The sequence below is a fragment of the Silene latifolia genome, chromosome 11 (genome assembly GCF_048544455.1).
Source record: "Silene latifolia isolate original U9 population chromosome 11, ASM4854445v1, whole genome shotgun sequence".
NCBI lineage: Eukaryota > Viridiplantae > Streptophyta > Magnoliopsida > Caryophyllales > Caryophyllaceae > Silene > Silene latifolia.
Genome location: NC_133536.1, coordinates 165,304,939 through 165,377,027, shown reverse-complemented (window position 1 = coordinate 165,377,027; position 72,089 = coordinate 165,304,939). Strand labels below are relative to the sequence as shown.

At 41.5% G+C, this 72,089-nt stretch overlaps 3 protein-coding genes and 2 non-coding genes across 5 annotated transcripts; all 5 read right to left on the bottom strand.

The window, feature by feature from the left end:
- Positions 1 to 17,564: 17,564 nt before the first annotated feature.
- On the bottom strand, positions 17,565 to 17,671 carry LOC141616483 (small nucleolar RNA R71). The gene has a single exon (XR_012530830.1). It is a non-coding gene; the product is annotated as a small nucleolar RNA R71 (small nucleolar RNA).
- A 19,983-nt stretch (positions 17,672 to 37,654) lies between these two features.
- LOC141614299 (uncharacterized) lies at positions 37,655 to 41,043 on the bottom strand. The gene is made up of 4 exons (XM_074433057.1): positions 40,786 to 41,043; positions 39,685 to 40,331; positions 38,439 to 39,574; positions 37,655 to 38,325 (listed from the first exon to the last, which is right to left on the bottom strand). The coding sequence occupies exons 1-4, from the start codon at positions 41,041 to 41,043 to the stop codon at positions 37,655 to 37,657; spliced, it is 2,712 nt and encodes a 903-aa protein (XP_074289158.1).
- A 3,684-nt stretch (positions 41,044 to 44,727) lies between these two features.
- LOC141614298 (uncharacterized) lies at positions 44,728 to 45,120 on the bottom strand. Its single transcript, XM_074433056.1, has one exon. The coding sequence runs from the start codon at positions 45,118 to 45,120 to the stop codon at positions 44,728 to 44,730; it is 393 nt and encodes a 130-aa protein (XP_074289157.1).
- Positions 45,121 to 46,983: 1,863 nt separating this feature from the next.
- LOC141614297 (uncharacterized) lies at positions 46,984 to 48,851 on the bottom strand. Its single transcript, XM_074433055.1, has 2 exons — positions 48,411 to 48,851; positions 46,984 to 48,324 (listed from the first exon to the last, which is right to left on the bottom strand). The coding sequence occupies exons 1-2, from the start codon at positions 48,849 to 48,851 to the stop codon at positions 46,984 to 46,986; spliced, it is 1,782 nt and encodes a 593-aa protein (XP_074289156.1).
- A 2,785-nt stretch (positions 48,852 to 51,636) lies between these two features.
- Positions 51,637 to 51,745, bottom strand: LOC141615892 (small nucleolar RNA R71). Its single transcript, XR_012530280.1, has one exon. It is a non-coding gene; the product is annotated as a small nucleolar RNA R71 (small nucleolar RNA).
- Positions 51,746 to 72,089: the final 20,344 nt, after the last annotated feature.

Here is a 72,089-nt window from a genome sequence, read left to right as displayed (position 1 = left end):
ACTCGGCCGAGTGGCCTACACTCGGTCGAGTATTCACTATACTCGGCCGAGTGTTCCTCGGCAGAACCGAAATAACTCACACAAAGAGCACTACTCGGCCGAGTAGGCTCTACTCGGTCGAGTAGGCTCCAAAGGAAATCCGTAGTGTTACAATCTTTCCCCCTAAAAAGAACTTCGTCCCGAAGTTCACACTCAACTACACACAAACACAACACCACGACACAAGACTCTAACAAACACATGAAACAACTCCAAGGAACTACGCAAGCATCACAACAAGTTACCCCAAACACATCTCCCGACACGAATCAAACAAAGTAAAGAAAACACAAAACACTATCGCGACCATCTCCTACCCCCCTAAAAAGACAACGGTTACGTCCCCGTAACCAGACATACCTGATCAAAAAGGTTAGGAAAGCGGTCTCGCATAGCTTCCTCGGATTCCCATGTTGCTTCCTCTACATTATGATTAGACCAAAGGACCTTGAGTAAGACCGTCTCGCCATTCCGGGTCTTACGAACCTTGCGATCAAGAATCTCCTTAGGAATCTCGGCATAAGACAAGGATTCATCAAGTTCGATGTTCTCCATCTCGAGGATGTGCGACGGATCACTCACATATTTCCGGAGTTGAGACACATGAAAAACATTGTGAACTCTATCCAAAGCTGGTGGTAAAGCTAACCTGTAGGCTACCTCGCCAACACGGTCCAAAATTTCATAAGGACCTATAAACTTTTGGCTTAGCTTCCCCTTTTTCCCAAACCTCATAACACCTCGCATAGGTGACACTTTCAAAAGCACCTTGTCACCTACCGCGAACTCAATGTCCCTGTTTGTAACACCCCCTCATACCAAGGTTCCTTACCAGGACTACCCAAGTATGAAAGACTGTTACCATCTCGGTTGCCCGAGGTTAGTACATATCAAAAGCGTCTGAACTGAGCACATACGCTAAATCCAACGTTGAAATCACAACCGTCTCATCAATTACTTCTCCCATCACAACAGTTAAGAATCTCATCACACATATATACAATTATCGACTTTTACTAACATGCATCTTCACATACGGACACATACAAGGCCTAGTCCTCATCACACTCTCCCCAAGTTACCGGCTCGAGTTAGTAAGGGCCATTATGCGACTCCGGGACGTCTCCCGAGTCTTTGCGGTAGCTCCAAACTACTCTCCCCGGGTTCATTTTAGTTAGACTCCCTAGATTCATTAAATTCATTTGTTTAGGTGCCGGAATCTTCGGCTCTGATACCACTTTGTAACACCCCCTCATACCAAGGTTCCTTACCAGGACTACCCAAGTATGAAAGACTGTTACCATCTCGGTTGCCCGAGGTTAGTACATATCAAAAGCGTCTGAACTGAGCACATTTATTAAAGTAATGAAAAAATACAAAGTTTACAATATCCAAACCCAAATATTGTCTAAAGAAATACAACTTCAAAGTCTTAAAAATAAAAAGGAAACTTGCTAAGACTCAGACAGTGATGCTATGACTCGTGGTGGCAATTCTCCCAATGAAATCCCCAAGCTCTCACTAGCAAAACCTGTCAAGCCTGCTCACCATCCCCGAATGGATCACCGCAGATTCCACAAACAACAACGGGTCGGTTTTTATGCAACAACAAGACAAACAAATGCAATACTCGTCCGATCATCGTCATCTCCCAATCACCTTATCTCACATAGTAACCGACTACACACTAAAGTGTGTAGCCCCGCGATTACCCATCGCAACGGGTAATCCTCGCCGCCGATGGGTGACCGCAGCCGATCCCACCTAGTCCGGCTCCTCAACGAGCGACAATAATCCCTGTCCCTTAATGTGCACATCCCCTCCCGTGGCGGGTTCCACGGAGGGCGAACTAGGGTGTGAAGCCACTCCCGCAAGTGACTCCACCACAATCACAATCACATGACACTACTGTCATCTCAATCCCTCTCACACCAACATTGTCACAACAATCTCCATATTACGATGATCAATAGACAACGATAAATACAATAATATGTCATGTAAAGCACAAAGAATCGAGTAGGGAAACCCTACCTTAGCAATCACAGCAGTAAGCAACACGGACAATCAAAAAGGCTCCTCTACGAAGTCTTCTCCTATACAAAGATCGTACAACACAATTACACTTTGAACAATTCCCAACATTCCCTTCCCATATCAAAGTACAGTAACCCAAAAGATACAATAATACAAAGATAGAACTTACCAACAGTGCAACAAGAGTTTATACGGAATAATCACCGCAAATATCCACACAACTATGCTACGAGATGCTCAAGGAAGGAATTAGGGAATGATTTGGGTAGGATTAGGGTAACTTAGAAATGATAATGTGTGAAAAGTGATATTAGAAACTGACGCGGAGAATATAAAATACCCTAATCAAACCGTCGAAATATAACTTCGCCAAACCGGACACTCGGTCGAGTGTGACGACACTCGGCCGAGTGGCCTACACTCGGTCGAGTATTCACTATACTCGGCCGAGTGTTCCTCGGCAGAACCGAAATAACTCACACAAAGAGCACTACTCGGCCGAGTAGGCTCTACTCGGTCGAGTAGGCTCCAAAGGAAATCCGTAGTGTTACACTTAGCCTCTCCAATAGACACACTTGAAGGATCCTGGGGGATCCAAAGGAGGGAGCTTCTCCACAAGAGCCTTCCTTGTCCAAAGCTTGGATAATCTCCCCAAGCACCAACCGTGATGGATCTCTACCATGCTCCATTTGCTCAATCACATGGATAAGGGTCATGCTACCATGGCATCTTGGCCCCTCCTTCTTCAAGACATCAACAAAGAGGTACACATGGACAAGGCAAAATGCAAGAGCCCTTCTCCTAGCCACCTCCGAGACATTAGCATCTAATCGGTTTGAAAAGATGTTGATAAGAGCCAACATATCCACACCATGTGGAGCAAGAAGAAAGTTGACTTGGCTTGTTGATAAGCCCAACATGGAACGGAATTTCTACTTGTAGCACAACCGAGTCGGAGGAAGCACCGGAGCACAACCCGGCCACCCACCAATGGCTCCAACTTCTTCGGCAAGAGGACAAAGCTCACCTTTCGGGAAAATGAAAACATGATGTTTCGAATCCCAAAACCGAGAACATGCTTCAAGAGATGAAGGTTGCACCTTGACTTGACGGAGCACCAACAATTGACCAACTCCCATGGAAACGAGTTGATACTTTTCGGGAGGCGACAAATCCCGGCACCATTGTCGCAATGCGTTCTCAAAAGCATCCATGAAATATTTTTGTGGAATAAGAAGAGGTTTTGTAGAGATGATTTTGTGTTTCGGATGATGAAACAATGAAGCGCAAACGTCCCTATTTATACAAAATGATCAGCGCATTTTTCAGAAAAAGGGGAGAGCCAGCTTCCATCGCCAGGCTGCTCGCGCCTCTTTGAGGCTTCTCCGGGATTCCCGCTTGACTTGTCTCTTTCAACATGTGTTTTCTCCTGACACCTCAAACCTCCCGCCAAGAAGCTCGCGCCTCTTCGGGATGATCCGGGACATTTTGTGTTTCCTCACACTCACATTCCCTTGTTTTCGCGTTTTACGAAATCCGACACGGTTTCCATGACGCAGATTTAAACATACGGATTTTTCTTTCTTTTTTTTAAGGGGGAAGGGCTAGTCGCCCCGATCCGCGATGGATCGTTTCCACGTCAGTCGAAATTCCGAAAAATTTTCGCATTCAAGCACTCACAAATTCGAGTCTTGACCTCAGAAATCAAAAAGCAAATATACTCGAAAAAATCCTTTTCTAAAATTCTTTCCCGACGGTTTGAGTTTGAATTTTTCGAGTCAACTTCGATAATTTCGACGCAATTTAATTCACGACACGAGTTAATTGCTCAAATTTTCAAATCATTCCCTTTGAATTCCAAACGTGACGACTTGTCACGGAATTTTCAAAAGGCATTTCAAAATTTCAATTTTAACTTCAAGTCATCTTGGTTAATTTTGATTTTCAAACAAATGCTTTACGTGTTTTCAATCAAAATGCTTCTACGTGTTTGCGTTTATGTATATGTGCTATCATCGTTGCTGTTTTCTACACTAACGATGCAGAACGGTGCAAAGCAAAAGGAGAATCGGCAAGAAATGACAGCGCTCCTCCGAAACACAACACAAAAAAGCAAAAAATCACAAAATAAACCACAATCCAAAAACACATATATATAAACCGCCTCACGCAAAATGTAAATATGTACAGACAAGAGTCCAAGACACGGACAAACTACAAAAACTACTCGACGTCTCCCGTCGGACCAGTCCTGGTCTCACTAGGAGTCGCTGCCAACGCGGACACCACCACCTGCTCAGACTCCCTCTCCGGAAAACTCTCCAGCGTCTCCTCCTCCATCACGACGCGAACCTCGTCCGCCGCAGCCAACTGAGCCCTGAGAGAGGCAATCTCCGCGTCTCGACTCCGCAGTTCGTCCTCACGACGCCTGATGCGTGTCTTTTATATAAGGTTTTCACCTCATTTTACACGCATTTCTGTACTTTTTCTGTGGCATCTGGCTACAAATACCCCCGAATATTCTACTTTGGTCCGTTTATTGTAATTTGCAGGAATTGACCGAAGAGGAGCTAAATCGAACCTAATCCGTCCCATTTGCATGCATTCATGGAAAATAAGGAGCCGGAGCTTGGAAATCTAACACTTGGAAGACGCGTGAGGTGAGTTTGGGAAGCAATTCAAGGTCTAACGTGCCTATATAGCTCGATCGAGTAGTAAGCCACTCGATCGAATGCTTTATATACTCAAAACTGGTCGATCGACCAGTTTAAGGAGCCAATCGAGGAGTTTTTGCAAGAGGTGCTCGATCGTGTGGTTTGTTACAACTCGATCGAGTGGTTTGGTGATGAAGTGCTCGATCGAGTAGATTATTTCTACTCGATCGAGTGGTTTATGGCGCTTTAGTTAATTTCCGCCTAATTATTTCATGGGCTTTTGTAATTAGTCCATAGATTAGGTTTTAGGATGGATTTTAGTAGAAGACTGAGGAGTGAACTACGTGACGGAGGCTCTCTCTCTCTCTCTCTTTGACGTTCGTTTTACTGTAGTTCTTGTGACTGTTCTTTGGGTTTTATTCTTCCTCTGTACTTTGCTACTCGGATTCGGATTTTACAATTGGTATTATCATTCTAGTTTTATTCTTAATCTTATTTATTGCTTTAATTCTTCTTCTCTTTATTATCATAATTGCTTAATTGAACCCTTATTAGTTTCGTCATCATGTCTAGTTTTAATTATCTGTTTGTTGTTATTGATAATTCAATGATTATGAGTAGCTAATTTTCTTATGCTGAGACTATAGGGGATCCATAATATGAAGGGAGAGTAATCGATTTACTAGGTTAATGCTGGTACTGTCTTTGTTGGTTAAATGCTACAATTAATTGTATCTGTTTAATTGAGTCGACGCAATTAGACATTTAATTCTTAGTGATCCTTGACCTGGACCGAAAGGTTGGAAAAGGCGAGACTTGTAGCGAACAATAGAGTATTGCAGTGAGGGTGAAAGTTAAGCTGTTTACACTTTAGGGTGAATTAGGGACCGAAAGGTGACGTTCGCTACCCCTTAGACCGTATTTGCATTGACCTGAGACCTAGATTACTTGACCGGATGATTATGGTGAACCGTTTGTCTTAGCTGTTCTTCTCTATCTGTTTATTTCCTCCCTTTTATTCTCTTCTCCTTATTCTCTTTAGTTTAGAAAATCACTTTTATAAACCCCCAATTCGGTTACCTTGACGAACTTAGATTTAGCTGACAAATTCCTACCTCTCTGTGGATTCGACCCGACTTCCCTAGCTATATTAGTTAGAGCCAGTTGGTTATTTTTGACAGGTACGCGACAGATGTGTCAAATTTTGGCGCCGTTGCCGGGGAGATGGCGCAATTTTGTTGCTTTAATTAAGTTTGCCCCTCGTCTCAAGGAATTTATTCCTTGAGGCTGATCTCATTTCTGCAAAGTTTTGATTAGTTTTGTAGGTTAGTTGTTGCTTTGAAAGTTTATTTGCCAAGATGCCTACGATTACAGAGCATACAGAGCCATGTGGTAGATGTGGCATGGAGGGGCACGATCCTATCTTGTGCATGGAAAGTATAGAGCGCGTTCTTGCTTATCAGAAATAAAAGCAGGGAGTTCCTTTCTCTCAGCTATATGAAGAAATAAAGAATGTCTCTACCCCTTCCACGCCAACTCCACTGCCGATTCTTCCTTCTGCAAGTGAAGAAATTGCCGAATTAAAATCCATTATGATGAGCATGTCACGGCAATCTGAAACGGTTATATCGGAATTGAAAGAACAAGTCGCGCAGTTAACACTCGCGACAGACCAAGCTAAGCTTCTTCCAATATGCGATCCAGTCAGTGCAATGAATTTTCAGAATGACCTTACTCATGAAGAAGACGAGGTTTTGATAGCTGACGATAACTCGGATGATGATTTAGACAAGTTTTGGAGGAAATACTTGTTGCGTGTGCTGTAAACACTCGATCGAGTGATTTTTCTACTCGATCGAGCAGTCTAACTCACCATATCACTCGATCGAGTGAAAATAGTGGTCGATCGAGAAGTGCAGAATTCAATGTTGGTCGATCGAGTGACAATCTTACTCGATCGAGTAACTATGCTGAAGAAATCACTCGATCGAGTGATAAACATGGTCGATCGAGTGAAAGAGAAAAAGCAATTGGTCGATCGATTGATAAAAGTACTCGATCCAGTACTTTAAGTGGCGGGGATCCTAATTTACTATCTAATACCGCCTCCGTGTCATCTTCCCCTGCTGTGGAGACGTCACGCATTGATAAGGGTAAAGAAAAAGTTGCGGGGCCACTCATCGCTACCAGGGTACCCTTCCCAAGTCGTCTGAAGGACGCAAAGATCGAGCAGCAGTACGGTAAGTTTGTGGACGTCGTGAAGAACCTCCAGGTAACCGTCCCTTTTTCCGAACTTGTTACTCAGGTACCCACTTACGCTAAGTTTATGAAAGATATTGTGACGCGTAAGAGAAATTTGAGTGAATTTGAGACGATTTCATTTATGGAAGAGTCTAGTAATTTGCTGTTGAATAAGGCCCCTCCAAAAATGAAGGACCCGGGCAGCTTTTCTATTACCTGTGTCATAGGCAATATGGTTATTGATAAGGCCCTTTGCGATTTAGGTGCCAGTGTTGGTGTCATGCCCCTTCCTATCTGCAAGAAACTGAAGATGAGTCATTTTAAAGTGACTAACACTACCCTACAGATGGCTAATAGATCTGTTAGGAGGCCCTTAGGTGTCTTAGAGGACGTGCCCTTGAAAATAAGCAAGCTTTACATCCCAGTAGATTTCATTATTTTGGATATAGCTGAGGACACTCGGACCCAAATTATCTTAGGAAGACCATTCCTTTGTACAACTGGGGCCGTTATTGATGTCAGACAAGGCCGTTTGACTCTTGCAGTAGGGGATGACACTATCACTTTCAGTCTGCCCAGTACTTTAGCTCGCCCAATGATAGAGGACACTTGCTATTCGGTTGATATTATTGACGAGTCTATTTATGACTTCTGGTCGGGTTCTTTTATGAAGGACCCACTAGAAGCTCTTATGCTTTTTGATGAGTGTGCAGATAGCCCAGACAACGATGACGCTGCGTTGGATTTGCTTGTTGATGATTTAGATGAGCATGAGGGAGAGCAGGTGGAACAAATGATTAGCACTCTTTGCTCCATTGAGGTAAAGGTACCGGAACGTAAGCCTCTCCCTTCTCATCTTAAATATGTTTTCTTAGACGATACAGAGCAATATCCAGTCATTGTTAGTGCCAAGCTTAGTGATGATCAGCTGACCTCTTTGTTAGCTGTGCTTAAGAAAAACAGGGAAGCAATGGGCTATTCACTGGACGATATCACGGGGATTAGTCCCGATATTTGTATGCACAGGATAGAGCTGGAGGAGGATCACAAACCTTGCAGACGGTGGTCGGCCGGCTGAACCGAGAAGATGCGAGGATGTCGTGATGGTGAGGTAATGAAGTTTGTTGGATGCGGTATTATTTATTTCGTCGGTAATTCTAAATGGGTGAGTCCATGCAGGTGGTCCCGAAGAAAGGAGGGACAACTGTTGTTAAGAATGAAAAGAATGAATTAATACCTACTCGAGTAGTGACTGGTTGGCGGATGTGTATAGATTACAGACAGCTGAATGCCGCCACTAAGAAAGATCACTTTCCCCTTCCTTTTATTGATCAAATGGTAGAAAGGTTAGCTTCTCATAAATTTTTCTGCTATTTAGACGGTTATTCAGGGTTCTTTCAGATCTCTATCCACCCAGACGATCAGGCTAAGACTACATTTACCTGTCCCAAGGGCGTTTTTGCGTATCGCAGAATGCCTTTTGGTTTGTGCAATGCCCCTGCCACCTTCCAAAGGTGTTTGATGGGGATATTTTCAGAGTATATTGAGTCTATCATGGAAGTTTTTATGGACGATTTCAGTGTATATGGAAGTGATTTTTCTAACTGTCTGTCTAACCTTGAGAAAGTGTTGCGTTATTTGTATTGATGTTAATCTTGTCTTTGAATCGGGAGAAGTGCCACTTTATGGTCAACGAGGGAGTTGTCTTAGGGCACTTAGTTTCTGATAGGGGAATAGAAGTTGATAAAGCAAAGGTGGAAGTGATTCAGCAATTACCACCTCCTTTTAATGTTAAGGGGGTGAGGAGCTTCCTTGGTCACGCCGGCTTTTATCGCCGGTTTATCAAGGATTTCTCCAAAATTGCTAAACCACTTACACGATTCTTTGCTTAAGGATGCCCCTTTTGTGTTTACTGATGCTTGTCTTTCTGCTTTTAACAGGTTAAAGCAGGCCTTAGTCTCTGCGCCGATCATACAACCTCCCGACTGGGACTTGCCATTTGAGATCATGTGTGATGCGAGTAACTATGCACTAGGAGCGGTGCTTGGCCAGAGGAAAGACAAAGCCTTGAATGCTATCTACTATGCGAGCCGAACTCTGGATGAGGCTCAAGTGAAGTACACTACCATCGAGAAGGAGTCGTTAGTTTGTAGTTTATGCCTTAGTGAAGTTTCGTACTTATTTAGTTGGGTCAGAAGTCACTGTTTTTACTGACCATGCAGCTTTGAGGCATCTCCTTGCAAAGAAGGAGGCCAAACCACGGCTACTGAGATGGATACTCTTCCTTCAGAAGTTTGATTTGCAGATTAAGGATAAGAAAGGAGCTGAGAACGTTGTAGCTGATCACTTATCGCGACTGATGCGACAAGAAGGGGAAGATTCTCTACCCATTGATGATTCTTTTCCTGACGATACTTTGATTGCTGTTATATCGTCTATTGTTAACCAAGAACCTTGGTATGCAGATATATCTAACTTCGTTGTCGGTGGCAAGTCGCCGCCCGACCTTTCTCATCAAAAGAAGCGTTTTCGTATAACGCTAGCGATTTACGGGATGATCCTTACTTGTTTAAGGAATGTGCGAGATGGTCTCTCTACAGACGGTGTATTCCGCAGTGGGAGACCAAAATAGTCCTGGAAGGCTGCCACTCCTCTTCATATGGTGGTCACCACGGTCCATCGCGCACCGTGGCTAAGGTACTTCAGTCTGGTTTTTACTAGCCTTCATTGTTTGCTGATGATAGGTCTTTTGTTTCAGCCTGTGATGCTTGCCAACGGTCAGGGAACATTTCAAAGAAACATGAGATGCCACAAAACGGCATCCTAGAGGTTGAGGTTTTCGATGTCTGGGGCATTGATTTCCAAGGACCGTTCCCATCCAGTAAAGGTAACAGGTATATCTTAGTGGCTGTAGACTATGTGTCGAAATGGGTTGAGGCAATTGCCTCACCCCATTGTGATGCTAAGACCGTGGTAAAAATGTTTAAAAAGATCATATTCCCCCGATTTGGTGTCCCTAGGGTCATCATTAGTGATGGGGGAATGCATTTTAAAGAAAAGAAACTCACTTCTATACTGTCTAAAGTTGGTGTCCAACACCGGCGAGGTTTGGGGTATCATCCCCAAACTAGTGGTCAGGTAGAGGTCTCTAATCGCGAGTTGAAAGAGATCTTGTCTAAGGTAGTTTCTAAATCACGGAAAGACTGGAGTCTTAAGCTAGAGGACACATTATGGGCTTATAGAACTGCCTTTAAGACACCAATTGGTGCATCACCTTATAGGCTAGTTTATGGGAAATCGTGTCACTTACCTATTGAATTGGAATGTAAGGCCTGGTGGTCAATTCGTGAGCTTAATTATGATCCTAATTTGTGTGGTCAGAATCGTCTTTTGCAGCTAGATGAATTGGAGGAGTTTAGGCTTAAGCCTATGACAGCTCGCGGATTTATAAAGAAAAGACGAAGAGATGGCATGACAAGAGAATCTTACCTCGTGAGTTTCATGTTGGGCAAAAGGTGCTGCTGTTCAATGCCCGATTGAGATTATTTCCTGGCAAGCTGAAGTCCAGGTGAAGTGGTCCTTATACGGTGAAAGCTGTTACCAAATTTGGATCCGTAGAGCTCGAAGACTCCGAGGGGCACAGGTTCAAGGTAAATGGCCAATATGTGAAGCATTACCACGAGGCGAATGAAGCGGACAATCGTGTTGAAGTCTTGCGCTTCGAAGAGCTTGACGCGCCAGTTAATTGATGCCAGAAAGGTCGTGCGGGACCTCTTAAACCAGCGCTCTCCGGGAGGCAGCCCGGACTGTTTTATTGTACTTCTGTTGAACTATTTATTTTTCTTTAGCTTTACGTTGAAATTTAGACGCTGTTTTACGAACTTTCCATGTGTTTCCTTGCTTTTAATGCGTGTTTTGCAGATCAAAGTACTCGATCGTATGATGTTGTGCTCGATCGAGCACTTTTTGAGGCAGCTTTCACTCGATCGAGTGATATTGTCCTCGATCGACCAAAACAGTAACCATGCTTACTCGATCGAGTGGTTTTCTACTCGATCGAGTCCTTCCAATGCACCAGTTTACTCGATCGAGCTGTTCCAGGAGCTCGGTCGAGTGGTTTTGACTCCCAGCTGTTGTTTTTACGTCTATGGAGCTACTGCTTGACTTTCTTTGACCTTCCATGTTCATGGTCGGTTTGGGGAGGTCCCTCCTTATGACGTTTTGTAAGTTTTCCGACTCCACTTCTCCTTTTCCTTTTGTTTGCATTTCTTTCCCTATTTTTGGTACAATTAGGGCATTGTACGGTTTGGTTTGGGGAGGTATGCATCCATATCTGTGTCTGCATGTTTTCTTGCATTTTTGCTTCCACGTTTATTATTTCCGCATGCATTGTTATTTAATTAACTCCAAAAAAAAAAAAAAACAAAAACAAAATTTTTTTTCAAAAATTTCATGTTTAATTTGAGTCGGAACGTTTGAACATTGACGCTACTTTGAACCCTTACTTGAGCCTGGCATATTCTTGACGTTTAGTTGGTGTGATTATGTGCATAATATACGAGTTTTTGTTTCTTTCATATCTGAACGAATAGACTTGATTCATTATGTCGGCAATCTACATTACATTCTGAGGTTAGAGCTTTTAAACTGGTGACATTCATGACCGGTTTCATTCAGGATGTGAGTAGTACTCTCTTTAAGACATGTAACATCAAATTGCATAAGCATGAGTCTAGTCTTCTTAATACCTGTATGCATTCGGTCTGTGGATGGTGACACGTGTTAGGAGAGGCAGTCCCCTTTATTTCATTCTACCCATGAGCCTCACATAACCAAATTGCCTTTTTGTCCTATCAACTACTTTTTATAATACTTCCTACCCTAGCTGAGCTAGTAATGAGTAATTCTTGGAATGTTTTCCTGCAATATGGTTATTTCATCTGATTTCAAAAGATGGTGGAAGAATTGAAGGGAAAGAAAGAAAGAAAAAAAAATGTTGAATTGAAAAAAAAAAGAGAACGAAAGAAAAAGAAAAAAAAATGCGAAAAAGAAAAGAAGAAGAAAAAGAAAGAAAAATCACATATGAAAAAGAATGAGAATTGTATAATGATTCACACTCCCATGTCTTATCTATATTTTATGGGGAGTTGACGATTTTTGGTGTTTTGTGAGTTTAGTGCATAATTTTTGCACCGTTTCATCTTCTTCATTATGAGTACGAAGTTGGGATGCGATTTATATTTGGATCCGTTGTTGCTAGCCTGGCTATTAACCCCACATATCCAAATTCATTTTAGCCCCTTCTTACCCATTACCTCACTTACCCAAGTGTAAGTCCTCGGCATGTGTCTTGGTCATTAGTATGGTTGGAATGCATATGTACGGTTGTAGAGACCTTATTGATGTTAACTGCATGCATGTTCTTATAGGTCGAGTTAGGTGAGTGTCTTACTTCTTCCTATCTTTTACATATATACTCACCATGTCCCTGATTTTGAGTGACGAGCGACCCGTGAGAGTCCGATATCTTTTGAGTCTTGCAAGGTCGACGGTTCAGTAAGTTTGAAACATTGATTTAACTCGTTTGCACTTCTCATTTGTCACTTGTCATTTTGTTGCATTAAATTGGTTTTAGTGGTTGATTTGTAGCTGATGCGTTGGTCCCGTTCCATTGTTCACCTTAGTTATATTCATATTTGCTTGGGGACAAGCAAAGGTTTGGTTTGGGGAGATTTGATGCGTGTCTTTTATATAAGGTTTTCACCTCATTTTACACGCATTTCTGTACTTTTTATGTGGCATCTGGCTACAAATACCCCCGAATATTCTACTTTGGTCCGTTTATTGTAATTTGCAGGAATTGACCGAAGAGGAGCTAAATCGAACCTAATCCGTCCCATTTGCATGCATTCATGGAAAATAAGGAGCCGGAGCTTGGAAATCTAACACTTGGAAGACGCGTGAGCTGAGTATGGGAAGCAATTCAAGGTCTAACGTGCCTATATAGCTCGATCGAGTAGTAAGCCACTCGATCAAATGCTTTATATACTCAAGACTGGTCGATCGACCAGTTTAAGGAGCCAATCGAGGAGTTTTTGCAAGAGGTGCTCGATCGTGTGGTTTGTTACCACTCGATCGAGTGGTTTGGTGATGAAGTGCTCGATCGAGTAGATTATTTCTACTCGATCGAGTGGTTTATGGCGCTTTAGTTAATTTCCGCCTAATTATTTCATGGGCTTTTGTAATTAGTCCATAGATTAGGTTTTAGGATGGATTTTAGTAGAAGACTGAGGAGTGAACTACGTGAAGGAGGCTCTCTCTCTCTTTGACGTTCGTTTTACTGTAGTTCTTGTGACTGTACTTTGGGTTTTATTCTTCCTCTATACTTTGCTACTCGGATTCGGATTTTTTAATTGGTATTATCATTCTAGTTTTATTCTTAATCTTATTTATTGCTTTAATTCTTCTTCTCTTTATTATCATAATTGCTTAATTGAACCCTTATTAGTTTCGTCATCATGTCTAGTTTTAATTATCTGTTTGTTGTTATTGATAATTCAATGATTATGAGTAGCTAATTTTCTTATGCTGAGACTATAGGGGATCCATAATATGAAGGGAGAGTAATCGATTTACTAGGTTAATGCTGGTACTGTCTTTGTTGGTTAAATGCTACAATTAATTGTATCTGTTTAATTGAGTCGACGCAATTAGACATTTAATTCTTAGTGATCCTTGACTTGGACCGAAAGGTTTGAAAAGGCGAGACTTATAGCGAACAATAGAGTATTGCTGTGAGGGTGAAAGTTAAGCTGTTTACACTTTAGGGTGAATTAGGGACCGAAAGGTGACGTTCGCTACCCCTTAGACCGTATTTGCATTGACCTGAGACCTAGATTACTTGACCGGATGATTATGGTGAACCGTTTGTCTTAGCTGTTCTTCTCTATCTGTTTATTTCCTCCCTTTTATTCTCTTCTCCTTATTCTCTTTAGTTTAGAAAATCACTTTTATAAACCCCCAATTCGGTTACCTTGACGAACTTAGATTTAGCTGACAAATTCCTACCTTTCTGTGGATTCGACCCGACTTCCCTAGCTATATTAGTTAGAGCCAGTTGGTTATTTTTGACAGGTACGCGACAGACGTGTCAATGCCTCAAGTCCTGGTCCCGACGGATGATCCCCAGCTCCTGGCCCGCGATCACCGACATGGCTGCCTCCAACTCAACACGGACCCGAGCAAGCTCCGTCGGATTCGCAATGCCCTACAAAACACAATAACAGATCCTCAAGATCTAAAAACGTGAAATACAACGCCAAACACACAAAAACAGCACACAAAACGTACCTGAGAAAGCCGAGCCTCCCTCGTAGCCAGGTCACCAGTAAGCGCCCTCCAGCGGTTAGCCATCCGCCACAAGTTCTGGTGACTAACATTCGTCACCTGCAAAACAAAAATGTCCTTCAATACAATGTAAGGCAAAGTATAATCGGAGAAAGTGTTCAAGTCAGGAACTCACCCTCAGAACAATCAACCTCCACTCCATGCCGGCATCGGTCACCTCGGCCGCCGCGGGTTCCGGTAAGCGCAACTGAAGCTCCTCGCCACCCGACCCCTGAAAAGTGGTCTCCTATTAATAGAGGCAAAGCTGGGGGCTGAGTCCTCATCAGCGGGTCGACTCCCTACCATTTAGATCCACATAAAAGATGACAAACCCTCCTATTAATAGAGGCAATGGAAACAAAAAAACAGAGGAAAACATACCTCAATCGTGTACCAAGCAACCCTCGACAACCGGAAGGTGTCGTAGTCAACGCCCCACAGCAACAGCTCCTCACCTCCCTGACCGTGAAGGTGCTCCTCAACCTCGTCAGGGGCCAACTCCTGGAACAACAACCTAGGCGGGTCAACCGGCACGACGAAAGTCTCGGTAAAGCACTGGCCAAACGCTCGCCCAAGTACCAAACCGGCGCAATCGCCGTCTCCAAGTATAGACGCATGGACCTGCGAGGCCGGAAATGCTCCCTGATGGCAGCCGGTACACCCGTGTAGTACTCCCAAGGCCGCCCAACAAACTGCATTCGAAACAAAGCTATTCAGCTAACTGGGGGCATCATGAGCTACCTAATTGATGTGACCATAATTGGCGCATATTTAGCCCCCGAATTACCATTGTTTCCATGCTTTTTAGTGCCTATTTGGGTCATTTCTTATCTTTAGTTCTTTGTTTTGCATATTCTTTGAGATTTTGATCCCTTGGTAGGAAAGGAGTAAGAATCTTGCATTTTCATGGCAAAACGAGGCTAAATTGATTGTATTCAATGACCAAGCATCAAGAAGAGACAAGACTAGAAGGCCTTTGTACATATTATAGTAGAAGAACAATGTTGAGAAAGGATCCTTGCGTCCCCAAGGAAATCTCCAAGGAATTTATGAAGAAAAGGGAAGAAAAGAAGAAGAATTGAAGCTGACCAACAATCCGAACGGATTGCAGACAATCCGTCCGTCCAGCCTCAACAATCCGAGCGTCCCTCCTTGGAATCCGCTCAGATTCCCCCAGCACAATCCGAGCGTCCCTCTCCTGAATCCGCTCGGATTGCACAGCCCAAATCCGGCCGTCCCGACTCTAATCCGCACAGTTTCCCGACAAAGACGGATTTCATTCTTCAAGCTACGAAAAGAGAAGCCCTTCTCTCGTAAAAACGGGTCCTCCTTGCTCAACTTAAAAGTGTAATTACTAGTTTAGCCCTTAGTTAACCCTAATGCATCCTCCCTAATTTTCACTATAAATACCCCATTAGTCTAATTAGAGGAGCATGTTCTTCTTATCAATATTTAGAGTAGTTAATATCAATCAAATCTCTCTTCAATATTGTAATCAAGTATTAATCAAGTATTAATCAAAGTTTTAGTTCTTTAAATCTCTCTTGTTCTTCCTTTATTTTGGGTAATTAGAAGATTATTGGGTTTATTGGGAGATTGACAACCTTCCATCAATCATCAAGTTCTTCTATTATTCTTTGCATTATTATTTTGGAATCATTAGTAGGTATAATCTCTTAATCCCTTTTAATTATTGTTAATTACTTTCATTTATTTATCATGTTTCATATTGTTGGTATGATTGACAACCTTGCTAGCATGATCAACATGATAATGAGTGAGTAGTATCTTAGCTAGGGTTTAATGGGTGATTAGGGGAAACCAACATGGGGAATGATCCATGCTTAAATCAATATGCTTTCATATCTTATTTGCTTGCTTGTTTTGATCTTAATACATGCACATGTTATATTTGATGAAATGTTAAGCCTATGAATCCTTGCATTTACTATCATCTCCTATCTTTTCAGTGAGACTTGTAAGACATAACCCAACTCGAGTCTTGTTAGACCATGCATGTGTTGAGTAGGAAAGATTAAGTCGACTTGTAGGTGTTGTACAATCTAATCGATTCGGCTCCGGGACCCAAACTTTCCTAGGATTGTAAGATATAACCCAACTCAATCCATCACAACAATAATTGCTTGCTTATAACTTGAGAACATGTTTGTATGATCATATCCCATGATTCCCCTATGAACCCATGACACCCTAGTGCCTTTAATCAATTGTTTACACCCCTTATTTTATTCATCTTGCTAGTTTATTTTCATTGTTATTTTAGTTTAGTAACCTTCTACATCAACCCAATTTGTGACACCCCTAGACACTACTAGTTACAATAGAATTCTCATTTCAATACCCGTCCCTTGGGATCCGACCTTTACTTGCCTCTTTACTAATTGTAGAGTTGTTTGTGAAGTATAAATTGTGTTTTGTATCGACCATTGACCAACGACCACATATACTTAATTGTGAACACGAAATGGCCTCGATCAAAAATGGCGCCGTTGCCGGGGACGGTGTTTAATTGATTTAAGATTTCTTTTATTGCTATTAGTTGTGTCTTTTTCACCTTGGGGAAGTAAAACTCCTCAAGGTTTGTTCTAATTGTTTTTGAGTTGTTTGATATTTTGCATGTCTAGAAGGTTACAAGGTGATTTGTTACCTTTTGACCGTGAAATCGAAAGAACCTTGACGAATAATAGGAGACTTGTTAGGAGGAATTTGAGAGGTGTTGGTGAAGTTGTTCAACCCACTAGTGAGTTTGTCAATCCTTTCGCAATAGAAGGAGAAGAGAACCCATTAAACAATATCCCACAAAATCCACCTACAATGCCTAAATTCTCGTCACACTCTATACCCACCGAGGAGAATCTACCAAATGGTACTCCTACACCGCAACATCTCACCGGTAATTTTATTGCCAAGTCCGCCTTCATTCAATTAGTTGAGAGGAGCCAATTTGGGGGGATGCCAAGTGAAGACCCTCATTCTCATATGGAAACCTTTTGTGATTATTGTGATGCTATCTCTCAAACGGGCGTGACTCAAGACCAAATAAGATGGGTCTTATTTCCTTTTTCGTTAATCGGCACCGCAAAGCAATGGTTGAAGGGCCTTGATAAGGCCACCCTTGGAATAGATTCTTGGAAGAAGTTAGCTCTAGCTTTCTACAAAAAATTCTACCCACCGGAAAAGACTAACATGCTAAGAGCTCAAATTACGGGTTTTAAGCAAAGGGATGAAGAATCTTTGTATGAAGCTTGGGAGCGGTTCAAAGGTGTTTGTCGCTCATGTCCTCACCATGGACTTAGCGAATGGTTTTTAGTACAACAATTTTGGAATGGTTTATGTGAAGATTCAAGAAACATTCTCAATATGGGATCAAATGGAATGTTCACCGAAGTTGATGACAATCAAACATGGAACAAGATTGAGGAAATGGCGGTCCATAATTCACAATATAGTAGACCTCGCAAGGCTACTAGAGGAGGAAAGTATGAAGTGGACTCCGTTACTCAATTAGGTGCTCAACTTAGTGCTCACATTGACACAATCAACTTGAAGTTTGAACAAGCTATGGCTAGACTTGAGGAAAACTCAAAATCATCAAAGCATCATGTAAATGCCATGACGGCATCCTCATCAATCCCAAGTGGGATATGTGAGAATTGTGGAACTTTGGGTCATGACCCAAGTGAGTGTAGGGGAACAACCGAACAAGTTAATGCTTTCCAAGCTTACAAGAGTGGTACCCCTTATTCAAATTTTTGCAATGAAAACACCAAGTTCCATCCAAATCTCTCATACAAAAGCCAAAATGTTCAAAACCCTCAAACAACATGCACTCCACCACCCATGAGAAACCAAAATCAAAGACCCTTTTACAATCAAAACCAAGGTTACCAAAATCAAAATCCATACAATCACCAAAATGACCAAGGTTTTGATGTCCAAAAAGCGGTCCTTCAAATGCAAAAGAATCAACAAGAATTTTTCACTCAAATGCAAAAAGATAGCCAAGCAAAAGACACCACCATCAACAACATTCTAGCTCACACCAAGATGTTGGAAACACAATTGACTCAACTAGCATCTTCAAGCTCACAAAGACAAAAGGGGCAATTACCACCTCAAAGTAATCCCCCTAGACATGAAACGGTTAGTGCCATTCACTTGAGAAGTGGTACAAGGTATGAGGCACCGAAGAAGCAAGTTGAGGATGAAGTTGTGCAAGCTAGTGAAAAGGAAGAGATTGTGCAAAACTCCAAAGATGGAGAATCATCAAAAGAAGAAGGTTCAAAGAAAAATGAAGACAAGGCCAAAGAGAAGGAGCCCATTGTGATTAGACTTCCTTTTCCAAGTCGTCAAGCCAAGCCCAAATTTGATGATCAACTTGGAAAGTTCATGGAGATTGTGAAGAATTTAGAAGTCTCAATTCCTTTCACGGAATTAATCAATCACGTTCCGGCCTATGCAAAGTATATGAAAGATATCCTCACAAAGAAGAAGTCGATCCGGAAACTTGAGACTATCGCCTTCACTAAGGTGAGTAGTGCAATACTTCAAGGGAGTTCACCTCCAAAGTTAAAGGATCCGGGAAGCTTCTCAATACCGTGTACCATCGGCGACACGACGATCAACAAAGCCTTATGTGATCTAGGGGCTAGTGTGAGTGTCATGCCGTACTCGGTAAGTAAAAGGTTGGGAATGGGAGAGCTTAAATGCACCAATATCACACTCCAAATGGCCGATAGATTGACGAAGACACCATTAGGGATATGGGAAGATGTCCCCGTGCGAATTGGGAAGTTTTTCATCCCGGTGGACTTTGTCATTGTTGATATGGAGGAAGATTCCAACATTCCGATCATCTTAGGAAGACCTTTCCTACACACCGCGGGTGCGGTAATTGATGTGAAACATGGAGAGCTTACTCTAGAAGTGGGAGATGAAAGCATAACTTTTAATCTTGACAAGACCATGAGAGCTCCTCGTTTGCATGAGCCATGTTTCATGATTGATCATTATAGCCGGAAGGATGAAAGGAAGAAATCGGAACTCCAATGGAAGAAGAAAGATGAAGATGCTCCATTCAAAGAGCAAGTGAATTGTGACAAGGAGAGCTTGCAAGGCTCATCAAAATCAACCAAGGAAGAAGAGGATGGCCTCATTGGCCAAGAGAAGAAATTGGGAGAGTTGTCTCCATCTAAGCAAGAGATTTTCAATGATCAACTCAATGAAGTTTGTGGTCTTTGGGACGACGAGTTTGAAGGGATTTTTAATCCCTACATTGGGCATGCCATCGATCATGATCAACAACAAGGGCCACGGTCTATTGAGGACCTCTACCATAATAATGAACAAGCTTTTGATTACTTCTTCAAGGTGTTGAGCAACATCAACAACACCTTGAACATGCCCCCTTGACATCTCATCAAGAATGAGAGTTTGGTGGAGTCCTCCCTAAACCACCACTTGTAAATATTTCTAACTCCCTAACTTACATTTCAATTTTTTGCATTGCATTTTTGTCATTTTTGGATTTTTATTTACTTTGATCAAAATAATTGTCATGTAAGAGAGAAGTGAGGGAGGGACTAATGACTTCAATTGATGTGTAGTGCCTTACCTTAGTGTGGGGATGGCAATTGCCTAGGCTATTCATGCCTTAGTAGTGCCCCCACAATGAAGAACACAAGAAATGAAGAAGAATGGAAGAATGGTAAAGGGAAATGCATTGTGCACGAATGGAATGAATCCGGGTACAAAGGACCAGAATCCGAGCGGATTGTACAAAATCCGCCCGTCTTCAACAATCCGAGCGTCTGCCGAGAAGACGCCCGTCCCGAGCCGAGCTGAGAAAATTGAGAATTCTTGATCGTTAAAAAATCCGAGCGGATTTCTGGAAAGACGCCCGTCTCATAGAATCCGTCCGTCTTGTGAAGAAGACGCCCGTCTTTGCAGCTGAAGAAAACAAAGAAATTTCTCTGGACTGAAATCCGTCCGTCCTGCAGCAAATCCGCCCGTCCCATCACAGAAGAATCCGAGCGGATTCCCCAGAATCCGCCCGTCTTTAGGCGAGCTTCTGAAAATTTTGAAGCTGCAGAATCCGCACGGATTGTGCCTAATCCGCACGGATTGCCCCTGTGTTTTTGAAAAATTCGACTCCTTTAAATACCCTCCCACCTTCATTCCTTCATTTATAAACACTACCCACAACATCAAAACCCTCATCCTCTCCATCACAAAAACAAAAACCCTCAACAAAATCCACCAAAATCAAATCAAACCATCATTCAACAACAAAAGGGTGATCATGAAACCCCCTCCTCTTCCATTGTTATACCGCCTTACCCCTTTGTGTATGAAGAGTTCAAACCGGAAGGAGTTGAAATTGGGAAAGACTATGTCACTCTTCTTATGCAAGCCATGCACAAGCAAGCTTATGAAGATCGGAAGAATGCATATTTGGCTCAATATCCTCCCCTCTTACATTTAGCTAGGCAAGGACTCCTTGATCCATCTTGTCCTTTGCCTAGTTGGGCGGATAAAGAAGCCTTGTTTCCGGGTGCATCTAGGGACGTGGTGGAAGACAATGAGGTTGTTGGAAATGGTGAAGAATTTGATGATAACATTGAGGAAGAAGCAAATGGAGATGAAGAAAGAGATGGTGAAGACGATGATGAACAAGATGATGGAGAAAGTAAAGAAGAAAGTGCCAAGGAAAGTGGCAATGTGACCACTTTTCATGAGGGAAGTGATGATGATGATAGCATGATGGAGGACTAGCAAGCCTTGGAGACTCCTACACTCCCTTGGTTTGTGTCTATATTTCTTTGTATTTTATTTCATTTTGATCATTGTTGGTTTAGTCCTAGCAACATCAAAGGACTCACACCTCGGTACCATTGAGGTGTTCTTTATTGTTCCCATTTGTAAAATCCAAAATGACAATCTAGTTTCATGCATAGCATAGTGTGTGCATGAACTATACCCATCCTTGACATTAGCAATAGTGTCTTATTTGGTTTGGGGAAGTTAATGCATACACAACGGGAGGTAATCTAAATTATCCTCTCCGTCATAACAAAAACCATGCATCATGTAGTGTAGCTTAGTGTAGAATTGCATTTAGTATAGAAATCATACATCATCTTTGCATAATTTCCATCATTTTGGCCATTGAGGACAATGCCCATATTAGTGTGGGGATGGGAATTCTAACACTTAACTTTTATTCAAAAACCATAAAAATTGAAAAATTTCAAAAATCATAAAAATTGAAAAATTGAAAAATCCAAAAGCAAGTTCATTTCCTTTGTATATATTGTCTTGTATATATTGTGTTTGTTCATCCTTGTTCACTTTGATTGACTACGCCACATCCGAGACATGAGGATATTGAAGACCGCATGGTATGATCTTTCCAATCTCATTTTTCCTCTTTATGTTAATGACTATGTGGCTTTATTTTGATTGATGCGGTAAAAACAATGTGAACTTAGGACTTGCATTTAGTTTATTTGGCATATTAGTTGGTAGAATCATTTGCATTAGGATGTTTATATGTTAGTTGCATCATGGCATAAAGTTTGCATGTTAGAAAAATTTTGCGAAATCGTCTACTTGGGAAGCTTGACAAGTATATATAGGCCATAGTAGATGCTTTTTATTCTTAAGACTTTGCTTGTTAGAATGCTTGTAAAACACCCTAGGATGTGTCATGCTAGTATCCTTTGACCCATGGTTTAAGGCCTAGTCAAGAGTACCTTGTGGTGTGATAACTCCTTGGCTACCGTTTATTCCAAGGTGACCCTTGAAACCATGCATACTTCCATCATTCATCCATGTTCTACCATATTTTTGTCATCAAAGGGAATGGGCACAAAAAGAAATTGTTCAAAAATTTGAGTTCAATGAAACCAAAAGTGAAAGAAAGTTTGCAAAAATTGCACCAAATGAAAAGAGGAGCAAAAATAGACTCCTAAAGCTTCAAATACAAGGCACCCTCGTTACTAATTGGGGTGACTTTGAAAATGTTCAAAAAGAAATACAAAAAGTTGTCAAGTATTGAAATGCCAAAAATCAAAAAGAAATGGCAAGAAAGTGTTCTCAAATGTCAAATGCCACAAGAAATTGGGGGGAAAAACAAAAACAAAAGCAAACTCCCAAAATGAAACTCAAATATCTATTAATCCCTTCATCCATCGTATCCATTTTTGTGCATGGTAGAGAGGGGACGACCCTTCTTCTTGTCTAGGCAAGAGGGGGAATTCCGCGATCCTCCAGTGTTTCTAACACTATAGGGAGTCTACTCTTGACAAAAGCATTTAACGATTGAGGACAAAGGTACCCTAGCTTGACACAACTTGGAGGTGATTTATTGGTATCCTTCTAGGCTTAGTAGTTTGAACAAATTGCATCTATGAAGGATTGTGTACCCTTAAATTGCTTCCCTTGTAGATAATTTCCGCCACTTAGATGAGGAAAGTGGCTATTCTTTTTGTAGATGCATCCATTATGTGATTTTATGTGCTTTAATGATTGGATGTATCGCCATTTTGGCAAGCCCCACCTTGCCTTGCAAGAAGGCATCCTACCTCATGGTTGTCTTGTTGTGAGTTGAAGGGGCGGAGTGAGACCCGCTAATTGTCTCATATCGGCTATTATTATTAGGATAGGTTAGTATTGGTCCTAGTCTTTATCACCTCTTTACTCGGGACGAGCAAAGGTTCGGTTTGGGGATATTTGATGTGACCATAAGTGGCGCATATTTAGCCCCCGAATTACCATTGTTTCCATGCTTTTTAGTGCCTATTTGGGTCATTTCTTATCTTTAGTTCTTTGTTTTGCATATTCTTTGAGATTTTGATCCCTTGGTAGGAAAGGAGTAAGAATCTTGCATTTTCATGGCAAAACGAGGCTAAATTGATTGTATTCAATGACCAAGCATCAAGAAGAGACAAGACTAGAAGGCCTTTGTACATATTATAGTAGAAGAACAATGTTGAGAAAGGATCCTTGCGTCCCCAAGGAAATCCCCAAGGAATTTATGAAGAAAAGGGAAGAAAAGAAGAAGAATTGAAGCTGACCAACAATCCGAATGGATTGCAGACAATCCGTCCGTCCAGCCTCAACAATCCGAGCGTCCCTCCTTGGAATCCGCTCGGATTCCCCCAACACAATCCGAGCGTCCCTCTCCTGAATCCGCTCGGATTACACAGCCCAAATCCGGCCGTCCCGACTCTAATCCGCACGGATTCCTGCACAGCACGGATTTCATTCTTCAAGCTACGAAAAGAGAAGCCCTTCTCTCAGAAAATACCGGGTCCTCCTTGCTCAACTTAAAAAGTGTAATTACTAGTTTAGCCCTTAGTTAACCCTAATGCATCCTCCCTAATTTTCACTATAAATACCCCATTAGTCTAATTAGAGGAGCATGTTCTTCTTATCAATATTTAGAGTAGTTAATATCAATCAAATCTCTCTTCAATATTGTAATCAAGTATTAATCAAGTATTAATCAAAGTTTTAGTTCTTTAAATCTCTCTTGTTCTTCCTTTATTTTGGGTAATTAGAAGATTATTGGGTTTATTGGGAGATTGACAACCTTCCATCAATCATCAAGTTCTTCTATTATTCTTTGCATTATTATTTTGGAATCATTAGTAGGTATAATCTCTTAATCCCTTTTAATTATTGTTAATTACTTTCATTTATTTATCATGTTTCATATTGTTGGTATGATTGACAACCTTGCTAGCATGATCAACATGATAATGAGTGAGTAGTCTCTTAGCAAGGGTTTAATGGGTGATTAGGGGAAACCAACATGGGGAATTATCCATGCTTAAATCAATATGCTTTCATATCTTATTTGCTTGCTTGTTTTGATCTTAATACATGCACATGTTATATTTGATGAAATGCTAAGCCTATGAATCCTTGCATTTACTATCATCTCCTATCTTTTCAATGAGTCTTGTAAGACATAACCCAACTCGAGTCTTGTTAGACCATGCATGTGTTGAGTAGGAAAGATTAAGTCGACTTGTAGGTGTTGTACAATCTAATCAATTCGGCTCCGGGACCCAAACTTTCCTAGGATTGTAAGATATAACCCAACTCAATCCATCACAACAATAATTGCTTGCTTATAACTTGAGAACATGTTTGTATGATCATATCCCATGATTCCCCTATGAACCCATGACACCCTAGTGCCTTTAATCAATTGTTTACACCCCTTATTTTATTCATCTTGCTAGTTTATTTTCATTGTTATTTTAGTTTAGTAACCTTCTACATCAACCCAATTTGTGACACCCCTAGACACTACTAGTTACAATAGAATTCTCATTTCAATACCCGTCCCTTGGGATCCGACCTTTACTTGCCTCTTTACTAATTGTAGAGTTGTTTGTGAAGTATAAATTTTGTTTTGTATCGACCATTGACCAACGACCACATATACTTAATTGTGAACACGAAATGGCCTCGATCACTAATCATCCTATCTCTATCTATTTCTATAAAGGAGAAGGGGAAGAGAGCGGAAACTTACATCAGCAACCCGAAGCTTGTTCACGCGACGCCTGCAGTCCTCGTAAGTCGACTTAATCGACTTCTTCCGAGCCACCGTCCAGCCCCTCACGGTAGGGTAGGGCAAAGGAACACCGTCTGAGGTCCCCGGACGCAGAGGAGTGAAGTTAGCATACAACCAAGCCTATAATCAAACACAGCAAACACAAATCAGCCAATTTCTCAAAAATTGCCAAAATCAAAATCAAAATCAAACTAAAAAAAAACTACCACAAAAAAAACTCGTACCTCAAAGATGAGGCCAGGACCACATAAGGCAGGAGCACTACCCGTTCCCACTGTCTCCGGACGCACCGCCGCGTGCAAGTACCGGGTGAAGCTCGCCAAAGCCGGCGTAACCCAGTCAAACCGACCCAAAGTGTCAAGGTCGGTGAGGAGAGGAAGCACCTTGGTCGACAAGCGCTCACCCTTGTCACCAAAGTATGTGGCACCCAAGAAGTACCACAACCACAGCCGCGCCTCCTTCGTGTCGGCCTCAACCTCTGCCTCCGGGCTTGCCAACGGCGCCGGAGTAACACCTGCCACCCTCCCAGTGAAGTGGTCCTTCACGTACGAACTCGCGATAAAGTACGGAGTAACGTCGGAAGGCTCCGGCAAAGCAGTACCGATCAAAGCAGTGACCGCAGGAGAGGACACTCTCTTCGGCGTCTCGGTAAAATCAATGGGCAACTTGCCACAGGGAAGGCTGGATACCATGGCAAAGTCCTCTAAAGTCACGCCAACCTCCCCAAACTCCATGTGGAACAACGACGTCGTATCCCAGTACCGATCCAACATAGCGCGGATCAAACACAGGTTCGCCCTAATCGAAGACCTGTAAATTTCCCGCCAAGCGGCCACCAACGGCCCAAAAGCCGACCTCTCTATCAACGCCCTCGACCCGGTTCGGAGAACGTCGTAGAAACCCAAGCAGGTAGAAAAGCCCGAGAAAGTCCTCATGGTGCCAATATCCTGAAACAAAAAAAACAGACAACGTCAGAATGCCTATTTAGGCCCGATACTTCAAAAATGACAAAATTCAGTCGGGGAACACGACTCACCATGCCCTCGTGAGCACGGTAAGAAAGGTGTCGGTCCAGTCGAAGCAACAACTGGCTGTCGTCAAAACCCTCGGCCCACTCAGGCGCCACCCGTAAAAGCAACCGCGGGGCCGTAACTCGCCTGGCCATCCAACTCGCGACGTCAGCATCATCCTCGGCTGTCTCCGCTCTCCACCTCTTATGGCCGCGAGACTCAACATGGTGGGTAGGGCCCATCTCAACAACCCTGGCAACGTCCTGCAACGTCCGTCTGGTCGCCCGGGGACGACGCTGCCTCGTAGAAACCCTCCTCCCGGAGGTACTCGCCTCAGCCCCAGTCTGAGCTCTCCCAGTGCTAGCAGCCCCAACAACGGACTCCTCACGCTCCTCGACGGCCCCTAACGCCCCAATAGTCTGCTCAGGAGGTCTCTCCTCCTAGGTCACGTCCTCCACAACCACGGCGGGCGTGCTAACCGGGCCCGTCCCGAACAACTCCTCAGAGTCGCAGCCATGAACTCGGCCTGCCCCGAACACTCTCCTGCAAACAAAAAACGTCAGCCGGAATTTCGGCATTACGACGGCATGAAATGGATAAATCTAAAAAACAAAAACAACCTGCAATGCAAAACAAGGGCAATCCCGCCCAAAATCCAACCAAACAAAACCATTCACAAAAAAACAAACACAAAAACGACTCGCCCCTCTTTTCAAGCAAAAGACGAGTCAAAATCACAAAAAACGGCATTTCAAGACCCATACAAGGTCCGCCTACAAACCAAAATACATTCCCGACACAATGGGGTATTTTTCGACAGCTCAAAAAGGCAATTCATACGCTAATTTGAGCCCAAACCGGTCAAAATTCAAAAACGACCGCAAAAAAGCAAACATGATTTTATCACGCCTCAAAACGACCTAAATTACCAATAAGGTCCATTGCAAGGCAAACTGACTCAATTCAAGCCCAAACAGGCGCTTATTTTGTCAGACGTAAGACCGTCACAAAAGGCAAAAATTCAATTTTGCCCACAAATATCCAACGAAGGTCCGTAAATGGCGAATACCGGTTTTCCCAACTACAATGCAACCTAGTGGGACCCACTACCCAAGCAAATAAACTTGGCATTGCAAAATGAGACGGTTTCTCGCCTCACTCACGTTTTTCGAGCATAGGGAGCGGGAACGGGGACCAAAATGCAAACTAAAAGCACCCCTATACTCCTAACCAGGTTTCTAACCTAATACAAGCATCAATTTCACTCGAAATGGGCTTAATCAAAAACGCCCAATTCGATTTTTTAGGGTAAAATTCGCCCTAATTCAATCAATCTAAAGATCAACAAATTTGAATGGATTCAAGAGGAAATACTTACCTTGAGATGACATTGTTGATGATGGCACGAGTAGAACCTAGCAAAGGTCCTTCAAATTGCAATTTTTGCGGGTTTTTGTGTCGAAAGGAAGAAGATGAAGTGAGGTTGATATGCGGACCAACCTCGCGTCTTTTACAGAAAAATAGGGAAGCCCCTTTGGTTCGCCAGGTGGCTCGCGCCTAAACCAGGCCTCCCCTTTGCTCTTTCAGCGGATTTTGGGCTTTGGCCCAATTTCCCGTGATAAATTTCGAGTTTTCATTCGACGATATATAAGGTCGTCATTTTTGTCAAAAACAAATAGTGAAGACTTAAATTCGCTATTTTCGAAGGCATTAAACTACGGCACATAAACCGTCCCTCCAATCGAATAGTGAAAATTTAAATTCACTATTTTCAAAAACTTTCAAGCAAACGGCGATCAAAACCGCCAATTTCAAAAATAATGGTGAAATCAAAATTCACCATTTCCCTTCAAAATTTCAAAAAAATAATAGCGAAAATTCAAAAACCGCTATTTTAAGCGACGACAATTAAAACCGTCATTTTCGAGATAATAGTTGGGAATTGAATTCCACTATTCTCATCAAATGTCAACGGCGGCACATAAACCGTCACTTCAATTAATAGTGAAGATTCCAAATTCACTATTTCCATCAAATTTCAACAGCGGCACATAAACCGTCACTTCAATTAATAGTGAAGATTCCAAATTCACTATTTCCAACAAATGTCAACGGCGGCATATAAACTGTCACTTCAAAACGCAATAGCAAACTCAAATTTGCTATTTTCCTTCAAAATTAAAACAAACGGCGATCAAAACCGCCACTTCAAGTTCAAAGAAGAACGACGAATGGTGAAGATGCCAAATTCACTATTCTTTCAAATACCAGCAGGGGGATTCCTCGCGGAACCCGCTCATTCCAAAAACAGTGATAGTGAAAATCCATACTCACTATTCCCACAGCGGCATCACGAGTTCGCTACTTTCAAAACAAGCCCATTCGACGCGGCTACTCCCATGGTCCATTAACCGACCGTACCCATGGCTGGCGAGCCTTTGTCCGCAAGCATTCAAGGACACATCCTGAAGATGCCTTGGGTACATTTCCTTGTCATGGCAGTCGAGCCTTTGTCCGCAAGCATTCAAGGACACATCCCGAAGATGCCTCGGGTACATTTCCTTGTCATGGCTGGCGAGCCTTTGTCCGCAAGCATTCAAGGACACATCCCGAAGATGCCTTGGGTACATTTCCTTGCCATGGCTGGCGAGCCTTTGTCCGCAAGCATTCAAGGACACATCCCGAAGATGCCTCGGGTACATTTCCTTGCCATGGCTGGCGAGCCTTTGTCCGCAAGAATTCAAGGATACATCCCGAAGATGCCTCGAGTACATTTCCTTGTCATGGCTGGCGAGCCTTTATCCGCAACCTTTCAAGGACAGATCCCGAAGATGCCTCGGGCACATTTCCTTACCACAGATGGCGAGCCTTTGTCCGCGAACGAGCAAGGACATATCCGAAGATGCCTCAGGTATGACTCCTTCTTATGGCTGGCGAGCCTTTGTACGTAGTCTAACGGACTTTAAACGACCCGCACGGACAGTCGACAGACTCTAAACTTTTCCCAACGACAGGTCCTTGGCTCGTACCCTCGAGTCGCCTTGGCGTCGCCCTTCCCGACGACAGGTCCTTGGCTCGAATCCTTTCGAGCCACCTCGACGTCGCTTGGGTCTCCAGGTTGTAATCTTTGATTGACCTGGGGGCTCTACTTTGACTTTCGCCCTGTCCAAGTCTCAGTCAAAGTGGGGGCTCTGTAGATACCCAGTATCTGCTGAGACTCCAACAAGCACCCAATGATTATCGAACTACAACATGTTTTGGAATCGCGGCGTTTGATCGACAGTTTGTGTACAACTTTACGTCGGAAAACTTAAAACGATTTCATAAAATATTTCAAAACATTTAAAAACCACCTGGAGTGTTTAATGCACAACGACGGGGTCGCAATGACACTAACTAGAGTCAAAACCGACACCGGACCAAAAATCGACCCAAAAATTCAAATCTCGACTCCAACAACGAGTCAAACCGAGTCAACCACCAAAAACAAAATATTTCAAACCTTCTACCTTAAGTTTTCCCAGATTCATGGTTGTCAAGTACCAAACATGTGACTACAAAATCTAGGATAGAAAAAATCATGATTGCGTTTGTTGTGAAAGTGACAACACAACTCGAAGAACCGCGACGTGGCTCGCGCCTCTGTAAGCAGCCCAAGTGGCCACGACGCTCAAAACTCACACAACCACTCATTCTCCTATAGATACCCCTCAAATGCCACCCACTTGAGACTTACGCGAGTGTCCGCCCCCTCTTTTCTCCCTTAAAATTCTCGACTCGACTTCTTAAGTCACAATCCGACGCGTATTTACGACCTACCGATCGTAAACACGAGCCTTACACATTGTTTGGTACCGACCATTTCGACCACTACACCATCACTAAACTTTTAAAACACTCTTTTTACTTACCAAAACGGTTTTAAACCGAGTTTTTTCCGATCAAACGAGTTATTACACTTACGTCGGTCACTCGCCATAACGAAACATGTAAGTATGAGGGTGTAAAAATCCTCTTTTATTATGTTTTCATTCGTTTCATGACTATAACATGCTAAAACATGCATAACATGAACCAAAACATGGAATGAACGAGCCAAAACTAATTTTTGGTCTGAGGCAGAAGCCCCTTAGGTCGCCAACTAGCCCGCGCCTAAATGGGGTATTCAGACCAGAAATCAATCGTGTTTGTTCTCGTCATTTCCCTTAATCCATTTTTCATATTTGTAATCGGTTTTCACCATTTCAAGTATTTTCGAATTTGTTATTTTATTTCACATGTTTTAACCATAAAGCATTTTTCACCCTTGGTTCCTCATACCATGACGGTTAAATCCGTGTTTCGGTGACAATATTTGGTTAATGACATTTAAAAGGTATTTTAAAGCCTTTTATTTCATTTCTTTACATTTTCAAACAAATACATTAGTCACCAACACAAAGTCATCTTTGGTTCTACATACCATGCCGGATTTTAACCCGGGTATGATGATGAGTACCGACTAATAACATTCAAATGGACTTAAAACAATTAGTCCATAATCATTTTCAAAACTATTCATGTCAAGTCTGTCAAATCGAACCCGACACCGAATATTATCAAAATGATGATGATTATTCGAGTCTAGTTTTTCAAATCAACAAATGCGGTCTAAACGACCCCTTCAAATCAAACCGGGTTCAAATACCCATTTTCAACACGTTTTATAACGTTTTCTAAAAGGTCAGAACACGGCACATAAACCGTTGGCTAACCCGCGCCTAAACAGGCTCTCAATTTCTCATTTTCAAAACCAGAGGGAGGCCCCTTACACCGCCGGCTGTCTCGCGCCACATATAGCCGTCTGGTACAGGGCCTGTTCCCTTCCAGCATTAGTCTAGGACGATCCCGACTCCGGTTAACCCGGATATAGGACGGATCAGATGACTATTTGATTATCCAAAACCATATTTGCAAAATGCCTTACTAAGATAAATGGATCATGTTATGCACCCTAAACCTAATACGGTAAATGGATGTTTAATTTCCGTCTTGCATGCAAATCGACCATTAATTCAACTCGACATCTTATACTTGATACTTGGATTAAATCAACCGTCTTAGAAAGCTCTCACATGTTAGGTTTAAATTATTGGATACGCATTCATGCATTTAAACCGTTTTATCAACTTTTGCATTCAACCAACCAAGATCGATCAGTAGAGGCCGCTAAACGCGGGCAGGATTGGGTGTCTGATTAAAGGGCTTCCCAATACGTACCTTCACCTCTTACTCAGAAACTTTGGATATTGGATGACCTTATCCAGGGCGTACGAGAGTCATTCTAGAGATAGGATGCTAAAGAGGGACGATTTCCTTATCTTTAGTACCTATGTCAAACGCTGCATTGTGCTTCGATTTGACCGAGGTATAAAGTGGAATTCGAACGGGTTCCAGGCATCCCACAAATGCTTGGTGGCGACTCCGAATATCTCTAAACGTTTCGAGACCCTAACCGAGACGAAACCGACCGATCTAAAACGATCCGGTCGAAAGCATCTTTACGCCGCCGAGCGTGGCTTTCAAAAAGACCGATGCCATTGTCCACAGATCGAAGTGGGCATACGCAGGTGGGCCCGTGTCCACATCATGTTGAGGTACTCGCTATTTAGTTGCTTCATATGATCATGGATACAATCTTCTTTAATTCAATTCTTTGTTTAGTACTTAGTTAGCAGGAATCAACTTGGTTTACAGTTATACATTAAAGTTGTTCTGAATGTTCTTCATTCTTCCTGAATTTGGCAATTGGCATACTTTAGAATGATTGAAATGCAGGTTATTTTTTTTTTTTGCTGTAATGTGCTATGAACGACATTTTAGGCTACTGCAGCGGTGACTACTCCATGTTTGTTGTGTAACGACATTTTAGGCTACTCCAGCGGTGACTACTCTGTTTGTTGTGTTGTGAGAATTTTTCTTGTACTGTTTTGCAGCTTGTCACGGTTGCAAATCATTATATTCTGAATAGCTATCCACCGATTGTAAAAATTGCAGATTCTCATCATTAGCATGGTGGCATATATACTCAAATTTATTTTCCTAGCTGTACCAATGTGACGGGTGGACACCACAATCATTACATTCTAAACTAGCCATTTTGATTTGTAAATGCACCTATCCCACTTACTAATTGTATAAAAATGATTTAAAAAACATGTAAGCAAATTGATGAGACAAATGAATTAAAATGGAAATGATGTTAATTTTTAGACTCCGCTAACTTGCAGGAATCCATTCATTTCCTGAAAATTTATGCTCGACTTGGTTACTTCGGAGATGGAGGCGATGCTGCTGCTGATTTGTTCAATTGAAGCGGGAGTGGAATTAGATGCTTATAGTTGGATCAATGGTGATGTCTAGAGGGTGAATGACGATATTGATGAATGTGAATCCTTCTTGGAGGCCATGCATATTAAGATTGAGTCAAAGGCAACACCTTCTGCAGAAAGCCAAAACCGGGTTCATCATAAAAAAACCCAAGTTTGGTTATGATTTTACCCAGTTTCAGAAATTTTGAGGAATGAAGTGAGTGTTTTTAGATGGAAAATCGAAAGTTGACTTTGTTCAGCATGTACCAATATAAGTTGAAAGATTCGCAAGCAATATAATAATGGAGTACCCTTTCTTGAATTGAGCTATTGATGTCCTGTTCTAATTGGAAAAGTAGCCCTCTTTGGAGCATTTAGCATATATATGAGGGATCCCCCTAAAAGATAGTTAGGGAAGACTTCTCTGCATTGATGAGTACCATGACCTGGGCGACCACAACTCCTGCAGAACATGTTGTGAAATGAGGGGACAACCATATGCGGCAGAAGAGGTTGACCTCTAAACATTGATGGTGGTGGTGAGAATGGTGGAGGGAACTGTGGTGGTGCAGCTGAGTTAGGACATTGTCGCGCTAAATGTCCCGTTAAATTGCAGATGTTGCAGATAAGCTGGTCATGACAATCCCTAGCAAGATGACTGTAACAACAAATTTTGTATTGCAATAAAACTGTAACACAAAACAGATAGACAAATGAGTTTATATAATATCATAAAGTTATGTATACAACCTCTATTTTATCCACTGATTCTACAACAATATTTAAAGGTACGAGTCTACGATCTACGAGGCTCGCTTGCTTGACTCTAGCTCCTTGAGAGGGTCGCGTTGACTTCAATCTCTCTTCGATGCTTGGGTTTAGTTGAGTTTGATTTGAGCTTTTTGAGAGGGTCGCGTTGACTTGAATCTCCCTTCGATGCTTCAATTTGATTGATGAGATTTGTAGAGAGAAGTTGAGAGCTTTTGATGTCTCTTTTCTCTTCACTTTGACAAATGATTCTCTCTATTGTAAAGTGAATTTTTCTCTCCTTGAAATGGTGGAGAACTCTCTTATTTATAGAGATTTCTCTCTTGACAAATGGACTTTGAAGTTTGGGCTTTGTTTGTGAGCCTGACTTCTCTTTTGGGCCCAATTGACCATTTGCTTTACTTTAGAGCCCAAATGACCCAATTTGCAATATGGATCGATCCAGATTCTATTAAACGGGACAAATATAATTAAATTAAGCTAAAATTCGACATTAACTTAAAATAATTTTATTTCTTTTATTCTCGGCACTTTAATAAAATTTACGTGCCTACAAATTGCCCCCTCGGGACCTTGTCACGTGCACCGTTTGGGTGCTTTGACGTGGTGAGGTCTCGACTCCTTTTTTTGTTTGACTTGGAAGTCCACGAGTACTTAACTTATCGTAAGAGTACCCATATAATTTTTGCTTGACTTGGAAGTCTTACGAGTACTTAACTTGTCGTAGGAGTACCCGTGTGAATTTTGTTGTGCCCCCTTTCATCTGATAAGTCACCGTGCCAATTATAACGGGTTTGCTAAAGATCGCCCCTAACTTTACTCATATCGCCCCTAGAAATTACCTTTTTGCCCTTAAACAATAAATAAGCAAAAACTTGTTTGTATTTTATTTCTTCTCGAGTTTCGTATTTTATTAAAAACCGTTTCAAAACCGCTTCAGCATTAAATTTTGAATTAAATTTTGAAAAAAAAAAAAAAAAAAAAAAAAAAAAACACATCCTCACGTGTACCCAACAACAACAACAACTTCCCCTTTCCTTTGTTGAACCCAGCAAACCCAACAACAACAACAACTTTCCCCTTTTTTTTTTTTTCAAATTCAAAATTTAAAAATCGTTTCAACAACTTTGTTCAACAAATCGCTTCAAAATTCAAACGGATTTGTCCTCCATTCCTCCCAAAGTAGAAGAAGGTATGTTTTTAAAATTTGTTTTGTAACCCAATTAAATTTGTTTGGTTAGTATAGATTTATGTATAGGTTGATTTAGGTATAGATTTGTGATGATTAGAGCCAAAATTAGGATGTTTGTTTGTGATTTGTTGTGTTTGATTGAATGCGATAAAAAAAAAAAAAAAAAAAAAACGACGAATTTCGTGTGAAATACACGAAAAAACCTGGGCAATTTCGTGTGAAATACACGAAAAAACCTGGGTTTTTTCGTGTGATTTACACGAATGGACCAGGCCAATTTCGTGTATTTCACACGAATGGACCAGGCCATTTTCGTGTATTTCACACGAATGGACCGGTTTTTTTTTTTTTCTTTTTTTTTTTTTTTTTAACCGTTTAATATTTTTTTTTTTAGCCGTAAATTTTTTTTTTCTTATATTAATTCGTAAATTAGGTGTTCGATTATTTAATTCGTGTACATTTTTTTTTTTCTATTTTTTACTTCGAATATTACGTTTTTATGTTTGCATTAGTTTTATTTGTATCCGTTTAATTTTTTTTTTTTCTTATTTTAACTCGTAAATTAGGTGTTTGAAATAATTTTATTTAATTCGTGTACTTTGTGTTTTGTTTTTTTTTTCTATTTTTTACTTCGAATATTACGTTTTTTATTTTTATATTTACGTTTGAATTAGTTTATTTGTAATATTAGATTTGAATTAGTTTAATCCGTTAAATTTTTTTTTTCTTATTTTAAATCGTAAATTAGGTGTTTGAAATAATTTTACTTAATTCGTGTACTTTTGTTTTTTTTTTTTTTCTATTTTTTAGTTCGAATATTACGTTTTTTATTTTTATATTGAATTAGTTTAATATTTTTTTTATTACGTTTAAATTAGCATTTTATTTGTAATTTTACGTAACTAAATTGTTCGTTAATGCAGATGGCCGATGGTGATGAACGTCGAAACAAACTTCATGCTTCAGCTCGCCGAAAAATTACTTTCAAGATGGGTAGTACTAGTTTTGGTTCGAGAGAAGTTTCTATGCCTTCTGAGACAGATTTTTATGAAGGTGGCGAGTTCGATCAATTTCAGAAAGAGCTTGCGGATGAGATGAGAAATTATGAGGGGTCGGAAAACGAGGAAGAGGAAGATGAGGAGGTAGGAAATGAGGTGATGGAAAATGAGGTGATGGATAATGAGGTGCCGGGAAATCAGGAGGCGGGAAATGTGGAGGCGGGAAATGTGGAGGCTACTTCTGGTTTACGTGTTAGGCGGGGTATCCATGGTAGATTTGAGGTCTATGGTGAGGGGTCTAGCACTTCGATTCCTGAGCCGCGGAGGAAAGTAAGGGCTAGAGGGAAAGATACTAGTTGGATATTGAGAGGGCCAGCACCGGGAGGACCAGTAGTTCCGAAGTTGATTCCGAGTTTTGGTGGACACATATCTTACCTTTTGTGGAGTCAGCCTCAGTTGCAACGTTTTTTGACTAAATATACTAGAGAGCGATCTTTGGCCGAGCTTCGTTCATGGAAATTGTCGGCGGCAGCTTGGAAGATAGTTGAGGATTCGGGGATTAGTCATTTGCCCAACATCATGCATAAACATTTGAACATGCCATTGTTGTGTGCTTTTATTGAGAGGTGGCAGCCAGACACCAACACTTTCCATATGCCATGGGGTGAGATGACGATATTATTACATGATGTGCAAGAGATTCTTGGGATCGAGATTGATGGATTTCCTTGTAGCATACCCGATGCAGATATGGCACATCCGATACTTGGCGTGTCGGAGTTGTTGGGTATGACTGAGGCGGAGTTGGGAAGTCAGTGGGGACCTGATAAGGATGCAAAGATTTACAAGGGAAATTTGATCTTACAAAAAGCTTTGAAAGATTTGGTTGAAGGAGACAAGCGGGGAAAGGCATCGGAGGCTCAGGGCTACTTGATGCTTTTATTGAGTTCGACGTTATTTGTTGATAAATCCAGTGATAGAGTGCGAGCTAACACTTTCCCGATGCTTAGAGATGTTGGTAGTATTTCTGGGATTGCTTGGGGTGCCGGCACACTTGCTTATCTATATAGGCAAATGGGGATCGCGACGAGGTCTGATTGTAAAGGTTTGTGCGGTTGTTTGACTTTGTTGCAGTCTTGGATTTTTGAGTACTTTCCGGCATTTAGGCCAATGGCTACTTTGACGGCCCCTCCGGGTGCACCTAGAGCTATGTTGTGGTCCACTACTGCGGTGCCACAACGTGAGGCAGGGAGAGCTTTGGTTTCCTATCGTGAGCAGCTTGATATGATGCCGATTGAGACGGTAGCTTGGAGACCGTACCCTGACCACCCGGAGACTGAGCACCCGCGTAGTGTTTACCATGGGTTGTTGAGATTTATTGATATTGTTGAGCCGTATCAGCCAGATCGATGTCTTCGACAGTTTGGGTACATGCAGAACATCCCGACCCCAATGGTACAACCTGACAAGGTCTACCGTCCGGTGAAGTCCATTTCCTATGATGTGCAGTATGACGGTGCATTTTTAGACTACACGTGGAATAATTGGAAGATGCACATGACACATTTGGATAGGGTGTCGATGCCCGCTCACCCACCACATTCCTATGCGGTAGGATATATGGAGTGGTTTGTCTCACATTCGCATCCTTACGTGATGAATGTTCCTCGGGATGCTGATCAAGTGCCCTTGGCGAGGTCCCACTTTCCGACTACGGTAACTATATTTAATATTATTTACTAATTCGCTTTTTTTTTTTGTATTTTTTAATATCTTTGTTATCGTAATTTTCAGGTTGGACACTCTCTTATTCAGACGTTCTCGCACTACGACAATGTTGAAGACCCTGCAGTGACCGCAGAAGTGAGAAACTTTTTAAGGAACGTTCATCCTCAGATGCGTGCGTACACTGGTCGACCCCCGGTTGTGGAGGGTAGTAGGGGGAGAGGCAGACGATCCAGAGGACGTGGTAGGGGTCGTGATGAGGAGGAGGTCGAGTCGGGACGAGGCAGAGGTCGAGGTCGCGATGATGACCAAAGGTGGTCGAGATCAGAGCCTACCACTAGTAGGCGTACTTATTAGATGTTGGACTTTTAGTTGTTATTTTGTTGGACTTCTGGTTTTTATTCTGTTGGAGTTGTGTTTTTTATTTTGTTGGACTTCTTTTATTTTACATGTTGGACTTGTTTTTATTTAGATGTTGGACTTGTTTTTATTTAGATGATGGACTTCTTTTTTTTTTAGATGTTGGACTTTTTTTTTTTTTTAGATGTTGAACTTCTAATTTCAATTTGGTTGGACATGTTTTCATAATAAATTCTCAATTAACTAAGTTCAATATGTCAAATTTCTAAAATATTACAATAACTAAGTAAACGGGTTAAACATCAAACCCGAAAATACAAATTGCCACCACAAATCAAGTCTTTCGGTATAAATGTTTTCATAATACGCGACGTCATTATGCCGATTATTGATCCACTGCTCGCTGATGGGAGGCATGGCACAATTATCATCCATGCGTAGACGCATTAAATGATTACCTGTAAAAAGAATCCATAAAATACCATATGGGGCCCTGACACCTGGAACTGGTCGTAGAGGTAGGTACGTGTTAGAACCGGTCCATACACGTTCACCGATTAGGTTAACTTGGAGAGTCACGAAACATATTGTCCAGTTGAACAATGTTGCAAAACCATGCAAATCATTGGCCTCCATCCAATTTGGCTTATGACATGGTGTATGATGAGCCCATTTGATTCGTCTACAAGCACTGTTTCGCTCACCATAGTAGAGAGTCATATAGATGTTCTGTTGCAACTCCACCATCAACTGTTTTCGCATCTCGAGATAATTCTTTTGATTTCCTGTTTTTGCATGCGACATAACCCGAAAACCACAATGACCATCACCTTCCGGGTTAAAAAACCCTAAAAACCCATCAATGACCGCCTCAGGCATACAATACTGATAATCGAAAAGACCGACGTCTGTTATACAGTTATAATTAAGCTCAAGAGGGGGTCCATCACCACCTACATATTAACATTAACAATTAATTAATGAAAAATATAAACAAAAACAATTATTATAAATTTAAATTAACTACATATTAACATTAATTTAAATTAACTAAATATTAGCATACCTTCACCGTTACTGGTTGACGTACTCGGGTAACTACGTCTGGCATGTTCGAAAGCAGATTTATTACGGGTATTGGACTTCCTTGGACGACCTTTCCTTGTATCTTTTATTTCAGGTTCCTCAATAACCTCGTCCTCAGGATACAACTTACTGAACAATGACTCAATTACATCTCTTTGGACCGAATGGTGGGCCGCCCGAACTTTATCGAAAAGGTCCTCCATCACATCATTATGGCGAGAACGCCGATGACTGGAATTCGTGTAGGCTAACCGTGACCAAAACACATGTAAATCATCAGGATGAATTCTTTTACCTTCATGGAAAACTGTATGTAACCGACAAGCACACAATAGCTTATGGGTCGTCCATAATGTGCAACCACAATTCTCCTCCAAATAATAACCCAGATCAGTCCCACGATTATATTCCACTAACATTGCTTCAATGACGGTCGCCGAAACTCTTCCACTCAACATTGAAAATATATTCCCATAATACATATTAGTAACAACTGTCTTGCTTATAGAATCTTCCAGCGTTTTACGAATTTCAATATGTTGCCCGTGAAGCATAACATCAGCCCGTTTCCATATACTGTCAAGAGTAAGTTCAGCTGATCCTAACCACATCTTCAATTGAGCATGAGCGGACTCAACTCTAGACGTAGTTGTGTTGCCAAAATGAAGCACCAAATTAGTAAAGCATTTGCCAAACATATGGATTTTATGCCACCAAGTCAACTCAAGATAACCGATAAGTGCGGGATGACAACAATATTTTTTCCGCAACTCATTCCACTCCATGGTACATTCATCAAATGTTTTAGCTTCAACAACTTTCTTCCAAGCACCGTGTGCTAACGCTTTCCCAAAATTACCATTCCTCTCCATGTTCGTTGCTCTAGCCTCAATTGCAGTGTATACGTGAAATAAGCACAAGAAATGATGGGAAGTACGAAATACACCAGGAAGTGCAGCAAGTAGACCACGCTCGTGATCCGTAACTATGACTGTTGGCCTCACACCTGGTTCCAACAATGACTCTAACCTTCTCAAAACCCAATTATACCCTTCTTTACCCTCATTCTCAATTAACGCGTAACCAATCAAAAACTTTTTCCAACGGGTGTGACACCTACACATTGAACCAATATAAGACCGTATTTATTTGTCTTGTAAGTGGAGTCGATTAGAATAACATTTGGCCACGCTTTAAACATCTTCACCGACTCTGGATGAGTAAACCAAACATGTGTAAGTTTTTTTGTTTCAGGATGTTTGACGGACTCACTAATGTAGTTAGCTCGGTTCGCTAAATGCAACATATATTGCACACTATTTCTCCCATCTTTATCCTTCGCACTCAATCGGGCATTCTCATTATAAATTTGTTTTGAGAATCGGGGCGGTTGATCAGGATACCGAAGCGTAAAAGCATGTCTAACCATCCCCGGTTTCACGTGAGACTGTCGATACTGCTTAATCAATTCTTTCTGTTCTTCAGTAAATTTCGCTCTACGCCTGTGACCTTCTAGAAACTTACCAAACTTGTGATTGTGAACACCGCACTTCGGAACAACAACCCACACACCTTCACCTTTTTTAATCATTCTTAATGAAAATGGACACATAAATTTTTTGGTCTTCGATTTTCTTTGCGGTTTCAAAGGATCCTTAGCCTTGCTATTATACGGTCCGTGTCGGTCACATTTCACTATTTTATACGGAGGACTCTTTTCCATGTGATACTTAGCCTTTACCAAATGAAAGCCTAACCCATATGCAACTTCATCACAACGATCAAATGCATCTTCAAATGTGTTAAACGGATGGCTAAATACAAAATTATCACCGTAATCAACATTCTCTTCACCGGGATCTTCATAATTTTCCTAATTAAATCCATTAACCGTTTTTTTAAAAATTAAAAAAAAAATAAAAGTGCACTCATGTGAAACACAGAACGTATATTTAAAAAAAAAAAAAAATTAAACGTATACAAAAAAAAAACATAAAAAAAAAAAAAAAAAAAAAAAAAAAAAAAAAAAAAAAAAAAGGTCCATTCGTGTGAAATACACGAAACAACTGAGCCCATTCGTGTGAAATACACGAAATAGCACAGGCCGATTCGTGTAAAGCACACGAAAAAACCTGGGCCATTTCGTGTACTTCACACGAATGGTCCTGGGCTATTTCGTGTGTTTTACGCGAATTGGTCCTAAAGCGATTCGTGAGATTTGCACGACTTTTCCTGGGCTATTTCGTGAATCTCACACGAAATCATTTTTTCTGGGTCGGGTCCTACGCGTTTTACGTAATAACAATATAAAAATGCGTCAAAATTACCTCATTCTCTTGCGTGTTTTCATTGTCTTGCGTATTTTCAGCTTCCTTGTAATTTCCCGTGTTACTACCGTCTCCATAACCACTACCGTCACCATTACCGTAACTATATTGTTGATCGTCGTACCGATAATGTTGTTCGGCATTCCAATCGTTTTGAAATCGATATCCATCATTGTTGTACGAATTATCATTATTGTACGAATTATCATTATTGTACGAATTAAAAAGATAATTAAAAAAAGGATTTCCGTCACTCATTTAAATTTTTCCGGAAAAAAACAAGTTTTAGAGAGTTAAAGTAGAGAGAAGGGCAAACTTGGAAAAAGAAATGAATTTTAGGGGCGATATGAGTAATTTAGGGGCGCTCTTTAGTAATTTTGATTTTTTGATTTACTGGACGACTTTTTTTATCCATCTTTACTTGATCGTGCTCCCACCTTGATAACTTTTGTAACCACGGTAACACACTTGCGAAATACACGTTGACAATTTTACGTTAATCCAATTTTGGGACCTCGAGGAATAATACACAAGACACAACGCATCAACATGATTCTCCCTTTATCGTCTCTTTGACTTGGTCAACGCTAAATCTCCTCATTGTCATTTATTTCAATGTTTATGGAGCAAAAAGAATTTTGTTCAAAATTGCGTTACACTCCGTGATCTTGGCAACACAAATCAATTCTATCATAATTGCTCATAATTACCCAATTAAACTTTGCAGAAATAATGGTATTAACCCTGCTTCTAAGGCTATAAATATTCATCTTGCATAACCATTTTGCTTAAACTCATTTACCTTGCACACATAAATTTCTTAGCCAAAAGTAACCACATTCGGCACTCAAGTGTAGCAAAGGTACGCACCATCTTGTGTACGGAAACGCGCCTACCTACCAGCTTTCGTCTCCTACATTCACACGACTGCACCCAGGTCTGACAAAGGTATATTTCAATTGTTTGACCTTCTTCAAATCATGCCCTCTTATTTTTCACCTTCCGTTTCATTCTCACTGAAGTGAACAAAAGGTATGTCTCTTCTTTTCCGTATAACTTGCCTTGGTTTTTTTGCTTTGTTTTCCAATTGAGTTCAGAACAAGTAAACATGCTATGTATGCCCAGTACATTTTCTTTTGTCCTCTTGTCCCGGTATACATAACATATTTACTTTTGCTTTTGAACATTTGGGATGACATCAATTGCTAGTAGCAGTAGCGAACCCAAAGTTCCTCGAGTTTGTCCAAATTCTTGACTGCGATCGGCAAAATTTTGAAATACTGTCATTCCCAGTTTCCCTTCTCAATATAAGACTAATTGGATTTTATCGCTGTTAACTAGGCGGTGACCCAGACAACGATCCTAAATCATGAATGACGAATGAGTTACGACGTCGAGCACTCAGTGAGAAACGATATCCCATGGCGATCTGACAATGACGTGAGGGAGCGATCGAGAATAACTGGTGAGTATTGTAGCTGTCAATGATGCAGGATGAGTGGAGATGGTGTCCGGAGTTCTACCCAAACCAGGACTGACGACAAACTTCAGCGAAAGTTATCGACGAACTAGCTGACAGCGTGGGATACAGATCAATACTGACATCGTCGTACTCGTCAACTGGTGAAACTGTCTTATTATCGTCACTGGACGTACAGACCTAGCATCGAGTAACACGACCACCGATGGTGGAACAGCAGACAATAGAGCTATGTGTGGTGTAACGACTGTGAGCTATGTTAAAACAGAGTGTGTTTATTTCCTTTCATTTCATTTTTTTAACCGGGCGTTACACTTCTGATTCCTAGTAATTTGTCACTTCTGATTGTAATTGATTTGCACAAATCATAGGTGATTGCCCTTGTTTTACAGCTTAATGTATGTCTTTTTTTAGAAATCTTGATTTGAATGTACATATATTGTCCCCTCCTTTTCCTGGTCATATGATAATGTGTGCAGGTATTATACAAGTCATCTTGGATCGTCATGACGTTTCAGACTAGCCATTTCAATTCTCTTTCGAATTATCAAGCAATGAAGTTGTCCGTCGATCGCTGGAGAATTCGAGACATTTCAAGCGAGTCATTTTGTTCTTCCTTTGAGCAATGATCTTATGTGACAGCAGTTAGAGAATTCAAGGCATTCCAAGCTAATCATTTCTATTTGGAAACTTGGCTAGTTGATTGCACGGGAATTTCAGGCCATGAGAACTCAATCGTTGACCGCAGGAGATTGTATAAAGTCCGAATCAGATCATTTCAATAATTACTCGACCGTGAGGAAGTCCGAGTTAGATCGTCTTGATACTCTTATGAGGCGACCGCGGGAGAATTTGAAACTTTCAAGATGGCTCATTTTGGTCTCTCATCAAGCAACACACTTGTCTCGTCAAACGCAAGAGGATTTCAAGCAACTCCGAGTTGGTTCGTTTTATTTCTCTCCCAAGCTATGAAGCAAGCAACATGTCCCGTTGGCCACTTTAGCATTTGAGGCATCCTGGGTGGATCATTTCGATACTTGACCATGGATCGCTAGGATACTTCAAGTCATTTCAAGGATCGTGAGAAATTTTTAAACATTTTGGCCGCACAAGTTCGATTCTCTTTCAAGTTATCAAGAAGTAAGGAACATGCCCCGTTGGCTACTGAAGCATTTGAGGCATCCCGATGGATCATTTCAAGACTTGACCATGGTCGATTGGATACTTCAAGTGACTTCAAGGATTGCGAGAAATTTTAAATTTGGAGCATGAATTCGATTCTCCTCCAAGTTATCAAGAAGCAAGCAATGGACCGTCTTGACAATGGTTAGACAGTTTAAAGCATTCCACGGAGCAAGTTATTTCGATTTCTTATTTAAGCCATCATGCAAAGCATAAACTTGCCCATGGACCGTTGAAGACCGTGAGAGACGACGAGGAATCCAAGGTAGATGCCGAGAAATTTGAGGTGGAACACTTCGATACTCCCTTGACCAAGTCCAACGTATGAGGATTTCAAGATACTCCCATCAATCCGTTATGCAAGGCGAGATTTGTTCGAAGGTCTTTGCAAGGCTCTCTATGTCCATGTGGAAGAAGGAGTGCGATGACCCATATGAAGCAGAGCTTGGAAGATTTGGATAGTAAAAAGAGCATGAACGATGTTCCTTGAAGCTTGCTTGATCGATAATCAAGGATAACTGAAGGATCGTCGACTACTCATGGTCTACACTTGTTCGAAGGAAGGCAAGGTACTTGGAGATCTAGAAGATACAAGAACATCTTTTTTCCTTGTGGCAAAATCCGTCAATGATCAAGACTATCCTTATCCTTAAAGACCGACCGATTTGAAGTTTATTAAGTCGTGCACAGTTTAAACTCTTGCGGGCCAGGAGCAATTTTTTGAGAGGTTTGAATTTTTGGTGTGGCTGCATTTGAACAAAGCATTTGTTCAAACTGCCTACGTACTCGCAAAGTGACCAAGGAAGACAAATTGCAAGATCAAGCCAACGTAGTTCAGAAAAGGAGTTTTTTTTTTTTTGTTTGGGGGTGTGGCTGCACCTAAGTAAGACTTACTTAAGTTGCCTACGTACTCACAAAATACCCAAGTACTCTGCAAGATCAAGCCTACGTAATTCAGGGAAGGATTTTTTTTTCTTTTTTTTTTTTGTGGGTTTTTTTTTTTTTTTGTGTTTTGGTTTTTTTTCTTCTTTTTTGGTGTTTTGGTTTTTTTTCTTCTTTTTTTTTTGTTGTTTTTTTTTGTTGTGGTATGCAGTTTAGCCTCATGCTTAGGAGCTTATGCAGTTTAGCCTCATGCTTAGGAGTAGTAGCGCTTCAAGAATTTTCCGTTGATCGGCCCTACATGAACACTGTCTTCATCAACAATCTTGAAAGCACCATTGGTGTATACTTCTTGCACGACATATGGCCCATCCCACTTGGAAGTGAACTTGCCTTTAGGTTTATGAGAAGTAATGACCGGCCTTCTTACCGCGAGCACCAAGTCTTCCTGCCTGAAAAGATCGAGGGCGCACCTTTTTGTTGAATGCGCGTGACAACCGTGCTTGATAACACTGTAGCTTTTGTTGTGCTTGCAACCTTTTCTCATCTAAAGCTTCCAACTCTTCTAAGCGCAGCTTGTCATTGTCATCACTTGTAAGCTCTTCCTGAATGGCAATTCTTAAAGATTGAATTTGAAGTTCTAATGGCAACACGGCTTCAACTCCATACACCAACGCATACGGGGTTGCTTGAGTGGGTGTCTTGTATGTAGTACGATAGGCCCACAATGCCTCACCGATTCTCTCATGCCAATCACGCTTTGACTTCGCCACCACTTCCTCAACAAATTGCATAGTGTCTTATTAAAAGCTTCAGCTAAGCCATTTGCCGGAGCATTGTACATGGAAGACTTGTATTGTTTAAATTTGAACTTTTCAGCGAGACTTCTCATCAACTTGTTAAAGAACGGCTTGCCATTATCAGTTATGATGCGTTGTTGATACCTGTCGAAGTGAGTATCAAAAATAATATTTATAAATTCCGAACTACTACTAGCAAGCGGTAGTAAGAGTCGAACCACAGAGAGGCGGGGGAGTTATAGTTGCTGTTATTTCAGTCTATCGGTAACAATTGTGGGGGTTTTGATATGGAAAGAATCTAAGTCTAAATGCGAAAATAAAAGAGCAAATAACAAAAATAGATGTAAACTAATGATAAAAAGGAGCTAGGATGATCGGGTCACTACAGCTACGATGGCACATAAGTCTAGGTAAGTCTCGAACTACAGTCGTGGGTGATGGGGAAAACAAGTCCTCTCGGTCCATGTTAATTAGTGGCTACCTCTCGGCCTATGCTACTAATCCCTAAGTCTCATTAATACTAACTCTCGTTCTTGATTAATGAATCCTAATGCAAACTAAATTACATTATCTTTCGATCTAGCAATCTAGCCGTCTTAAATCGTTAATCTAAGTCCTTCCCTATCTTTCGATCTACGGGTTGGTCAAAACTAAGTATCTAACAAGTCTCCGCTAGGTCTCATTGATAGATATTGCACTTAACGATTCAAACGAAGCAAATCAAACACGAAGTCAGTCGATCGACCAGCTACCCCAGTCGATCGACCAGCTACCCCAGTCGATCGACCAAGCCCTAATCCGAGGGTCTCCTATTCGTATGCCATCTTCGCTAAGTTCGCCTACATCCTAGCAAAGGTATTTAGCTAGACATAAAGGAATTAATAACGAAAACTAAATTGATCACAAGCATAGAGAATTGCATAATTGAAATATTGAATGGATAAACTCGCATAAAACTATAACTAGGGCTTTGGGATTCTATCTAGCAAGAATAAATCTAACAAAGCAAAACTGTAAATAAAAGAATGGTAATTACCGAAGCAAAAGGCAAGAATTGAATCCGTAGCAAAGAACTTTATTAAAGAACCAATTTGATAAAGTAAACTAATGTAGCGAATGAATTCAGATCTAAACTAAGCTAATGAATGCCTCCTTCAAAGGTAGGCAGGGGTTACGTTAAATAAGAGAGTCACGTAAAACCCTACTCGAAAACCTAATTACAATTGGGCTTCTAATCTCGATCTTTTATTTTGCGTCAGACCCGTTGTTCAGTCGATCAACCATAAGCATCAGTCGATCGACTAAGTAGCAGCGAACAGTAGCTACTGGAACCCGTGGGGTGGTCGATCGACCACTTGGACCAGTCGATCGACCAAGAGTGTTGTACAGAATAGCATTCTGACGATTCCTGCAGCGCGCACCGATCTTAAAACAGCTGCCATTTCTTCGTTACTTGGTCAAATCAAGCGTTCTACGTGGAGTTGGAAAGCTAAGAGGATAAGCTGTCACCTCCAATTGGAATCACTTGATTATCTGCTATAGAACTCGAGATACGGCCATCTGAATTGGGCTGCAATATCGTGAAATGCTTCTTTGCTCGTTAAACTCGTACGCACCCTTTCTTTTGCTATCTTTAGGCCTTGAAACGCGCACCAAGCTCATTCCTCGAGTCAATACTTCATGTCAAATGCAATGTTAATTACTTAGGGACGGATTCGGCTCGATTTCCGCTCAATTCTTCATATTTCTGCAATAATAGACAAAAACACGAAAGTAGAGGAAAATAGGGAAATAATGGCATATATTGCACATTTGAGCTCTGAAATGCGTGTAGAATAAAGTGTGAAACATCATATTTTAGACACGCATCAGTTGTGGTACACCATACCGAAAGATGATTTGAGTGCAAATGAAATCAACAACAGTTTCCTTTTTTACTTCACGTACACTGACAACTTCTGCCCACTTTGAGAAATAATCTGTTGCAGTGAGGATGTATTCATGCCCATTTGATGCTTTTGGAGTGATGGGTCCTACAACATCTAGTCCCCACATTTCAAAGGGCCATGACGAAATGGTAGGATGCAAGAGCTTTGGAGGTTGATGTATGAAATTTGCATTGAACTGACAAGCATCACACTTCTTCGCAAAGTCCATGCAATCTTGCACCATGGTTGGCCAATAGTACCCCATTCTTTTCACACGATCATGAAGCTTTGGACCGGATTGATGAGCGCCATAAACACCCGAATGAGTTTCGTACATGGCTTCAGAAGCTTCAGTTTCACTAAGACATCTTAGCCATTGCCCGAGGAACGATCGTCTGTAAAGTATTCCCTTATAATATATGAACCTTGGAGCACGACGACGAATCTCTATCTTATGTCTAGGTTCATCAGGAAGCTTTTGATGTTCCAAGAAATCGATGTTAGGTTGTCGCCAATCATCATTATCGACTTGGTAGACACTAATCATGTTAGACGACTCTGCAGTTTCTTCTCCTTCTAGCGGCGGTACTACCCAACGGTTGCAAACCGGAATTATCGTGACTTTCTCTGCCCCCAGTGCCAAAGTGGCTACCAGATTAGCAAGCGCGTCAGCCAACTTATTGGCACTCCTTGGCACATGTCCAATATGAACACAATTCAACTTGTTAAGTAACTGGATTGCATATTGATGGTAGGGAATGAGATCATCTTTCTTCACTTCGAATTCATCAAGGACTTGGTTCACTACCAACAAAGAATCTCCGTAGATGTCTAAATCTTTGACCCCTATTTCAATTGCCATTTGAAGTCCTAAGATTAAAGCTTGATACTCTGCCACATTGTTTGAGCACAGTTCAGTGAGCACAAAGGAGTAAGGCAACACATGACCTTTGGGAGACAAGAATACAACACCAGCTCCGGCTCCATCACGTCTTGCTGCACCATAAAAATACATTTGCCATGGCGGAAGTACATCCACATAGAATATCTCTTCACCAGGAAGATCATCCTGAAGTTCCCATTTCGCGGGGACTGGATGATCAGCAAGGAAGTCAGCTAAAGCTTGCCTTTTGATTGCTTTTTGAGGCACATGGACCAAGTCATACTGTTTGAGTAGAACTGCCCACTTTGCTAGACGATCAGACAAGACTGGCCTTGAGAGTATATATTTGATAGGATCATCCTTTGAAATTACATGGACAGTATGTGCCTGCATATAGTGCCTTAATTTTTGAATTGCGAAGACCAAAGCCAAGCATATTTTCTCGATTTGAGAGTAATTCGTTCAGCTCCCACCAAAGTTCGACTTAGGTAATAAAGAGCCCTTTCCTTCTTATCTTCATTCTCTTGAGCACATAATGCCCCCAGTGAACGTTCTTGTGCAGCGATGTAGAGGATAAGAGGCCTTCCAGGAACTGGTGCCCCCAACACAGGTGCAGATGACAAGTACTTTTTGATACTTTCAAAGGCATTATGACATTTGTCATCCCATTGGAATATAGCATCCTTTTTCATAAGATGACTGAATGGCTGGCAGCGTCCCGCGAGGTTAGAGATGAACCTGCGAATGTAAGCTAAGCGACCTTGTAGACCACGAAGCTCCTTCAAATTTTTAGGCTCTGGCATTTCTTGAATCGCCTTGATCTTTGATTGATCAACTTCAATTCCTCTATGTCGTACCACGAATCCTAAGAATTTCCCCGAAGTAACTCCAAAGGCACATTTGAGCGGATTCATCTTGAGTTGACATTTTCGCAGTCTTTCAAAGACGGTACGAAGGTCGTTGATATGGTCTCCTCTTTTCTTGGACTTAACCACAACATCATCAACATAATATTAAATTGTCTTGTGCAACATGTCATCAAATATCCTTTGCATAGCACGTTGGTATGTTGCTCCTGCATTCTTGAGACCAAATGGCATAACTTTGTAGCAAAAGATCCCCTTCGGAGTACGAAACGCAGTGGCGTCTTGATCCTCAGGCGCCATAAGAATTTGATTATATCCTGCCGTGCAATCCATGAAGGAAAAAGCTTCATGTCCAGTCGTTGCATCAATCATAAGCTCCATGACTGGCAAAGGAAAATCGTCTTTTGGACAAGCATTATTGAAATCCCGAAAATCCACACATACGCGTAACTGGCCATTTTTCTTTCTTATTGGCACGATGTTAGCAATCCATGTTGGGTATGTTACCTCTCTAATGAAACCAGCTTCAATGAGTTTGTCAACTTCTTTATCAATCTCAGGAATCAAGTCTGACCTAAAACGTCATTGAGGTTGCTTCTTAGGACTTACACCTTTCTTAATTGCCAAATGATGCATTGCGACTTTAGGACTTAATCCTGGCATTTCCTTGTAACTCCAAGCAAAGACATCTTTGTACTCAGTTAAAAGCTTGAAGTATTCATTCTCTTCCTTCTTTGTAAGAAGAGCACTAACATATATTGGACGAGGGTCCTCCAAAGTACCTAAATTGAGTTCCTTTAAGTCATCGACAGTTGATTGCCCCCCATCCTCTAGCAATGTCGGAGCCTCATCAACTTCAATCTCTTCACTAGCATCAGGGACTTCCTCTACGGTGATGTGATAAGATCTCATTATTTTATCTTCCAACTCTTCTTTGTTGCTTGCACTCGGTGTTGTTGAGGCTTCACCAAGTCGCGACTGATACGTGCATATTCTATACACTTTATTCGCAGTTTTGGCACGTATTTCCATGCGTATTTGTTAGCTTTAAGCTATTATTTCTCCCGAAACGGTTTACTTTGCGATTTCTATGATTTATTGTAGAAATGAGTGGAAGTGAGCTTAATCAAGCCTAAATCGTCCTCCGGAGGCAACTTTAGGGAAGCTTGGCAGAAGGGAGTTCGTACTCACTCACTTTGGGATGCGTGCATTGGAGTGAAGTGGCTGATTTGAAGAGGAAAGGAGGTTACTGCACAGCTCAGTTGGTCGATCGACTAACCTCTTCAGTCGATCGACCATGGAATTACAGCAGAAGCTACTGTTCTGCATTGGTTGGTCGATCAACCATGCCATTTAGTCGATCGACCAGGCTGCGAGGCTGAGATCTGGTTTATGTTTTAGACTTTTAAAAGCCCAATTTGTAATTAACTTTTGGCATCGTTTATCAGTAGTTACGCAGCAATAATTTAGGGTATGCTTTTCATTATTGAAGAACTCAGTTTAGATCTAGTTTGGAGACAAGAAAGAGCGACGACGGATTCCGATTTCTATTACTTTGTTCATCAATTAATTAGTAAGCTTTAATGCGATTTCCTTCTTCTTTCATTTTCTTGTCAATTTAATTCTTGTTGTTACTAATTTATTTTCAGCAATCCAATTTTAATCTTTTGTCTTAATTTCAATTCCAATCATGCCAAGTTTATTCTTTGCTTTTAATTTTGCAATTGTTATAATTTTAATCATGCATAGCTAATCTTCTTGATTGGGAACGAGGTGAGCCATGGTGTAAGTTAGGTCGATTTTATTAGTATGATTTCTTCCGTTTCGATCTTATTTCCTTTTGATAAATCCATCTTGCTAGATTGAAAGATTAGTAGGTTAGGTTTTCTTTAGTTGTGGAATTTCCTTTGAGCGAGAGCTTGAGAAATTCTAGGGAATTAAAAGACCGTAAGGTTAAATCTGAGCATAGATCGAAAGGCTTGCTCTTACCCCCTGAGACCGTTACAAGACCTCTGTTATCCCTTTGTGACCTGACCTTAGCCATGGTGAACCAAAGTTCCTAATCTCTCTTTTATCTTATTTTAGAAACTCTTTATTTTGTCAATTAGTCTTTAGAAACAAACCAATTCAAAACCCCCATTTAAATTGTTACTTAAATAGATTAAAAATTAGCAAATAGAATTGATCTTGTCTCTCTGTGGTTCGACCCTTACTATCACTGTCTATAGTTTTAGTTCGGATTATAAATTTAATTTTGATACAAAACGACGGTATCAAATTTTGGCGTCGTTGCCGGGGAGACGGTGTAATTCTGTTTGCTTTATTTTTAGTTTATTTTTCTTGTCTCAAGGAACTTTGGTTCCTTGAGGCCGTTGCTTACTCTTGCTTCTAGTTTTGCTCTTGCACAGTTAGAAGACAGGTTTTTGAGAGGAAGACTTGAGTACTCTCAGTTTTGCGAACATGACTACGATATATGACAATCTTCAGCCAAAATAGCAGCACACTCCAAAGGGACACGTATTACCTACCCCCACTACTGGTCACTTCGAATTTCGTTCCTCTTATATTGATTTAGTGGAGCGAAATCAATTTGCTGGTTTACCGGACGAGGATCCTTTGAAGCACATGGAAATTTTCACAGACTACTGCTGTTCCATACCTGTACCGGCTGGGGTGACCCAGGATGAAGTAAAGGGGATAATGTTCTTATACTCCTTGAAGGATTCGGCGAGAGATTGGTATCGCTACCTTGATAGGGTAGTAGCTGGAGTCACAGATTAGACATCTCTAGCAGTAGCTTTCTACAAAAAATACTTCCCACTTGCAAAGACAGATGCCTTGAGAAGTAAAATTACAAATTTCCAGCAAGGACCCGATGAGGAATTTTGTGAAGCATGGGGGCGTTTCAAGAGTTTGGTTAGGGTTGTCCCTCACCACGGTTTCCAGCAGTGGTACCTTTGCAACTTATTCTATAATACTTTATATGATGACTACAAGGTTATCCTGGACGCAGCTGCGAATGGTAGGTTCCAAAATAATAACGGTCAAAATAAAGGTTGGAACACTATTGAGGAGATGGCAGTCCATAGAGCCGAGTTTGGAAGTTCGCGTGGAAAGTCGCGAAAGCAAAGTGATGAAACGAGTGCCGTTGTGACACTCATAACTTCTATTACTGCCCGTCTCGAGAAGCTCGAGACCTTTGAAGCTTCCAAGGAAAGAGTTGAAATTCTTGTCCATAATTCAGATGAGACCGCGAAATTGAGAGAAATGGCCCGAGCTCTTTTGGTTCAAGTCACAAAAATAGAAGCAGCTGGGATTGAGTCTACAAAGAATTTTGTCAAGCAATTGGAGAATTTAGAGGCTAAGCAAGTCGCCAATTCTTCAAGCAAATGTGAGGGGCCAATTGAAACCATAAATGCCATTAATCTCCGAAGTGACCTTTCTTATGATGGTCCTAATAAGCCAAGAGAAGACTCGGGAAAGAATGAAAAGAAGAATTTAATTTCTGGTGCAAAAACGAGCTTTATTGCCAGTACCACAGGTCGATCGACCAACAACAGCAGTCGATCGACCGGGATGTCAGATGAAAATGTTTCTGACCAGAAGCTATTCATACCCAGCATATGTGGTCGATCGACCAACACTACCAGTCGATCGACTGAAGCTCCTGACGAAGGAGTTTTTGTCCAGCAACTATTCACGCCCAGTGTGATTGGTCGATCGACCGAGCCCAATTGTCGATCGACCGGGTCTCCAGTGCAGGACGCAAATCTGTCAACTAGTTTGCATGATTCTACACTTATTGATGATTTGACGGAGGTTTTAAACTTACGGAAGCCGAAGGTTACTGATCCTACGGCCGTGTTGCGATCCCGTCCCGATCCGGAGCATTTAAAGAATACTAAGCTGGAGCGCAAGTTTGGTAAGTTTTTGGAGATGGTCAAGAATCTCGAGGTAACCATTCCTTTCACTGACCTAATTACCCAGGTACCCTCTTACGCTAAATTTATGAAAGACATTTTGAATCGTACGAGAAATTTTCATGATGATGGTAATGTTGCTTTTGTGGAAGAATGCAATGTTCTTTCGCAAATTAATATACCACCCAAATTAAAGGACCTGGGTAGTTTTTCAATTCCCTGCACTATAGGTAACCACGAAATTGGGAAGGCCCTTTGTGATTTAGGGGCCAGTGTCATGTCATATTCTGTTTGTGAAAGGCTAAATATTGGTAGACTTAAGGTAACCGATATCACCCTTCAGATGGCAAATAGATCGACTCAGAGACCTTTAGGAGTCTTAGAGGATGTACCCGTTCGAGTGGGTAAGTTCTTTATTCCTGTCGATTTCGTTGTTTTGGACATTGCAGAGGACAGTCAGATACCTATTATTTTAGGTAGACCATTTTTACATACAGCTGGAGCTGTAATAGATGTCAAACGCGGAATCATTACCTTAGAGGTAGGGGATGACACCATTGACTTCAGTCTTGCTCGTAAGGCTATTGAACCTGCTGATGATGATACGTGTTATTTCATTGATATTGTTGACAGGGCTATTAATTATAACTGGATGGAATCCTTAGCCAAGGATCCCTTAGCTGATCTAACCCGTTTAGATGAGTGTGCAGGTAATACAGTGGAGAATGCTGAGGAGCCAGATGCTTTGGTAGCCTCAATGGAGAGCTACGAGCTCACAGAGGAAGAAGATGAGATGCTCTTAAGCCTGGCCGACGAGAATTTGGTAAACACTTGCTATAACATTGAAGCCGATTTTCTGTCTTTGTAGAGGTAAAGGTGCCCGAGCGTAAGCCACTTCCTCCTAATCTTAAGTATGTTTTCCTAGATGATACGGAGCGAGTACCAGCTATTGTTAGTGCTAAGCTTAATGATGACCAGCTGTCTGCTTTGATGTGTGTGCTTAAGAAAAACAGGAAGGCTTTAGGTTACTCTTTGGATGATATTAAGGGGATCAGCCCTTATATTTGTATGCACAGGATAGAGCTGGAGGAAGGCCACAAGCCTTACAGACAAGGTCAACGCAAAATGAACCCGAAGATGCAGGAAGTTGTTGTGGCCGAGCTGATGAAACTACTCGATGCAAATATTATTTATACAGTTGGCAACGCCAAGTGGGTTAGCCGAGTTCAGGTAGTTCCGAAGAAAGGAGGGACTACCGTGGTTAAAAATGAGAAGAATGAATTAATACCAACACGAGTTGTGACAGGGTGGCGGATGTGCATTGATTATAGACAGTTGAATGCCGCCACCAAGAAAGACCACTTCCCCCTCCCTTTTGTTGACCAAATGACTGAAAGACTTGCCTCTAACAAATTTTTCTGTTTTCTAGACGGATATTCAGGGTTCTTTCAGATCCTTATTCATCCGGATGATCAGAGTAAGACCACTTTTACCTGTCCACAGGGTGTTTTTGCGTACCGCAGGATGCCCTTTGGATTGTGTAACGCCTTGACTACCTTTCGAGGTGCATGATGGGGATTTTTTCGATTATATAGAGAATATTATGGAGGTATTTATGGATGATTTCTCGGTTTATGGTAATGACTTTGATCGTTGTTTAGCTAATCTTGATAAAGTCATGCGGCGTTGTATTGATGTTAATCTTGTTTTAAACTGGGAAAAATGTCAGTTCATGGTCAATGAGGGAGTTGTGTTAGGGCATCTGATTTCTGATAAAGGTATACATGTTGATAAAGCAAAAGTGCAGGTGATTGAGCAATTTCCTCCTCCCGTGAATGTTAAAGGAGTGAGGAGTTTCCTTGGTCACGCTGGTTTCTATCGGCGTTTCATTAAGGATTTTTCAAAAATTGCTAAACCACTTACACAATTGCTCCTTAAGGATGTTGTCTTTGAGTTTACTTATGAGTGCCTTTTAGCTTTTAACAGGTTAAAGGAGGCTCTAGTTTCTGCACCAATCATTCAACTTTGATTGGGATCTCCCATTTGAGATTATGTGTGATGCCAGCGATTATGCAATCGGTGCAGTTTTGGGACAGCGGAAGAATAAAGCTTTGAATGCCATATACTATGCGAGCCGAACTCTGGATGAGGCTCAAGTCAATTATTATACCACTGAGAAGGAGTTTATGGCTGTAGTTTTTGCCTTAGATAAATTTCGATCTTATTTGTTAGGTTCTAAGGTTGTTGTTTATACTGACCATGCAGCGCTGAAAACTCTCTTTATTAAGAAGGATGCAAAGCCGAGACTTTTGAGGTGGATACTCCTTTTGCAGGAGTTTGATTTGGAGATCAAAGATAAGAAGGGAGCAGAGAATGTGGTGGCTGACCATTTATCTCGTCTGCAGCTGACAGAAAGGGAGAATTCGTTACCTATTAATGATTCTTTTCCTGATGAGAGTCCGTTAGCTATTACTTCAGGGTCTTATCCACCTCCATGGTTTGCTGATTTTGCTAACTTTGCTGTGACAGGTAAGATACCACCCGAGCTTTCATGGCAGCAGAAGAAGCGGTTTGCTTATGATGCTAGACAATACTTTTGGGATGATCCTTATGTTTTCAAGGAATGCGCAGACGGTCTTATCCGGAGATGTGTGCCTCAATGGGAGGTGAAGGATATCCTAGAAGCTTGCCACTCTTCTGCCTATGGTGGTCACCATGGTCCTTCCCAGACTGTGGCTAAGGTACTCCAATCTAGTTTCTATTGGCCAACTTTGCATGCAGATAGTCGCAATTTTGTTGCTGAGTGCGATGCTTGTCAAAGATCGGGGAATATTTCCAAGAGACATGAGATGCCACAGGTAGGCATTCTAGAGGTTGAGATTTTTGATGTCTGGGGCATTGATTATCAAGGACCTTTTCCGAGCAGTCAAGGTAATAAATATATCCTCGTAGCTGTAGATTATGTGTCCAAATGGGTAGAAGCTATCGCTACTCCCCATTGCGACGGAAAGGCCGTGATTAAACTGTTTAAAAGGATTATTTTCCGTCGTTTTGGTGTCCCTAGGGTTGTCATTAGCGATGGGGGAATGCATTTTAAAGAGAAATAACTTAGTGCTTTATTGACTAAATTCGGTGTCCAACATCGTAGAGGTTTGGGGTATCACCCCCAAACTAGTGGTCAAGTTGAGATTTCAAACCAGGAATTGAAAGAAGTTTTAGCTAAAGTTGTTTCTAAATCACGGAAATATTGGAGTCTTAAGTTAGATGATGTCTTATGGGCTTATAGGACCGCGGTTAAGACGCCAATTAGGATGTCACCATGCCGATTGATTTATGGTAAGACATGTCATTTACCTGTTGAGTTGGAGCATAAGTCTTGGTGGGCTATTTGTGATTTGAATTTGGATCCTAACCTCTCTCATGAGAAACGTATGACACAGCTGAATGACCTGGAGGAATTTAGGCTGCTGGCCTATGATAATGCTAGGATCTACAAAGAGAAAACAAAGCGCTGGCACGACAAGAGAATCATCAAGCGCGAGTTCCATATTGGCGATAAGGTATTTCTTTTTAATGCTCGTATCCGTTTATTTCCTGGTAAGCTGAAATCCAGGTGGACTGACCCCTATACGATCACAGCAGTTACAAAATTCGGATCAGTTGAATTGGAGACCTCTGCTGGAGAAAGGTTCAAAGTTAATGGCCAATATGTGAAACATTATCACGGTGCAGACGATTTCGTTGGGCAGGTCGAAGTACTATACTTTGACCCTATTTTAGAAGCTGCAAATTGAGGTAAAAAGGTCGTGCGGGACCTCTTAAACCAACGCTAACCAGGAGGCAACCCGGCTTGTAAATTTTTGTAATTAGGAGCTTAATAGTTTTATTTCATTTAATTTGCATTAGGAGCTTTAGTTATTTCTTTTTAATTAGCAATTTCTTGGTTTGAAAAAAATGTGCGCCTTTGAGAATTTTGCAGGTGATTATTTTATTGCAAAGTGCGTAGGGTGTTTTACTGAATTTTTGTGAGAGACAGATGGGAATTTGAAGTGGAAAAATAAATTTTTGACGATTTTGAGTTTAATTGCCAGCGTATGAAGTCGATCGACTAAGTTACTCAGTCGATCGACTGAGGAGGAAAAGGCAGAAGCTACTGTGTAAGGGAGATTGGTCGATCGACTGGGTCATATAGTCGATCGACCACCACGCGACAACCAGAGAGCTGCATAAGGGGGTCCTGGTCGATCGACTGGGCCTGATAGTCGATCGACCACCGCACGAATCAGAATGCAAGTTAATAGGGAGGTTTTATTTCATTCTTCATTCATTCTTTCACTTTCATAAAATCAAAAATCAGAAGAACCCCCTAGTTTCTTCCCCTTTTTCGCGATTTTCCTGCCAATCTTCCCCTTTACTTCGATTTTTCTTGCTCAAATTTCCGAGCTCTCATCAAAGGAAGCAAAGATGACGAAAGGAAAGCAGCCGATGTTCGAAGGTCAGTCCAGTCAGGGAGCTGCCAAACGGCCGCGGGGTCCGCCATAGATAATCGAGGATACTACGGATAGTCTACCTGACTATCCGCAGGTTATTTTTTCCACCTCTACTCAGCGAGCTAAATTCGCTCTCTTTGTCGCAAAAATGAAAGTGCAGGCCACTCGTTTTCTTCATAGGCCGACTTTAGAGAAATTAGGCTGTTTTGAGTCTGTTGTGTCCCTGCTAAATGGGATAGGAATGTCGGGTCTTGTGGACATGGCTGAGTTCACTTACTAAACTTTGACCCTCGAGTTTTTCTCGTCTTATGCTTTTGACGAGGCTTCTTTTGAAGCCAACAGGAGTAGCCCTTGCATTTATTTTCGGCTATTCAATGTCACCTACTCCCAGACATTAGCCGATTTTGCTGGATTTTTAGGTCTTTATTTCGAGGGTAACACCTCGAAAACTTCTGATGTTCACCGGGTCATGTGGTCGTGTATCTCTGACTGGAACGGCCCTAAGAGGACGGGCACTTCCGTCCACTTTCCCCCTTTTCGTTATTTTTTACGGCTGATGGGTAATACCATTTTCGGCCGCAAGGAGTCAAATAATGTGAATACTATTGAACTGTCTATCTTGGCGGGCTATCTGAACATTGAAAGTCGGGTAGCCCGTATCTATAACATCGCGTTTTTGACTGCCTCTCACTTTCACAGTATAAGTGAGGGCACTTTGGCCACTATTGCTTGTGGTGGGTTGGTGACGCGTATCGCCGACCGTCTAGTTCTTATTTTTCCTTGAGAGGAGGCCCCTATTGACCCTGACCTACGCTTCATGGATCTTGCCTACGCGAGGTCTGTGAAGTGGGTTGACAGTCGGAGTCGGTGGAAGATTGACTCTTTCATCTGCGACCGCATCCATGTTCTTAGCCTCCCTCCTATCCTGCCCCTTACCACTGTCCAGGGGGCAGCTCGCCCGCCCTTGCCTAGCTACAGGCTTCCTATTGGGGCGGGCACCGCTACTGCTAGCACCTCGAGGCGGGTCCGTACCTCCTCTTCACAGGCACCCTCCTCCTCCACTCCTGCTCCCACGGGTTACCCGGCCACTTTCCGCCCCCCTACACCTATGGTTATCCCTGCGGTCATGGACCAAAGGGCGATGTCACGTGTGTTGGGTGACTTGTGCAGGAGCTTTGATCAGCACAGACTAGACACGGCCCTGGCTCTGTACCCAGTTTACGAGGAGTACGCCCGGACAGGGATGCTCCCACGAGGTGCCTGGACTCACCCGTCCTTCTTTGTTCCTCCGGTGGGCGATTACCCTCAGCCTGCCACGTGAGCTGCTCCCACTAATACTACTGCCGCCGCTGTTGAGGCAGAAGAGGAGGATGACTCAGGATCTGAGGAGGATGAGGGTAGCGATCCCGAGTATGACGGTGGAGATTAGATGCTTGTGACCTCCCCTATTTTTGGCTGGTTTGAGGAGGTCGTCTTTTGTGAGTTTCCGATCCCTTTTTATTAGTTTCCTTTTACTTTGTTGTTGCTTATATTCTTCCCCATTTTGTTGTTACTGCTGGTGATTTGCTGCTGAGCACAATGAGGGCATTGTGCGTTTTGGTTTAGGGAGGGTATTTGCATATGTCTTTTGCATCTACATTTGTTTTTTATTGCATTTCAGTCACACGTTTATTGCATTTTAGCTTGCATTTGTGTTCTTTCAAAAAAAAGAAAAAAAAAACGAAAAATTCATAAAAATAAAAAATTTCACGTTTACTTTTGCATATAGTCAAGTCGGATTGGAGTTTATTAATGATGACATTGCACTATCAGTCAAATATATGCCATTCCTTGCCTTTTCACAACTGCTTAGCGAAAATTAAAAGTGATTTTTCAAATTTTGTTGTGGAATTTACTTCGGGTTATTAGACTTGACTCATTTACTTTTGGCAAACTACTTATACTTTCTGAGATATAGAGCCTATAACTGGTGACATTCATGACCGGTTAATTTAGGATTGAGAGTAGTACTCCCTTCATTTCATGTTTTGCACGTGTATGAGTTTTGATTGCTTATTGCCTATACGCATCGGTTTGTGGTCGGTATTGCGTGTTTTGGAGAACTATTGCATCTCCCCCTTTCTCATTTTGCCCCATTAACTCCACTATAAGCCATATCTGCCAGTTGCCCTTAACTACATCCCATACTTAGCCTACCATTGTGCCGAGCTAGGAAGTAGTAGAGGAATTTGTCGAATTATAGCAGTTTTGGTTCGTTTTGTACTGTTGGATTGAGTATTTATGAGAAGTGCAGGAGTTGCTAAAGTGTCAGCCTGAAAAAGAGAAAGTCAGGAGAGAAAAAAAAGAAAAAAAAGAGGAAGTTGATCTGGGCAGTGAGTATAGTCCAGCAGAGGTGGTCGATCGACTGGGTCTGATGGTCGATCGACTGCCCATCCAGGAAAAAGAAAGTGAAAAAAAAAACAGAAAGAAAGAAAAAAAAAAGAATTTAGAAAAAATATAATAATTCGGCTGAGTTGAGAATACGCCTCATGTGTTCATTTTATGAAATGGAGGTGTGTGTTTTGGGATAGTGTGTTGCCTAGACATTTAGAGGCAATTGTTTATATTTCGAGTTGGAGGAACGGGATGCGGTTTCTGATTGTTTGTTAGGTATATATATTCTTACCATTTGCCTTGCTGAGGGAAGAGTGACCCGAGAGAGTCCGAATTTATGCGTCTTGCAAGGTCGGACGCTCGATTTAATTCCATGATATGCATAAATTTGTTCACTTGCTTTGAGCTTTGCAGTAGTTGATTATGTGCATTAAACGGTTTAGCATTGACTTGTAGCTAGCTCTGAGATATACTCTTTTCCATTAGGTTTTTAGTTGAGTCATAGTGCTTGCTTGGGGACAAGCAAGGTTTGGTATGGGGAGATTTGATACGTGCATATTCTATACACTTTATTCGCAGTTTTGGCACGTATTTCCATGCGTATTTGTTAGCTTTAAGCTATTATTTCTCCCGAAACGGTTTACTTTGCGATTTCTATGATTTATTGTAGGAAAGAGTGGAAGTGAGCTGAATCAAGCCTAAATCGTCCTCCGGAGGCAACTTCAGGGAAGCTTGGAAGAAGGCAGTTCGTACTCACTCACTTTGGGATGCGCGCATTGGAGTGAAGTGGCTGATTTGAAGAGGAAATGAGGTTACTGCACAGCTCAGTTGGTCGATCGACCAACCTCTTCAGTCGATCGACCGTGGAATTACAAAGCAGGTTACTCAGATCTTTGCATTGGTTGGTCGATCGACCATGTCATTTAGTCGATCGACCAGGCCGTGAGGCTGAGATCTGTTTTATGTTTTAGACTTTTAAAAGCCCAATTTGTAATTAACTTTTGGCATCGTTTATCAGTAGTTACGCATCAATAATTTAGGGTATGCTTTTCATTATTGAAGAACTCAGTTTAGATCTAGTTTGGAGACAAGAAAGAGCGACGACGGATTCCGATTTCTATTACTTTGTTCATCAATTAATTAGTAAGCTTTAATGCGATTTCCTTCTTCTTTCATTTTCTTGTCAATTTAATTCTTGTTGTTACTAATTTATTTTCAGCAATCCAGTTTTAATCTTTTGTCTTAATTTCAATTCCAATCATGCCAAGTTTATTCTTTGCTTTTAATTTTGCAATTGTTATAATTTTAATCATGCATAGCTAATCTTCTTGATTGGGAACGAGGTGAGCCATGGTGTAAGTTAGGTCGATTTTATTAGTATGATTTCTTCCGTTTCGATCTTATTTCCTTTTGATAAATCCATCTTGCTAGATTCAAAGATTAGTAGGTTAGGTTTTCTTTAGTTGTGGAATTTCCTTTGAGCAAGAGCTTGAGAAATTCTAGGGAATTAAAAGACCGTAAGGTTAAATCTGAGCATAGATCGAAAGGCTTGCTCTTACCCCCTGAGACCGTTACAAGACCTCTGCTATCCCTTTGTGACCTGACCTTAGCCATGGTGAACCGAAGTTCCTAATCTCTCTTTTATTTTATTTTAGAAACTCTTTATTTTGTCAATTAGTCTTTAGAAACAAACCAATTCAAAACCCCCATTTAAATTGTTACTTCAATAGGTTAAAAATTAGCAAATAGAATTGATCTTGTCTCTATGTGGTTCGACCCTTACTATCACTGTCTATAGTTTTAGTTTGGATTATAAATTTAATTTTGATACAAAACGACGGTATCAGCGACTTCCACTTTGCTTGGAAAGATGATGACTTCTCTTGATTTGTAAGGACCACAACGTGCCTTTTTACCTTGAGGGGTTGTGCTTGTACTATGTCCACTACTTCTATGCGCTTCATTCTGGAAGGGACAACACTTCTGAGATCATCACCAACTTTCACCTTTTCTTTGCTTTGACTTGTTGAGGCTTTATGCGATTCCCTATGATCTTTTGTCCCTTTGGGGTCTGTTAAACGATCGAACACTGAACGAGATGGAGTTCCCAAAGGTTTAAGTACTGATCCTTTCTTCTTCATATGTGATGAGGCACTTGACTGACAAGCACAAGTGGCATTATCTTGGACACCCAATCTCTTGAAGATAGAAAAATGATTCCTTAAAAGGATTTCTGGTTGTGACGAACTATGCCCCCCTAATCGATTGAACACAGAAGGAGCCACTCTTGTTGCAGGTGGTCGAATCCGATCGAAGACAGAGAGTGTTGACGATGTCATGTCATTTGTACTTTCATCTTCTACCATTTCTTCAGATGTGATGCACTGAGAGGATAATGCATCTACTTTTCGTTGAGCACCAATCCTTATAAGTGAAGGAGATTCATAGCCTAAACCAACCTTGGAAGCACTGAAGCTCCCCTCTTCCTTAAAAAGTCTCTTTTGAGTTTCGTTCAAGCCATAAGGCTCAACATTGATAACTTTGCCTAATGGAGTGGGATTTTCAAAGTCATATCCAGCTTTAGCCAACAACTTATATGCATTGGATATGAACACGCCCTTTTCTTGCCCCTGGGATGATTTGCTTGATGATGGGACGAACCCCGTAGGAGCGTATCTCACAACTTCTTTTTTAACCGTGCTAGGCAGAGGCGTGACAAGCTTCACCATTCACTCTTGCTTGACTACATTGTTGGACTTAACTTTCTCTTTGGTCATTGTCTTTGAGCTTTGATATTCTGCGAAAGGACTTTCACCTTCCTTGTGTCGTGACTTTGGAATGTACCGAAGCACCGGAGTTGCATTCTTTTGTGGATCTTCTTCCTTAGCTTCCTCTACATCTCTGACTTTTTCGTTGCTTTTCGATTGGCTACTCTGACCCACTTCCCTTTTAACATCATTGCCAGAAGTATTTGGAGAGTTCGCAACTCCTTTTTCTTTGCCTCTTGATGCGTGTCTTTTATATAAGGTTTTCACCTCATTTTTACACGCATTTCTGTGCTTTTTATGTAGCATCTAGCTACAAATACCCCCGAATATTCTACTTTGGTTCGTTTATTGTATTTTGCAGGAATTGACCAAAGAGGAGCTAAATCGAGCCTTAATTGTCCCAGTCATGGGAAATAAGGAGCCGGAGCTTGGACATTTAACATTCGGGAGACGCGCGAGCTGAGTTCGGGAAGCAATTCAAGTCCTAACATGCCTATATAGCTCGATCGAGTGGTCTACTGCTCGATCGAATGCTCTACACACTCAAGATTGGTCGATCGACCAGTTTAAGGAGTCGATCGAGGAAGTTCTGCAAGCAGTGCTCGATCGAGAGGGTGTTCTAGCTCGATCGAGGGATTTGCGTTCGATCGAGTACTCTTTCTACTCGATCGAGGGGTTTCGTGTGCTTTTAGCTTATTTCCGCCTAATATTTTATGGGCTTTTGTAATTAGTCCATAGATTAGGTTTAAGACGATTTCCTAGTATAAGACTGAAGAGAGTAACTACGTTGCTCATCTCTCGGAACTTAGACATTAGTTTTGGGTGCTATTCCTTGTCCTTTGTTCTTTGGATTTTCCCCTTCTTTTACCTTTGCTACTCGGATTTGGATCTGTCGATTGGTATCATCATTCTAATTCTATTCTTAATTCTATCCACTGCTTTAATTCTTCCTTTCTTATTCTATAGCTTGATTCAATCTTATTTAGTTGTTATAATGTTCAATTCCAATTGTCTATTTATTATTATTGTTAATTCTATCGCAATGAGTAACTAATTTCCCTTGCTAAGACTATAGGGGATCCGTAATATGAAGGGAGAGTAATCGATTCATTTGGTCAATGCTAGTACTGTTTTAAGTTGATTAAATGCTACAATTAACTGTATCTTTCTAATTGAGTCGACGCAATTAGACCTATAATTCCTAGTGACCCTTGACCTGGACCGAAAGGTTGGAAAAGGTAGACTAGTAGCGAACAATAGAGTATTGCAGTGAGGACGAAAGTTAAGCTGTTTACACTTTAGGGTGAATTAAGGACCGAAAGGTGACGTTCGCTACCCCTTAGACCGTATTTGCATTGACCCGAGACCTAGATTGCTTGACCGAATGATTACGGTGAACCGGTTGTCTTAGCTATTCTCCTTTATCTGTTAAACTCCTTCCATCTATTTCTCTTTTCCTCATCCTCTTAGTTTAGAAATCACATTTTATAAACCCCCAAATTGGTTACCTTGACGAACCTAGTTTTAGCAGACAATTCCCTACCTCTCTGTGGATTCGACCCGACTTCCCTAGCTATATTAGTTAGAGCCAGTTGGTTATTTTTGACAGGTACGCGACAGACGTGTCAAATTTTGGCGCCGTTGCCGGGGAAGTGGTGCATATTTGTTGCTTTAATTAAGTTTGTCTCTCGTCTCAGGGAATTTATTCCTTGAGACCGATCTCATTTTTTTTGCAAAGTTTGATCAGCTGCAGGTTAACTTTTGCCTCGGAAGTTTATTTGCAAGATGCCTACGATTACAAAGCATACAGAGCCATGTGGTAGATGTGGCGAGGAAGGGCACGATCTTTATGAATGCACGGCAAGTGTAGAGCACGCCCTTGCATATAAGAAATACAAGCAGGGAGTTCCCTTCTCCCAGTTGTATGAAGAAATCAAGAATGATTCTACCCCTTCTACGCCAGTACCACAACCGGTCTCTCCCTCTGCAAGAGAAGAAATTGCCGAGTTGAAATCCATTATGATGAGTATGTCGCAGAAATCTGAAACGGTTATATTGGAATTAAAAGAACAAGTCGCGCAGTTGACGAACGCGACGGATCAAGCCAAGTTTCTTCCAATTTGCGATCCAGCCAGTGCGATGAATTTTCAAAGTGACCTTATTCATGAAGAAGACGAGGTTTTGACAGCTGATGATGACTCAGATGATGAACTAGACGAGTTTTTGCAGGAAATACTCTGCGTGTGCTGTAACCACTCGATCGAGTGACTCTTCTACTCGATCGAGCGGTTCTAATCGTCCAGTAACTCGATCGAGTGAAAATGGTGCTCGATCGAGAGGTGCAGAATTCAAAGACGGTCGATCGAGTGACGCTATTACTCGATCGAGCAACTATGCTGAAGAAATCACTCGATCGAGTGAAGAACAAGGTCGATCGACTGATAAAAGTACTCGATCGAGTACTTCAAGTGGCGGAAATTCTAATTTACTATCTAATACCGCCACCGTGTCATCTTCCCCTGCTGTGGAGACGTCACGCATTGATAAGGGTAAAGAAAAGGTTGTGGGACCAATCATCGCTACCAGGGTGCCCTTCCCAAGTCGTCTGAAGGACGCAAAGATCGAGCAACAGTACGGTAAGTTCGTGGACATCGTGAAGAACCTCCAGGTAACTGTCCCTTTTTCCGAACTCGTTACTCAGGTACCCACTTACGCTAAGTTTATGAAGGATATCGTGATGCGTAAGAGAAATTTGAGTGAATTTGAGACAATTTCATTTATGGAAGAGTCTAGTAATTTACTGTTGAATAAGGCCCCTCCAAAAATGAAAGACCCGGGCAGCTTTTCTATTACTTGTGTCATAGGCAATATGGTTATAGATAAGGCCCTTTGCGATTTAGGTGCCAGTGTTAGTGTCATGCCCCTTCCTGTCTGCAAGAAATTGAAGATGAGTCATATCAAGGTGACTAACATTACCCTACAGATGGCTGATAGATCTGTTAGGAGACCCTTAGGTGTCTTGGAGGATGTGCCTGTGAAAATAGGCAAGCTTTACATTCCAGTAGACTTCATTGTTTTGGATATAGCTGAGGACACCCGGACCCAAATCATCTTAGGAAGACCATTCCTTTGTACAGCTGGGGCCGTTATTGATGTCAGACAAGGGCGTCTGACTCTTGCAGTAGGGGATGACGCTATCACATTTAGTTTGCCCAGTACTTTAGCCCACCCAATGATAGAGGACACTTGCTATTCGGTCGATATCATTGATGAGTCTATTTATGACTTCTGGTCGGGTTCTTTTATGAAGGACCCACTGGAAGGTCTCATGCTTTTTGATGAGTGTGAAGATAGCCCAGAGGACGATGACGCTGCGTTGGATTTGCTTGTTGATGATTTGGATGAGCATGACGGAGAGCAGGTGGAACAAATGATCAGCACTCTTTGCTCCATTGAGGTAAAAGTACCGGAACGTAAGCCTCTCCCTTCTCATCTCAAACATGCTTTCTTAGACGATACAGAGCAATATCCAGTCATTGTCAGTGCCAAGCTTAGTGATGAGCAGCTGATCTCCTTGTTAGCTGTACTTAAGAAAAACAGGAAGGCAATGGGCAATTCACTGGATGATATCACGGGGATTAGTCCCGACATTTGTATGCACAGGATAGAGCTGGAGGAGGATCACAAACCTTGCAGACAAGGTCAGCGTCGGCTGAACCAGAAGATGCAGGATGTTGTGATGGCTGAGGTAATGAAGCTGCTGGATGCAGGTATTATTTATTCTGTAGGTAATTCTAGATGGGTAAGCCCAATACAGGTAGTCCCGAAGAAAGGAGGGACAACTGTAGTTAAGAATGAGAAGAATGAATTAATACCTACTCGAGTAGTGACTGGTTGGCGGATGTGCATAGATTACAGACAGCTGAATGCCGCCACCAAGAAAGATCACTTTCCCCTTCCTTTTATTTATCAAATGGTAGAAAGGTTAGCTTCTCATAAATTTTTCTGCTATTTAGATGGGTATTCAGGGTTCTTTCAGATCCCTATCCACCCAGACGATCAGGCTAAGACTACATTTACCTGTCCTAAGGGCGTTTTTGCGTATCGCAGAATGCCTTTTGGTTTGTGCAATGCCCCTGCCACCTTCCAACGGTGTATGATGGGGATATTTTCAGAGTATATTGAGTCTATCATGGAAGTTTTTATGGATGACTTTAGTGTTTATGGAAGTGATTTTTCTGACTGTCTGTCTAACCTTGAGAAAGTGTTGCAGCGCTGTATTGAGGTTAATCTTGTGCTGAACTGGGAGAAGTGCCACTTTATGGTCAACGAGGGAGTTGTCTTAGGGCACTTGGTTTCTGATAGGGGAATAGAAGTTGACAAAGCAAAGGTGGAAGTGATTCAGCAATTACCACCTCCTATTAATGTTAAGGGGGTGAGGAGCTTCCTTGGTCACGCCGGCTTTTATCGCCGGTTTATCAAGGATTTCTCCAAAATTGCTAAACCACTCACGCAATTGCTACTTAAGGATGCCCCTTTTGTGTTTACTGATGCTTGTCTTTCTGCTTTCAACAGGTTAAAGCAGGCTTTAGTCTCCGCGCCGATCATACAGCCTCCCAACTGGGACTTGCCGTTTGAGATCATGTGTGACGCGAGTGACTATGCACTAGGAGCGGTGCTTGGCCAGAGGAAAGACAAAGCCTTGAACGCTATTTACTATGCGAGCCGAACTGTGGATGAGGCTCAAGTGAAGTACACTACCACTGAGAAGGAGCTGTTAGCTGTAGTTTATGCCTTAGAGAAGTTTCGTACTTATTTAGTTGGGTCAGAAGTCACTGTTTTTCCGACCATGCGGCTTTGAGGCATCTCCTTGCTAAGAAGGAGGCTAAACCACGGCTATTGAGATGGATACTCCTTCTTCGGGAGTTTGACTTGCAAATTAAGGATAAGAAAGGAGCCGAGAACGTTGTAGGCGATCACTTGTCGCGGTTGATGCGACAAGAAGGGAAGATTCTCTACCCATTGATGATTCTTTTCTGACGATACTTTATTTCTTTGTTGTATCGTCTATTGTTAACCAAGAACCTTGGTATGCAGATATAGCTAACTTTGTTGTCAGTGGCGAGCTGCCGCCTGATCTTTCTCATTAGCAAAAGAAGCGTTTTCTATATAACGCTAAGCGATTTTTGGGACGATCCTTACTTGTTTAAGGAATGTGCGAGACGGTCTCTACAGACGGTGTATTCCGCAGTGGGAGACCAAAATAGTCCTGGAAGGCTGTCACTCCTCTTCATATGGTGGTCACCACGGTCCATCGCGCACCGTGGCTAAGGTACTTCGATCTGGTTTTTCTTGGCCTTCTTTGTTTTTGACGCCAAGTCTTTTGTTTCACTTGTGATGCTTGCCAACGATCGGGAACATTTCGAAGAGATATGAGATGCCACAAAACGGCATCCTAGAGGTTGAGGTTTTCGATGTCTGGGGCATTGATTTCCAAGGACCGTTCCCGTCCGAGTAAAAGGTAACAGGTACATCTTAGTAGTCTGTAGACTATGTATCAAAATGGGTTAAGGCAATTGCTTCACCTCATTGTGATGGTAAGACCGTGATAAAGATGTTCAAAAAGATCATATTCCCCCGTTTTGGTGTCCCTAGGGTCGTCATTAGTGATGGGGGGGTGCATTTTAAGGAAAAGAAACTCACTTCCATCTTGTCTGCAGAGTTGGTGTGCAACACCGGCGTGGTTTGGGGTATCATCCCCAAACTAGTGGTCGGGTAGAGGTCTCTAATTGTGAGTGAAAGAGATCTTGTCTAAGGTAGTTTCTAAATCACGGAAAGACTGAGTCTTAAGTTAGATGACATATTATGGGCTTATAGAATCGCCTTTAAGACACCAATTGGTGCATCACCTTATAGGTTAGTTTATGGGAAATCGTGTCACTTACCCGTTGAAAGTGGAATGTAAGGCCTGGTGGGCAATTCGTGAGCTTAATTATGATCCTAAATTGTGTGGTCAGAATCGTCTTTTGCAGCTAGATGAATTAGAGGAGTTTAGGCTTAATGCCTATGACAGCTCGCGCATTTACAAGGAAAAGATGAAGAGATGGCATGACAAGAGAATCCTACCTCGGGAGTTTCATGTGGGGCAGAAGGTGCTGCTGTTTAATGCCCGACTGAGACTATTTCCTGGCAAGCTGAAATCCAGATGGAGTGGTCCATATACGGTGACAGTTGTTACCAAATTTGGATCCGTAGAGCTTGAAGATTCCGAGGGTCATAGATTCAAGGTAAATGGCCAATATGTGAAGCATTACCACGAGGCGAGTGAAGCGGACAACCGCGTTGAAGTCTTGCGCTTCGACGAGCTCGACGCGCCAGTTAATTGATACCAGAAAGGCCGTGCGGGACCTCTTAAACCAGCGCTCTCCGGGAGGCAGCCCGGACTGTTTTATTTGTACTCTTGTTGAACTTTTGTTTTTCTTTAGCTTTATGTTGAACTTTAGACGCTTTTTATGAACCTCTTTTATACTTTCCTTGCTCTTATGCGTCTTTTGCAGGGTAAAATACTCGATCGAATGATTTCGTGTTCGATCGAGCACTTTCTGATGCAGCTGTTACTCGATCGAGTGATATGTTCTTCGATCGACCAGACCCAAACCCGTGCTTACTCGATCGAGTGATTCTTCACTCGATCGAGCTCTTCCAATACACGGTTTACTCGATCGAGCTGTCCCAGGCGCTCGATCGAGTAGTTATGACCTCCAACTGCTGTTTTACGTCTATGAAGCCACTGATTGACTTTCTTTGACCTCCCATGTTCATGGTCGGTTTGGGGAGGTCCCTCCTTAAGACGTTCTGTAAGTTTCCCGATTCCGCCTCTCTTTTTCCTTTCAGTTTGCATTTCTTTCCCTATTTTTAGTACAATGAGGACATTGTACGGTTTGGTTTGGGGAGGTATGCATCCATATCTGTGTCTGCATGTTTCATTGCATTTCTGCCTCCATATTTATTATTTTCGCATGCATCGTTGTTTGTTTCATAAAATCCAAAAAAAATTTCAAAATTTCATGTTTAATTTGAGTCGGAACGTTTGAACATTGACGCTACATTGAATCCTTACTTGAGCCCTGCATATTCTTGACATTTAGTTGGCATGATTATGTGCATAATCTACGAGTTTTTGTTTCTCTCTTATCTGAACGAATAGACTTGATTCATTATGTCGGCAAGCTACATTACATTCTGAGGTTAGAGCTTATTAAACTGGTGACATTCATGACCGGTTTCATTTAGGATGTGAGTAGTACTCTCTTTAAGACATGTAACATCAATTTGCATAAGCATGAGTCTAGTCTTCTTAATACCTGTATGCATTCGGTATGTGGATGGTGACGCGTGTTAGGAGAGGCAGTCCCCTTATTTCATTCTACCCATGAGCCTCACATAGCCAAATTGCCCTTTTTGTCCTATCAACTACTTTCTATAATACTTCCTACCCTAGCTGAGCTAGTAACGAGTAGTTCTTGGAATGTTTTATTGCAATATGGTTATTTTATCTGATTTCAGAAGATGGTGGAAAGATTGAAGGGAAAGAAAGAAAAAGAAAAAAATGTTGAATTGAAAAAAAAAAGAGAAAAAAAAAAGAGAACGAAAAGTGCGAAGAAAGAAAGAATAAAAAAAATGGAAAATGAAGAAAAAATTCAAAATGAAAAAAAAGAATGAGAATTGCACAATGTTTCACACTCCCATGCCTTATTTATATTTTATGGGGAGTTGGCGATTTTTGGTGTTTTGTGAGTTTAGTGCATAATTTTGCACCGTTTCATCTTGCTATTATGAGTACGAAGTTGGGATGCAGTCTATATTTGGATTCGTTGTTGCTAGCCTGGCTATTAACCCCACATATCCAAATTCATTTTAGCCCCTTCTTACCCATTATCTCACTAACCCAAATGTAAGCCCTCGGCACATGTCTTGGTCATTAGTATGGTTGGAATGCATATGTACGGTTATAGAGACTTTATTCATGTTAACTGCATGCATGCTCTTATAGGTCGAGTTAGGTGAGTGTCTGATTCTTTCCTATCTTTCACGTTTATACTCACCTGTGCCTGTTTTTGAGTGACGAGCGACCCGTGAGAGTCCGACATCTTTGAGTCTTGCAAGGTCGATGGTTCAGTAAGCTTGAAACATTAATTTAACTCGTTTGCACTTTTCAGTTGCCATTTTGTCATTTTGTTGCATTAAATTGGTTCTAGTGGATGATTTGTAGCTGATGCGTTGGTCCCGTTCCATTGTTCACCCTTAGTTGCATTCATGTTTGCTTGGGGACAAGCAAAGGTTTGGTTTGGGGAGATTTGATGCGTGTCTTTTATATAAGGTTTTCACCTCATTTTTACACGCATTTCTGTGCTTTTTATGTAGCATCTGGCTACAAATACCCCCGAATATTCTACTTTGGTTCGTTTATTGTATTTTGCAGGAATTGACCAAAGAGGAGCTAAATCGAGCCTTAATTGTCCCAGTCATGGGAAATAAGGAGCCGGAGCTTGGACATTTAACATTCGGGAGACGCGCGAGCTGAGTTCGGGAAGCAATTCAAGTCCTAACATGCCTATATAGCTCGATCGAGTGGTCTACTGCTTAATTGAATGCTCTACACACTCAAGATTGGTCGATCGACCAGTTTAAGGAGTCGATCGAGGAAGTTCTGCAAGCAGTGCTCGATCGAGAGGGTGTTCTAGCTCGATCGAGGGATTTGCGTTCGATCGAGTACTCTTTCTACTCGATCGAGGGGTTTCGTGTGCTTTTAGCTTATTTCCGCCTAATCTTTTATGGGCTTTTGTAATTAGTCCATAGATTAGGTTTAAGACGATTTCCTAGTATAAGACTGAAGAGAGTAACTACGTTGCTCATCTCTGGAACTTAGACATTAGTTTTGGGTGCTATTCCTTGTCACTGTTCTTTGGATTTTCCCCTTCTTTTACCTTTGCTACTCGGATTTGGATCTGTCGATTGGTATCATCATTCTAATTCTATTCTTAATTCTATCCACTGCTTTAATTCTTCCATTCTTATTCTATAGCTTGATTCAATCTTATTTAGTTGTTATAATGTTCAATTCCAATTGTCTATTTATTATTATTGTTAATTCTATCGCAATGAGTAACTAATTTCCCTTGCTAAGACTATAGGGGATCCGTAATATGAAGGGAGAGTAATCGATTCATTAGGTCAATGCTAGTACTGTTTTAAGTTGATTAAATGCTACAATTAACTGTATCTTTCTAATTGAGTCGACGCAATTAGACCTATAATTCCTAGTGACCCTTGACCTGGACCGAAAGGTTGGAAAAGGTAGACTAGTAGCGAACAATAGAGTATTGTAGTGAGGACGAAAGTTAAGCTGTTTACACTTTAGGGTGAAATAAGGACCGAAAGGTGACGTTGCTACCCCTTAGACCGTATTTGCATTGACCCGAGACCTAGATTGCTTGACCGAATGATTACGGTGAACCGGTTGTCTTAGCTATTCTCCTTTATCTGTTAAACTCCTTCCGTCTATTTCTCTTTTCCTCATCCTCTTAGTTTAGAAATCACATTTTATAAACCCCCAAATTGGTTACCTTGACGAACCTAGTTTTAGCAGATAATTCCCTACCTCTCTATGGATTCGACCCGACTTCCCTAGCTATATTAGTTAGAGCAAGTTGGTTATTTTTGACAGGTACGCGA

Excerpts from the sequence above, each read along its gene's own strand:
- LOC141614299 (XM_074433057.1), bottom strand. The coding sequence starts at position 41,043 with ATGAGTGACGGAAATCCTTTTTTTAATTATCTTTTTAATTCGTACAAT. Across the intron at positions 40,332-40,785 it reads AAAACACGCAAGAGAATGAG|GAAAATTATGAAGATCCCGG; the intron begins GTAATTTTGACG and ends GGATTTAATTAG. Across the intron at positions 39,575-39,684 it reads AAAAAACTTACACATGTTTG|GTGTCACACCCGTTGGAAAA; the intron begins GTTTACTCATCC and ends TTCAATGTGTAG.
- LOC141614297 (XM_074433055.1), bottom strand. The coding sequence starts at position 48,851 with ATGAATCCGCTCAAATGTGCCTTTGGAGTTACTTCGGGGAAATTCTTA. Across the intron at positions 48,325-48,410 it reads ATTACCTAAGTCGAACTTTG|GCACATACTGTCCATGTAAT; the intron begins GTGGGAGCTGAA and ends CACTATATGCAG.
- LOC141614298 (XM_074433056.1), bottom strand. The coding sequence starts at position 45,120 with ATGCAATTTGTTGAGGAAGTGGTGGCGAAGTCAAAGCGTGATTGGCAT.